At 40.5% G+C, this 62,767-nt stretch overlaps 1 protein-coding gene across 1 annotated transcript; it reads right to left on the bottom strand.

Moving 5' to 3' along the window:
- Positions 1–12,152: 12,152 nt before the first annotated feature.
- On the bottom strand, positions 12,153–48,833 carry LOC127655449 (tumor necrosis factor receptor superfamily member 11B-like). The gene is made up of 5 exons (XM_052143277.1): positions 48,735–48,833; positions 36,972–37,335; positions 33,736–33,951; positions 22,675–22,899; positions 12,153–15,411 (listed from the first exon to the last, which is right to left on the bottom strand). The coding sequence occupies exons 1-5, from the start codon at positions 48,780–48,782 to the stop codon at positions 15,020–15,022; spliced, it is 1,245 nt and encodes a 414-aa protein (XP_051999237.1). The 5' UTR covers positions 48,783–48,833; the 3' UTR covers positions 12,153–15,019.
- Between the last annotated feature and the right edge of the window lie 13,934 nt (positions 48,834–62,767).

Below are 62,767 nucleotides of genomic sequence, written 5' to 3'. Positions count from 1 at the left end.
GTGTTTCCATGTTTTATGGGGACTTTCCATAGACATAATGGTTTTTATACTGTACAAACTTTATATTCTATCCCCTAAACCTAACCCTACCCCTAAACCTAACCCACACAGAAAACTTTCTGCATTTTTACATTTTCAAAAAACATAATTTAGTATGATTTATAAGCTGTTTTCCTCATGGGGACCGACAAAATGTCCCCACAAGGTCAAAAATTTCGGGTTTTACTATCCTTACGGGGACATTCCCACAAAGTGATAAATACACGCTCACACACACACACACACACACACACACACACACACACACACACACACACACACACACACACACACACACACACACACACACACACACACACACACAAATATGGTTCATAATACCATTACACCAAAGGTTTTAAAGTTGTTGAAGAGACATAGCAAGCTCAGAGTCAGCAAGTTTTAAATAAAAAAGTATTAAAAATGGCGAAGAGCCAAAATGGCTGATATAAAACAAAGCAGAAAGAAAGAACACACTGGTCATGATGTATTTAACCAATCAGCATGCTAGCTGATTAGCATGTTAAACTAATGTTGCCTATGGATAGCATTTTGAAAATGTGTTGGTTTTCATAAAAATGTGTTGTTAGCATGCTGACTGATTAGTAAGCTAACTGATTAGCATGCTAACCAATTCCTTTGCTATCTGATTAACATGCTAAGCTAATGTTGCCTTATGGATAGCATTGTGACCAAATAGGCTTATAAGAGAGCAACTAGCCTTATAAGACAGAAAACCCAACAGTAGCATGCTAATAGTTAATCATGCTAAGCTATCATAGCATGTGTAACCTTTAAATTTGCTAGTTCGTTATTTTATTTTATTTCACTAGTTGATTATTTTATTTGGGGAAAAAGGAACAGATGTCAAACAATAATAATTTATTTAAGAAAATGTTTTGTACATTTTTATTTGTGTTATATAAAGTTTTATATATATTGGTGTAGAGGTTATTTTGTGCTCCTGCCTCTTTAAGGCAGAGCGCGCTGGAAAAAAAAAAAAAAAAAAAGGTGAAGTGAGTAGTATGCGAGTTAGGCGGCTGTTCATGCTGTTATGCCGATGGTTCTGATTAAAGAAGAAACGTGAATTATCACCATTGTAACCCGTGTTTCATTTATGTTACCCCGATGAAGAGACTGGAGTAATCGCCGACACGGCATCAAGAAATAAGGGTTACAGACTGGTGGCAGCGGTTTCAAGTTCAAGAGTTTCTGGAAGTTTCACGGCAGTAGCATAACTACGACGGCGCATTTCTAATGCACCGCGAAGCGTAGTGGTGAGTGAACTTTGAAGTGACATTTGGTCTGTTTAAGGGACTATTTCATCACTCGCTCCGTTCGAAGTTTAACAGCACCTAATTGACGCGAAAATGTCTATTGATTCTCGCGCGCTTCCCGCACGCGCCTCGTCTCTCAACGGGAGCGATGATGACGAATTGGATAGTACGACTCACCGTTCGTCTAATCATACAACAAAGGTGCTGCACTTCAAAGTCGATCTTCCACCATGTTTCCATGGGGACGGTAAGGATAAAGACAGTTTTTCCTTATGGAAAGCCCGATTAGAGCTTGCTGTAAAGGCTTGTGCTGATGCACAGACACAGGATTTGGCCGCCATTTTGCCTCACGCGGTTGAGTGGAGATGCTTTAGCTTACTGGCTCTCCCTGTCTCCTGATATACAACAAGACTATGAACAGTGTGTTGCTGCATTAAATGACGTTTTTGGCCGGAAGCAATTTTTGCTGCATTTTCAGACTTTTGTGAATGCCAGATCACGTATGCCCAAAGAGCCTTTGGAAGTATTTGCAGCTGAGATTACAAGACTGGTTTTGGAAGCATTTCCAAATTATGGTGAGTCCGCCATTACTATGGAAAGATTTAGACGGTTCATAGCCGGTCTTGACCCTGTTCTCCAGGCAAAATGTCATGAGCATGGCGCTACTAGCCTAGAGGAAGCATTAGCTATTGCTTGTAAATGGGAACGAGCACAGGAAGTTCTCAGGCTAGCACCCCTTTCCCATCTCAGTCAAAAGACCAGCCTGACGCTAACTTCATCACCAACTTCACCCAGTGGTGAATCGCTTTCTGCTATGGTATCCACAAAGACTGCAGCATCTGACATTTCATCAGAAATCATGACTGCCGTAAAGCAACTAACTGCTAATGTTAAGACTCTCAGGATGGAAGTCGGTCAATTAAAACGACAGCAGGAGCCCAGTTTTCAACATGCTTCCTCCAGACAGAGAGGCTACTCACCTGAACGTGGTAGAGATAAAAATCGTTACTCTCCGCTCTCATCTCCAAGGAGATACCAATCGTCACCTGCATCATCTCCATATCGTCAAGAGGAACCTTACTCCTCCATCCACCGAGATGGTGACAGACATCGAGGCTATAGAGAATGCCACGTCAGCCCGTCTTCACATCACCGTGATCGTCACATCAGCCCGTCGCCGCATTATAGAGAATGCCACGTCAGCCCGTCTCCACATCACCGTGATCGTTACGTCAGCCCATCACCACATCATCGAGATCGTCACGCCAGCCTGCCTCCACATTATGGTGCTCAACATGCCAGCCCTACTTCTCATCGTCATAGCCAACATGTCGGCCCGACTCTACATCATCGTGATTATTTCAGACCGACATCTGATGATCGCTTGCATCACGCCTCTCATCATCAGGATCGTCATGTGACCGAATTGCCCTCCAACAAGTTTTCTGGTGAGAGATATGGCCCACGATCTTCTAGGGACCATCTACCCTCGTCTGGTGATCATCATGTCAGTTTCAGCGATGAGGATGTTGAACAGCAGGGAAACGTCTGGTAGCAGGTACTATGGGCCAAGTATCTGCTGAGTCTATGAGTGGGCCCAAACAAACTGAACTGGTAACTTCTGTCACTCCCACACCTTATGTTTTTGCTATCATTGAGAACATTGCTGTACAAGCATTTGTAGACACAGGCTCAGAAATATCTTTGATCAGTGAAACACTGAGAATGTCGATACCCTCTCTCATGAAAAAGCCTATTCAGAAATCCTTTCTGCTGGCAAAATCAGTGACGGGTGACTATCTTGACACTCTTGGTATGTTGCCTATTACTATTAGGCTGGGTGAGGAAGTGTTCTCCCATAATGTCCAGGTGGTTAGAAATGCTACACAGCCTGTTATCCTTGGTTGGGATTTTCTTAGCAAACACCACGCTGAAATTGACCTCAGGGAGAATCATTTAAAATTGTGGAACTGGACTGTTCCTTTCTTGTGTTCACAGCATATAGTCCCTCTTAGGAGTAGTGCTGTGACTTTAGAGCCCATTTTGATCCCAGCCAGGTCACAGATGAATGTTTTGGCAAAAATTCAGCCCAATATTGGGGAAAAAGAGTTCACATGCAATTATGTTGGAATTTTAGACCCTGAAATTCAGACAGTACCAGGTCTTTTTGTAGCACGTACCGTAACCTCTGTAAGAGCAGGCGTGACTTGTGTTCGAGCTATGAATCCGACTAGTGAGGATTTTCATGTTCCCTGTGGCACGAGGCTAGGTGATTTCCATTCTTTAGTCTCTCAACCAGGTGAAGAATACACAATGTTGGAACCCACAGTAGCTCAAATACAGACTCAAATTGAGCCCTGCCCAAAACCCAAGGTAGACCTCGGTCAAGCTGCATTGGACAGAGAACAACAGACTCAGCTAGAGACCATAATTTTCAAATATGCAGACATCTTCAGTGCAAATGATTATGACTATGGTCGTACAGATTTGGTCCAGCATACCATCCGTACTGGGGATGCGCAGCCCATCAAGCAGAGGGCTTATAGAACATCACCACACATGCGAGCTGAGATAGATAGGCAAGTTCAGCAGCTCCTTTCTCATGATGTCATCGAAGAAAGTTGTAGTCCTTGGGCTTCCCCTGTCGTCTTAGTAAAAAAGAAAGATGGCAGTTACAGGTTCTGCATTGATTTCAGGAAGCTTAATGCAGTCACTGTAAAAGACTCGTACCCCTTGCCCCGACCATCAGACGCTCTAGACAGTTTGTCAGGTGCATGTTGGTTTAGTACAATGGATCTGTCAAGTGGATACTGGCAAGTTGAGCTAGACTCTAATGATAGGGAGAAAACTGCATTCAATACAGGCAGTGCTTTATATCAATTCAAGGTTATGCCGATGGGTCTTACGAATGCCCCTCCGACTTTCCAAGACTGATGGAGCTGGTGCTTCGTGGACTTAATTGGAAAGTTTGTCTTGTGTACCTTGATGATGTATTGGTGTTCAGTCGGACTTTCAGTGACCATCTTAACAGTCTTGAGGAGGTTTTCAGTCGATTTCGTTCAGCAGGTCTAAAATTGAAGGGTAGTAAGTGTCATTTTGCTCGCAGTGAAGTGTCTTACTTGGGTCATGTTGTATCTAGTCAGGGTCTCCAGCCAGATGAAAAGAACCTGGACAAGGTCAGGTCATGGCCTACCCCCAGGACTGTCACAGAGGTGAGAGCGTTTGTTGGTCTGTGCTCATATTATAGGAGGTTTGTCAGGAATTTTTCTATAATAGCTACACCTCTTCATGCTCTAACCCAAAAAGGTGCTGTCTTTAAGTGGTCGAGTGAATGTGAGGATGCTTTTAGATCACTGAAACATGCCCTCACTAATCCTCCCATTGTAGCTCACCCTATATTCACACAGCCTTTTCTGCTATACACTGATGCTTCTCATGATTGTGTAGGTTCGGTGCTTGCTCAGATGCAGGAGGGGAAGGAACGAGTAATTGCGTATGCCAGTCACACTCTGACTCCTTCTGAGAAGAAATGGTCAACTTATGACTGTGAGCTTTGGGCTGTGGTGTGGTCTGTCCGACATTTCAGACATTTCTTGTCAGGGGCCTCATTCAAAATTATTACCGACCACAAACCCTTGTTGTATCTGAAAAAGGCAGCAGTTGATAATGATCCGACAGGTAGAAGAGCACGTTGGATACTTGAAATGGACGTGTATGACTTTACCATTCTACACAGAGAAGGAAAGCAGCATAGTAACGCTGATTCCTTGTCGCGGCGTCCTAGCTCGCCTGTGACAGAAACAAAAGCAGTGCAGTGTGTCATTCTTGGCCATACCACTGCTGAAAGAGTCTCCTCTTCTGCTGAAGAGCCAAATGTTTGTGGAGTTCTTCCTGACATGAGTCCGACATTGTCAGTTGATTTGGCTGAATTACAAGCTCAGCAAAAAGCTGACATTTGTCTTAGTGCTGTCATCGACTGGAAAGAGAATGGTAATCAAAGGCCCCCATTAGGCAGACTCAAACGATCCCCTGCCACACTGAGGAAACTCTGGCATGAATTCCCCAAATTATCAGTCCAGGAGAGTATATTGTGTCGCAGAGTAAAATCATCTCCTCATAGCCCTCCTGCTTACCAAGTAGTCTTGCCTGAGGTACTCATTCAAACAGCTCTTAAATGTTTTCATGGAGAGAAGTTTAGTGGACATTTGAGTGCTGAGCGTACTTTGTTAAGAGCCAGGAAAATGTGCTATTGGCCGTACATGTCTCGAGATATCCATAAATTCTGTGCTGAATGTTTATCTTGTCAGTCCTGTGCTTCTACCACTCCTCATGAAAGGGCCCCGTTACAGTCGATCAATGCGGAAAGACCATTCCAAAGAATTGCTGCTGACATCACTGAGCTATCTGTTACTTCACTTGGGAATAGGTATGTTTTAGTTGTAATGGACTATTTTACCCGCTTTGTCAATCTGTACCCCTGAAAGACCAGCGTGCTACAACTGTAGCACAGTGCATCTTTGAGGATTACATTAAACAGCATGGGGTCCCTGAGATATTCCATACAGACCAAGGTAGACAGTTTGAGTCCGATTTGGTTAAACATTTGTGCAGTCAACTTGGCATTGAGAAAACCCGTACCTCTCCCTACCACGCCCAATGCGATGGCATGGTCGAAAGACTGAATCGAACATTGAAAGACCAACTCGCAAAATACATTTGTGAAAGTGGGGGTGAATGGGATAAATAACTGCCACAAGTGGAACTGGCTTATAACTCCAGTGTTCATTCCAGCACCGGGTTCTCCCCTTTCTTTCTTGCACATGGCAGAGAACCACGACTACCTGCCGATATCCTTTTGAACTGTAGTCCTACTGTCACTTCCTGTACACCAGGTACCCCTGCGGACTATGCCCGAGATGTGACCACACGTTTGTCCTATGCTTTCCGAGATACTACTGCGCAGTCCACTGCAGCTAAGCTTAATCAGAAATGGCAGTATGACAAAAAGACATTTTTCCACCCACATAAGCCAGGGGACTTAGTGTTTTTGGATGACCCAGCTCAGAAGCAGAATAAGCTGGCTCCAAAATGGAAAGGGCCATATAAAATTCTGAGGAGAATGGACAAGGATGACAGCCCTGGGGTAACTTATGAGATTACAGATCCAATAAATCCCCAGTCAAGACAGTGGGTGGTACATCACAACCGCCTAAAGCCTTACAGGGGTTCCATAGGGAATTTGCCTGCCAGTTCCTTTCCAGTATCTGTGCCTCATGTGGTGGATAGTGCTGTGGCCCCTCACTCTGTTCCACTCACTGCATTGTCAGGAGCTTTGCCTTTCCGACCCATTACCCCACCTTATGTGCCTCACCCACCTGAAAAGCAGATTGCACTTCGAGCAAGGACTGAATGTTCAGCTCAAACTGTTTCTTTGTCTCAGCCAGAATCTGTGCCACAGCCTAGTGTTTGCCCTACAGCCTCTCAGGCCCCGGGAGGGTCCTATTGCCATCAGTGGACCCACCTCAACTGACTCACGCAGTGGCCGCATGGTTAAGAAACCTGAGAAATTTAAAGATTTTGTTTTTTGATGTGTTATGCACAAATTAGTTGTATGTGCACTGTACTTTTACTGTACTGTATAACACCTAATTTGATTTCCCATACAGGATAAGGAATGTGTATTATTCTAGGTGTGTTGGTAATATACATTTTTATGCACTATTGCATATGCACTGTTCGTGTTGTCATGTTAATAAGTTGTTGCGATATTGTAGAGTTATTCAGTATTGTATTGAGATAGAAACGAGGACGTTTCTTTGATAAGTAGGGGAAGACTGTAACCTTTAAATTTGCTAGTTCGTTATTTTATTTTATTTCACTAGTTGATTATTTTATTTGGGGAAAAAGGAACAGATGTCAAACAATAATAATTTATTTAAAAAAATGTTTTGTACATTTTTATTTGTCTTATATAAAGTTTTATATATATTGGTGTAGAGGTTATTTTGTGCTCCTGCCTCTTTAAGGCAGAGCGCGCTGGAAAAAAAAAAAAAAAAAGGTGAAGTGAGAAGTATGCGAGTTAGGCGGCTGTTCATGCTGTTATGCCGATGCTTCTGATTAAAGAAGAAACGTGAATTATCACCATTGTAACCCGTGTTTCATTTATGTTACCCCCGATGAAGAGACTGGAGTAATCGCCGACACGGCATCAAGAAATAAGGGTTACACATGTAATATGACAAGAATGCTAAAGAGACCATTTTCTTCTGAACTACCGGTGATGCTGTCTCCAAACTTCACAATCCTTTCAAAAGATATCACTCCCTTATATGTCAGAAGAACAACACTAAGACAAAGAAGAACAAGAAGTATACAATACCTGCAAACAGAAATGATCTGTGATAAGGAAATATTCAGTAAACAAACCTCTAGTACAATATATCATCAACTCTAACACTGGCCCAAGTGGGATTCGAACCCAGGACCCTTGTAATATAAACCAGCAAATCTTTGCATGTGCCCTCAGTTAATAAGGCTAATGAAACATACCGAGTTTCGTTTCAATAGGACAAAGTATTGCCGAGATACAGCCTCAAATCCGTTTTCACAGCCACCTTGTTATCTATGATTATGCGTAACTTTTCAACAAAGGCCATTAGGGGTCCATTTGAAACATCAAGAGGAGAATAATCAGACAAAAAAGATTGGTGTCTCCAGGACAAATGGTTCAAAAGATACACACAAAAAAGTTAATTTTTGAACTGGTAGTGGTGCTATAGAGTATGATCTAATGACCCCAAATTTTGTATAGGGGCTATTCATGCCCACCCTTATCCGTGTGCCAAATTTCATAATTTTCCTATTTACAGTTTATAGGGCTGCCATAAACTCCCTGACAGAATAATAATAACAAATATAACTGCAAGCAGCAATTACAGGGCCAAGCACCAGCATGGCAACTAGGGCTGAAATTATTAGTCAACTGTGGTGATGGGGCGTGGTCATGTGTCTGTCTGAGAGAGCGAGAGAGAGAGCGCGGTAAGGCTCGTCACTTGGGTTCTAATTATATCTAATACCTGTCTCTTGTTATAGTGATGACAGATGGAGACTTAAAAGCCACACCAGCACACCAGTTGGGGAGAGAGAGAGAGAGCCCGGAGAGCACAAACTTGATGCTTGCTGAGTGTATTCGTTATCTGACTGAGTGTTTAAAAAGTATCTTTTGTTATCTGATTGAGTGTTTGAATCTATGTGACTGTATTAAGTCACCCCAAAACATGAGGCAGAAAAATAAAAAGTCCTGCCTGCACTGCTTCGTTGCCTCCAGACTCCACCATTGCCAAAGAGAACAGAAATTATTATATAAAAAAAATAGACAATAAAAAATTGTAGACAAAAATTTTCATTGTCGAATAGTTGTTTGATCTCATTTAACATAATATGAGATCACATTAAACTCTAATGATGATGTGTGAGGGGAGCACTGCAGTTCGAGTACATGACTAAGGAGAGGAAGAAAACACAGACAGCTCACAGTCCAGATGCACACAAAAATAAAAAATTTGTAAATACAGAAGCACTCTCGTTGTGAAATAAATTGGAGCTGGAGCGCAAGCAAATCTCGGATGTCAGAGCATCTTTAAAGGAAACCCCCAGCATTATACAGTTTAAGTCAGAAGTTTATATACCCTTAGGTTGAAGTCATTAAAAATAATTTTTTAACCACTCCAGAGATATAATATTAGCAAACTATAGTTTTGGCGAGAAGCTTAGGATATCTACTTTGTGCATGACACAAATAATTTTCCAACAATTGTTTATAGACAGATTGTTTCACTTTTTATTGACTATGTGGGTCAAAGTTAACTGTGCCTTTAAGCAGCTTGGAAAATTTCCAAAAATTATGTCAAGACTTTAGACTATTAGTCAATTAGTTTCTGATTGGAGGTTTACTGAATTGGAGGTTTACCTTTGGATGTATTTTAAGGCCTACCTTCAAACTCAGTGCCTCTTTGCTTGACATCATGGAAAAATCCAAGAAATCAGCCAAGACATCAGAAAAATGTGTAGACCTCCACAAATCTGGTTCATCCTTGGGAGCAATTTCCAAACACCTTAAGGAACCACATTCATCTGTACAAACAATTGTATGAAAGTATATACACCATGGGACAACACAGCCATCGTACCACTCAGGAAGCATTCTGTCTCCTAGAGATGAACGTAGTTTGGCGCAAAAAGTGCTAATCAATCCCAGAACAAAAGCAAAGGACCTTGTGAAGATGCTGGAGGAAACAGGTAGACAAGTATCTATATCCACAGAAAAATTAGTTCTATATCGACATGACCCAAAAGGCTGCTCAGCAAGGAAGAAGCCAATGCTCCAAAACCATCATAAAAAAGCCAGACTACAGTGCAAGTGCACAAAGGGACAAATATCTTACATTTTGGAGAAATTTCTTCTGGTCTGATGAGACAAAAAATTAAATTTTTGACCATAATGACCATCATTATATTTGGAGGAAAAAGGGTGAGGCTTGCAAGCCAAAGATCAGTATCCCTACCGTGAAGCATGAGGGTGGCAGCATCATGTTGTGGGGGTGCTTTGTTGCAGGAGGGATTTTACAAAATAGATGGCATCACGAGGAAGGAAAATTATGAGGATATATTGAAATAACATCTCAAGACATCAGCCATGAAGTCGCAAATGGGTCTTTCAAATGGACAATGACTCCAAGCATACCTTCAAAGTTGTGGCAAAATGACATAAGTACAACAATGTCAACATACGGTTCAAATGTTACTGGAAAAGATAGCAACTTTTCACATCTTTTGACTCATAGGTGGCGCTTTTGCAAACTCTGCAGGTGCCCTCAGACCATGGTCCTCCTGATGCATACCAAGTTTTGTTTTAATAGGACAAAGGGTTGCCAAGATACAGCATCAAATCTGTTTTCACGGCCACCTTGTTAAATATGTGTTTGCAAAATTCAGTATGACTCATTCTGTGCGGCACAGTCTGGAGAATTATTTGAGTCATTGTTTAGGAAAGTCTGACAAAGTTTGAAGAAACAGTAGGGAAAAACTATTAACATCATAATCCAAGATGGCGGCTATTATAATGAGTTTTAAAGTGAGGGGTCCTATAGAATCATCAAGAGGAGAGTAATCACACAAAACATTGAAATAGCATTGTGTCTCTAGGAAATCTAGTTAAAAAGATATGCTCAAAATAAAAGTTAATTTTTGATATGGTTGCGGTGCTATAGAGTATGTCCTAGAGACCCCAAACTACCCCTATCAGTGTGCCTAATTTCATCATTTGTACAGTTCTATGGGCTGCCAGAGACTCCCATTGGGAAGGAATAATAATAATAATAAAAATAATATAATAATAATTATTATTATTATTTAATCTTCAGTGCTTGGCCCCTAATAATACTAATGGATACAATAGGGGCTACACATCTTTGGTGTTTGGCCCCTAATAATACTAACAAAAACAGTAGGTGCCACAGAATCTTCGGTGCTTGGCCCCTAATAATACTAATGGATACAATAGGGGCTACACACCTTCTGTGATTGGCCCCTAATTCATAACAATAATAGTTTAATAATGATTATAATAATACAAATAAAAATGATTATATCATCATCTAGAAAACAGGTAGCAAAAACTGTAACAGTAATAAAGACCATGCACACAACTAAGACATACAACTTTAGCATTCTAACATTACTGCAACTGAACAGGATTAACATTAATAGTTGTACAGATAATACTTCAAAAAAGATTTCCGTGCAACACACAGAAAGGCTTCCTCGCATTCATGAACTCAGTGCGACTTTATACTATAAGAGACTTAGGATTTCATGCTCACCATCATTAAAAAGCTGAAAAGCAAGCAGAGAAGGCAAGTGGTGAAAGCAACATAGCAGAACGTAGGGCTACCTTCTAGACATGACTGTGTCAAGATGGTATAGATGTGCTTTTTTGTGTGGACGATTCCACATTTTGTCCCTTTTTTTCCAATCCTGTTTCCTGTTTTCACTCTTAATGTTTCCTTTACTGCTGTTATAATAATAATTAAACGTGAATATAAATGTTCATTTCCAAGCAGTGATTTGGTCATGGTGACTGTAGGGGAGTTGAGATAAAGGTTTGATCCAGGTAAATTGAACCACGTTTTTACTATAGTAATATAGTTTTAAACATATTTTTGGCGGAAGTAATGGTTTTAATGCAATTAACAATAGTATCGTTTTAATCTAGTAACCATGTTTAATTTTGTGTGTACTATGATTTTACTACAAAATATCACGATGAAACTATGGTTACTGTAATAGTTATAGGCATAGTTAGTTTTGAGTGGAGTTGTTGTGCCCTTTGACATTTTACAACATGGCTTACTCTGCCATTTAAGAAAAAGGTCATCTAAAATGATCTGTTAATTACTGACCTTGACATGAAGTGCCCTTTTCTGTGATATAATTTTTCCTATTTTAATGACTTTTAGCATGTTGTTTGCACCACCTGACTTTGTTTTGCTAGACAAAATGTTTCAAATAGTAATCATATATTAACACTGTTAAAACGTCTTCACTACTCTCTTTTCTGTAGTAATGATACGATTATATTGAACAAATGAATGATGTTTTCTATGCAAGATTCTCATTCTGTTGAGGCTTTTTTTCTTAATTATGATCTCCGGATGGTTGTACCACCCTGACATTTTTTTACTTTATGCCCTCCAAAATATATCAAAATTAATTTTATTTAGATATCAAAAATGTACTTTTCATATAAAAAGTGTATCCAAGTTATTGTGTGTTGGGATTTCATTTTAATGTATTTTTGAATAAATTAATAGATCCATACAAAAAAAACAAGTGTCATGTAATTGACACATATTCTCAATGAACCAAAGCGAGTGAATACCTAGTCAGAAATGGGAAGAGTGATTAAGTTAGGAAGAGTGAGTAACACAAAACTCAATTTAAAAAATCAGTACAAAGATATGTTCAAATATCATATGAGTATTAGAGATGGAAACAAGATCATCATACAATAAGTACATTTAGGAGAAAACAATAACAACTTGCTTGACTTTAGGATTCAGCATTAGTGTTAAAGATTTAGCAAGCCTGATATGTTTACAACATTTAAAAAAGCCTCTGAAATACAGTACATCAATATATGAAAGTCAGAAAATATTTCATAACATCCTAACACACTTTCTGTTACAATGTGATGCTTCTAGTAACCCTCATGTTCTGTTTGAGGCCATTTTAATAGTTTAAAAATATTCTTCTGATGGATACCTCATGACTTTTAACAGCATTTCATATTGAAAATATGCTTTGTCCGTCCTCCATACTACATGTTACATTACATCTGTTTAGGTTCTTAGAAACCTCAGATATAAAACATGAATAAATACTGGTGTATATTGTAGAATTTGAAGATAAAACATGTATAAATTTGCAGCTATTATTAATTTTACATGCAGTCTCTGGGACCCCAAACACAAAAACATTAAAGTCAATCTCAACAGAACATGAGCGTTAAGATTGCCATCCAGTATAGTATATATCATTTTTAAATGATGCCTTTCTTTATGATACAATCTATAAGAGTTTAAAACTTTAGTTTTCCCCCATCACTTTCATTATGAGAATATGTTGTAGAAAACGTCAATATAGTCTCATTGACACATTTCCTTAAATTAAAAACAAATGATGTACTGCAGTTCTAGAGTCCAGTTTCCTGACAAATTGATAAATAATATTTTTTTCTTTTTAAAATTTTGATAAAAAAACAAAACCTGACAAAATATAATTACAGTAAAAATAAAACATAAAAACATCCAACATCCTTTATTTACAGCTTAAATAAAGTTTAGTTTAAGAGACATAGCAGGTCAAGCAAAAGCCTGGACTAAAAAGTTCATTGAGCATGTTTACTTACACCGACAACGTGTGTAGTCACGTAAGCGCAATAAACAGCTTTCTTTTATCGCTATAGGGGTGTAAGGTTAAAAAAGGCTTGAGAATAAACCGATCGACATGGGTAGATTTTTGCCCATTACCTACAGTAGATTTCCTGTTGCATGTAAACGCCTTTGTAATATCAGAGAATAACTTGAATATTTCAAATATCACATAAACACAGTTTTCTTGCATAGTCTGATTTTTTTAAACAAGCAGTTTTCTAGGAGTTATTAGTACATTGCTGTGCATGTAAACAGGCTCATTGTCCTCTGAATGTTCAGGACTTGGCTTAAATCTCCATTTCAGAATCTAACTCTTAGTATTGTAGTCTGTAAAACAATTATTAGAAAACATTAAACAAGCCAAAAAAAAAGAAGCAACTTCACAACAAAAGCAGTAACCCCAAATACCCCCCCTTTTTAGCTCATTATCAGTCCAAAAACAATACTATTTACAACTTATTTTAATTTAAATAACTCTTCTTTTAGTCATACATAGCCAAAAGTATGTGGACTCCCCCATATGATTAACCAGTTTGTTAGGCCCTTTAATTTCAATGAAGACCAATCTTAATGCTAGCTACAGCATATAAGGACATTCTAGAGATTTGTGTGCTTTCAGCTTTGCAAGTGTATGTGTTTGTGTCCCGCAAGACGACAATAAATATCAACTACACAATAAACCCACACCAAGTAACACCTGCCTCAGATCACAAAGCTATTCTATTGGCTGAAATAACTTTTAAAATCCTATGCAATCACTGTATAATTCATGTTGTCTTAACTACAGTATGTACAGCTGAAGTCAGAAGTTGACATACACCTTAGCAAAATACATATAAACTCAGTTTTTGAAAATTCCTGACATTGTAGAAATCATTCCCTGTCTTAGATCAGTTAGGAGTACTACTGTATTTTAAGAATGTGAAATATCAGAATAATAGAATAGAGAATTTCAGCTTTCATTACTTTCATTACATTCCCAGTGGTTCAGGATTTTACATACAATTTGCTAGTATTTGGTAGCATTGCCTTTAAATTGGTTAACTTGGGTTAAAAGTTTTGGCTAGCCTTCCACAAGATTCTCACAATAAGTTGCTGGAATTTTGTCCCATTCCTCCAGACAGAACTGGTGTAACTGAGTCAGGTTTGTAGGCCTCTTTGCTCGCACATGCTTTTTCAGTTCTTCCCACAAATTCTCTATCAGATTAAGGTCAGGGCTTTTTGGTGGCCACTCCAATACCTTAACTTTGTTGTCCTTGAGCAATTTTGCCACAACTTTGGAGGGGTGGCTTTTCATGGTAATACAATACATTTTTTGTCAGGAACAGACTCTTCCAATATAGACATCATTGATTATTTATGGGATCTATTAGCTTTTGAAGTGATGCACTGCTCACATTAATTTGAAGCATGAATACAGCGGCACCAGTTTTAAGTTGTGTCTGGTATCTGCCTGTGGCTGTGACAGGTCCAATGTGCAGGTCACACTGACCGCTGAAAGATTTGACCCCTACTGCTCTCATATCTGAATGGGATTAAAGCCCTGCATTTATGTTTCAACATCTAGTGTACACAGAAGGGTGTAAGCTGTTAGAGAACACAAACTCTCTATTAATGGCAACGATTCTAAATGGAATGTTCAACACATATGGCTGCACAAATGGCTGTGGTGTTTGGGTGTCCACATACTTTTGGCCATATAATGTTTAATTAATCATTGTACAGTTTGGTTTTGAAGCACATGCTGTCCTGGAGCATGTTGACAATCATCTTCTCATACATTCGGTGTATAGACGGCACACTAATGATTCGACTGATCTTCTTCAGAGTTTTGAGGAAGGGTCGACGGGCACCTTTCAAGCGTAGTTTGCGGATGCTGTGGGCTAATGCTTTGGACAGGTCGTGACTTCCATTCTGAATTTTCCACAAGTGGAGGAGCTGCAGGATGTATCGTTCTGAGGGGCAGGAGCGGACCAAGGCTTGAATGTCCTCCTCGCTCACCTTCTCACCAGGTAAACTCTCCATCAAGACCAACAGGTCTCCCAGGGTGAGGTTCTTCATGCTGGCACAGCGCGATACTTTCAGCTCACAATGGTTCACACCTAGGAGAAAGAGGGAGGAGTATGTTAGTACTACAAAGAAGATAAATAAAAAAACTGATATTCTAAAATTAAAGTTAAAACATTGTAGTACTAAAGGTGCAGCAGAAAAAAGGCCTGTTTAATTCTAAACCTCAGAAAGTGGGTGAAAAAATACTAAAATATGACTGTTTTGGCATTAAAAAACTTTAATTGTCATTTAAAAAAAATATTTTTGAAAATTAAACCACCCCTTTAAAAACTACTCAATAATTTAGTAAGCCTTTCTTCTTTATATTCTTAGCTCTCAATCAATTTCTTTTAAAGCCTCTTTCAAAACTATAAAACTATCATTCAATTTATTATTTTTCATACACCGCTATGGATAATTCACTAAAAGCTAAATTTGATTTCCAAATACAAAGGCATCGAAACAAACCACTGCATATATGCAATTCAGGTTCTTAATCTAAATTGCACCTCTGCATCAAGACATCCTTATTCTAATTTACTGTCACATTTTGGTAGTTTTCTCCAACTTATAGTTTCACTCAGTAACTTTTGTCTTTGTGTCATCTTGGACACTGACACCTAGCGGCTTGGATGCAGCATAATTTAAAATAGTTTTCAGTTTCAGATGCAATTGTAGAAATTCACTATTCACAGTCAGCCATGATCACTTTAATCAATGAGTGAATGTCTTAAATAATAGTGCAGTTATTGAAATTAAGCGAGTAGAATTCGGCTGGTCATGTGATTCTAACATGTCAGCCCCCATGTGCGGACCCTCTCCATGTAGAATAAAACAGCTTTTATAAGGTTACTGATATGACTGGAGTCTTCAGTTTAATGTGAGTGCTCATGATTTCCTACCGTACATACGTATGTTGCAAAATTACAATTCATGTCTTTAGGAGTTTCCTTTAATGAGGAAAAAATTTGTACACCTTTAAAATGTTAGGCGTATTTAACTTATTATAAAATTAATGGCATTGAGAGATTGAAAGAGCAAATAGTTATTGTAAACATCTTAAGTTATTTATTTATTTTGTGGTCTCAAGCATCCTAAACATTTTCAAAAGACCCAATTTAAACTTTTAAAGACCATACATTTTTATGTCATCTTGATGCTGACATTCTGATATGGAAGCCTTAATAGCCTTACCATACATGTACATAGGATCTGAACTCAAAACACTATTAGTGTTGATAAGGGGGTTTAAAGATATGTACTGTACATTAATTAGTTCTGAAACAATTGTGTAGAAAATCTAATTCAAATCAACATATAGAATATATATATATGGCATTATATAATTAGTGAAATTCTAATGTAGAACCTTTAATAGTGTAACCATGCATATAACTGATGGGCTATTTGGGCATACAAAACATTGATGTCACTTTTGTCTTTTAATGGTTTTTATAATTTTATAGGTTCCAAATCCCTTTACTTTTTAGGCCTGTATTCAAGGCAAAAGACAAACATACATAAGACAAAAATAGCCTTTTATGATCACTGATTGGTTGTGCTTCCTTCACTACACTTTGCTTTTTACCTACTGTTCCTGACGATTAGTTCCTCTTTTAGGAACAATTAGGACCGGGAGGACAATCTTTGTTTAACCTTATTTACCCACATTCTCAATAAAAGAGCGATTTCTTCTTTCCCTGGGTCATCTGGCCCGCAAATGCCATTCTCACAGCAACCAGGTGCCACACTTCGGCAGTCCCGGCACCCCGGATGCAGACCCATTGCCTCCAAACCCACGACGAAGACACCAACACCCTACATGCGGAGATCGCGACTCTCTTAATCAAAGACGCGATAGAGCCTGTCCCTCCAGCCGAGATGAAGAAGGGTTTCTACAGCCCTTACTTCATTGTACCCAAGAAAGGCGGCGGCTTACAACTGATCTTGTACTTGCAAGTTTTCAACCAGGCCTTGCACAAACTCCCGTTCAAAATGCTCAAGCAAAAACTTGCATCCGGCATCAAGATTGGTTCGCAGTGGTAGAACTGAAGGATGCGTACTTCCATGTCTCTATCTTGCCTCGACACGACCCTTCCTATGGTTGGCGTTCGACTGACAGGCGTAAAAGAACAAGGTACTCCCCTTCGGCATGTCCCTGTCCCCTCGCGTATTCACGAAGGTCACAGATGCAGCCCTTGCCCCGCAAGGGAAGTGGGCATCCGTATACTGGGAGCCAGCAGTGACTAAGGTCGTTGCACGCCACTCATATCCTGGGCAACCTCAACACGGCAGTGGATGCGCTGTCGCGACAGGCACGCAATCCGGAGAGTGGAGGCTCCACCCACAGGCGGTCCAGCTGATCTGAAAGCGGTTCGGCAAAGCACAAGTAGACCTGTTTGCTTCCCAAGAGACCTCCCACTGCTCGCTCTGGTACTCCGTAGCGGAGGCTCCCTTTGGGACAGACGCGCTGGCGCACAGCTGGCCCCAGGGGCTGCGCAAGTATGCATTTCCCCCAGTGAGCCTACTTGCACGGGTGCTGTGCTAGGTCAGGGAGGACGAGGAACAAGTCACTCTGGTGGCCCCCTATTGGCCAACACAGACTTAGTTCTCGGATCTCATGCTCCTCGCAACAGTCCCTCCCTGGCGAATTCCCCTGAGGGAGGACATTCTTTCTCAGGGACGGGGCACCCTCTGGCATCCACGCACAGACCTCTGGAACCTCCACGCCTGGCCCCTGGATGGGATGCGGAAGAGCTAAGTGGCCTACCACCTGCTGTCGTAGACACGATCAACCAAGCCAGAGCTCCTTCCACCAGGCAGCTTTACGCCCTGAAGTGGTGCTTGTTCGTGAATTGGTGTTCTTCCCAATCTGAAGACCCACAGAGATGCGCAGTCGGGTCAGTGCTCTCATTTCTGCAGGAGAGGCTGGAGGGGAGGCTGTCCCCCTCCACCTTAAATGTTTATGTGGCTGCCATATCGGCTCACCACTACGCAGTGGGCGGTAAGATTTCGCTTGAGAAGCACAATCTGATTATCAGGTTCCTTAGAGGCGCCCGGAGGCTGAACCCTCCCAGGCCATGCCTGTTCACCTCATGGGATCTCTAAGTGGGCCTTTCAGGCCTTCAGAGTCCCCCCTTCGAGCCGCTAGAATCAGTCGAGCTCAAAGCTCGCTTCCTTCAAGAGGGTTGGGGACCTGCAAGCGCACGTACACGGTTCAACGCATGGCATGACTGAATAGGGACCCCTAGTGTCACTTCACTCGATACAACGTCGTAGTGAGCGGCAGACGGGAAACATCTAGGTTACTGTTGTAACCTCCGTTTCCTGATGGAGGGAACGAGATGGTGCAATGGCCGAACCTTATTCTCGGCTCCTCAGTGCAAAACCTGAATGAACAGATGCATGATTCCCTCCCTTTATACCCGTATGCATTAACACAATGTAGTTTGACATATATGTGGGGATATCTTGTTTACTTGCTACTATATGAATCTTTTAAATACCTTAGATGCAATGCCACTAGTGTCAGAAATGAATGGGGACTCGGGGGAAAAAATGCTGCCGAAATTGACAAAAATATCCCCGAAATTAAAAATGTGGATGCAAAAAGTTCCGGTGTTTTATTAATAATATCTGATATAGTTACAAATACATACATTGTGATCTTCTTTTGACATTTCACTGCACATTATTTCACAGCACATTACAGTTCGGTATTGTACTCCAGTGTTAAATTTCGTAACCGTTTGCACTCTCGCTCATGGTGTTGTGCTATACTTACCTGCCCTGTCTCACCTGATAGAGGCCAAAATTGCACAAGGGATGTTATATAAAGAAGGTATGAAAAATCACAAAACATAATGAAACCAAATGCTACAATTTACTTAATAATAATATTATTATATGTTAATTAACCATAATGTTGATTAAGACTTTATTATTACAACTGTAATACAATAATACATATACAGAACAGCCAGTTTTAGTATTTGAATCAATCATATCTCTCATGTGAAATGTTAATTTTTGACTAATTTTATCCAGTTGGCATGTTTGCTTAATAATCTCATTCCATATCTGGATAATTGCTGCAATATCATAGAGGATACATTTCCTCTATGATATTGCATTATATTAGATTTGTACAGTATGTTAACTTAATAGCCAATATACTTGAACATACGTGAATGAGAATAAACCTGAAATAGGAATGTGTTTCAGTCACAATGCACATTGTGTAGTTTAGAGACAATTTAGAGACATTTAGAATGTTACAAATTACAATTTCTTTTTTAAATAAATGTTGTATTATTAACATTTTCTGTTTCTCCAAGAATCCTCTTGCAGCGATGCAGGTCTTTGGCATTTAGAATTTGCTAGTTCAGGACCTGTGATGAGTCTGTTTCTCAAACTAGAGACTGAGATCAAGGCTGTCCATTTCCCTCTCTATCCTGGTTAGATATTCTTTTTTCAAAACAGTAATGCATGTAATAGCCTTCATCTCTCTAAAACAAAAGACTTTGAGTAAATAGAATTTCAGGAGAAATGTGTTTCTTTTGCCTATTTTTAAAACCAAAATTTGACTTGCAAGTGTAAAGCAACTTGTAAGAACTCAATACCTCAGCAAATGGGGAAAGAACCAACTGTACTGTGATTTTCACATGGTAGCGCAACCATTTTCAATTGTTCTAATAAGAACATTTTCTTGAGTACCAAATGAGCACTTAAGAAAGTTTTTGTAAGGAATAGGTGACACCGTATAAGTTTGCCATCACAGGTAAAGAAAAAAATGAATAATTACCACTTAAAACAATTATTTCAAACAATAATGATAGTTTGCAATTAATGATTTTGGCAGAAATTTTAATCAATTAAAAGCATCCTTAGTGAAAGGAAGCATCCATTTCTTTCAAGAACAAAAATGTCTTTGTGTTCTAAAAATGGAAGCGTATATGCTATATAAAATATAACTTTCACAAAGTAACTTGTAATATAATAACTTGAGTAGATTTTTGGAAACTACTTATTTACTCTTATTTGAGTCATAATATTTCTCAATACTTCTATTTGTACTCAAGCAAATTATTTCTTCAGTAGCAGTACTTTAAGTAAGTAAAACAAACAAACAAACCAAAAAAAAATGTGCCTTTTCCATCACTGGTAACTACATATTTTGTCAAAGTTGAAATTGGTTCTCTTGGACTATGATCTGTCCTATGACAGATGGATCTTGACTCACCTTTACTCAGATTCAAAGAAAACACAATGAGACTATTTTATAATCCACTGGATTTATAATTGCTGGACAATCAAAACACATTGAAGCCATTTTTCCTAGTTTTAGTGTTGCTGTAGTTACTGCATTTTCTCATTGTATGGCAGTATTTTTAACTATCTTTGTATGTTGGAACATGGCTGCTGGGATTTGCTCCCATTCAGACACGAGAACATCAGTGAGGTCAGGCACTGATGTTTGGCTATGGGCCCTGGCTTGCAACTGGCATTTCAATTGATCCCAAAGTTGTTCAGTGGGTTTCTCTCTGTAAACCATTCTTTATGGACCCCGCTTTGTGCTCAGCATTGTAATGCTGAAACAGAAAATGGTCCTACCCCTAACTTTTGCAATAAAGTTGAAAGCATTTTAAGTAATCCATATGACTCCAGTGGTTAAATCCATGTCTTCATAAGATATTCATATTAATCTACTTGAAAACATTAATGTCATTTGTTAACCAGTAAATGTGTCCACAATTCTGACACATGTATTTAAAAGGAGGCCTGGTAAATTGTTGTTATTTTTAATGTTATTATTCTACTGCTAAAACCCCATTACATTTTGTTTGGTAGCTACGAGCATGTGGGGCAGAGAATCAGCAGGCTGCCTGCTCTGAACTCCAATGTGCCCCTCACTTTGTCCAAATATTGAAATGCAACAAGCCCCAACTGACACCAATTGGGGAGAAATTAGTTGCACTGCTTGCTGTTAAACGTACTGTAGTGCCAAGCAGTGTTGTGGGTAACATATTATAAGTAACGTGTGTTACGTAATCAGATTACTTTTTGAGTAACAAGTAAAGACCTTAATATCAGAGGTACTTTTTAAATAAAGTAACATGTTGCTTTTGTACACCTCACCTTTCCGTGTATTGCGAGAAATAAGTGTGCAAACTTCGAGGAGGATACGTAATGGATGATGGGCATTGTAGTTCTAGAGAGTGGGAGGTTTGCCTACCAGAGATGCATAGACAATAAAGTTGTACTATGTGTAAGCATGATGGGTATAGTAGTTCTAGAGAGTATGAGCCATGCTTATCAGTGATGGATAGAGCACAACAACTCTTCTTTTATCCCTCGCTGAGATTTATGTTTTAAAAACTGCAAAATATTGCTGGTAAAGTAATGTAAATCTTAACGCTTCGGTGGAATCGTTGTACTCATCATTTGCAGCGGTTGATTTTTTGGTGCACTGGAGCTTACATGAGCAGCCATCATAAACTTTGCTGTTGTCATGACCATCACATCAAGAGTTAAAAAATGTGTTCTCATAGGCAACATTTTGTCAAAAATGTAACATTCGGGTAAGTGATACTTTGATTCTCGTGATTGATCCGTGCAGGCTGCACTTAAAAATGTGTATACACACATTTTCATGTGCCAAGGCCCTTTTCAACCCGATTGCTCAGTTTGGTCATGCGGCAATCTCCAGGAAGAGTCCTGATTGTTCCAATCTTCTTCCATTTAAGAATTATGGAGGCCACTGTGCTCTCTTGGGAAACTTCAATGCAGCTGAAATTGTTTTTGTAGCCTTCCCCAGATCTGTGCCTCGACACAATCCTGTCTCTGAGCTCTGCAGGCAGTTCATTTGACCTCATGGCTTGGTTTTTGCTCTGATATGCATTTTCAGCAGTGAGACCTTATAAAGACAGGTGTGTGACTTTACAAATCATGTCCAATCCATTGAATTTTCCACCGGTGGACTCCAGTCAAAGTGTAGAAACATCTCAAAGATGATCAAGAGAAATTGGATGCATATGAGCTATTTCTAGTGTCATAGCAAAGGGTCTGAATACTTATGTCAATGTGAAATAATTATTTTTTCTTTTGAATAACTTAACAGTAAATAAGAAAATAGCACTCAAAGCATAAATCTGCCCCACCAATATGGCCTTTTTTTCACTCCAGTATACTGTTGGCCATGTAGTGTATTTTTAAAATGAGAATAATACTTTTGTGTTGCTACATATGTTTTGTTTTTTTGTCTTTTTTTCTCTAAGTAATCGGCCCCGCTGTATGGGCCGCAGTGACTCGCTGACCTTGAATGATGCTGAAAAATTTGTCTTGGTCTTTATTTTGTTCTCTCCAAAGGCGGAGCAGGTGTAGCATCTGCTGCTGAGGGCTGCAGCTCTTCTTCACCTTCTCAACACTCTTCCAGTCCACCTTGCGTCCTGGAAGACTCTCAGACAGATGCTCCACAGGGACGGAGGCCAAAGGAGGAGATGCAAGAAAGTGAAAAATGGCTTCCTCACATAGTGTGATGTCTGAGGATATAAAAGAGAGGGGCAGGGAAGTGTTGTTAAAATAGAAGCATGTTAAGCACATAAATACTCATCACATGGTTATGCACAAATGGAAACAAAAACAGATACCAACCAGACAGCTACATTCCAATGTCACATACTACATCAGTATATCTGATAACTGTTTAGCTGCTTTCTAGTTTGTATGCCCATAGGTTCTCAAGTTTTAACATGAAAAAGTAACATGTTTCCATGTGTTGAAAGCAGTTAAGTCTTTGTAAAGATTTAAAAACAGGTTTAACTGTTCCATCCTAAATGTGGATACTCAAGATTGCTCAACTTGTCAGGTGTCTTGTTTAGAAGCTTTAGGGTTAGGTTTATATTACATTTTAGGTTAAAAGGTATGTACTAGATTTTTACATTTATAATGTTATATTTTGTTACCAAATGAAATTTCACATAATGTTACAATAACAACTGCTTTGCTACATAAGCCCTAAATAAACAAGTTACAAGTTGAAAGAAGCAAGCCCTTTCTATACTGATGAAGATAAATTAGTAGTTGTCATTATTGTTCTTTTTGACAAATATGGCAAATTATACAAATTCAATATCTGAAACAATTAAATAACATAAAAAGAATGAATGTTTACATTCACATTTATGTCAACATAATATAGGAGTAAAGACTTATGGGATCAACAAATTGCTGACAGTAACTGTTAATTATAGTAAACTGTTAAAAATATTAGTTAAACTGGAAAAACAAGAAATTTGATTCCCATGAGTCAAACACCTGCATTTTTTTCAATTAGTGCCTGCAAGCATTCCCACGTGGCCTGATTGCCAGACATGTGCACCATCCTTCATGTTTAAAATCCTCTGTGATTAGTTTTTTCTTAAGAATTCAGGAAATTCAGTATATTTTGACTTTACTTTGACCTTTCCAACAAAACTGATAATCCCCTCAGTCAGAACATGCACATTACTTGTGGTTACACTGGGGACAAAATAAATGACAACAGGTTTCACAAAAATGTCTATTTTCACAAGTAACCAATACATTTCCAAAACATTTATTACAACATTTTAAACTGGTCACACTTTTTGGTCTCTGGTTTCTGCAGCCATTGGGGGAGTAAATGTTTCCTTTTACATAGGAAAAATATATTTTGTGACATGTAGTGTGCAAAGTTTGGTATAATCTGATAACAAAGTAATTGCTACTGTAATCTAATTACTTTTTTTAACCTAAATTTCTAGTTAATTTTAAGAACATATCTTGGTTTAAAATAGTATATTTTATGTAGAAATTAAAACATTAATTATATTCAACTGTATATCGCTCTGCCTTTCTGTGACAACTGAAGGGTGTATGCCCCTGATAAGTCATTGTAAGTGATAAACGTGTGGTGCTGAGTGTATGCTGAGTGTGCGACAATGAACAAGGAGAAACTATTTTAAAATCGATGAGCAAAAAAACAACAACCTTTTATCCCTAAGTGTTAGCTTAAACTTGAAAGTGAAGTAGTTAGTAATGTGTTTACTTTTGATGAACTAATCTGTAAAGTAATCTGATTACAATGTTATAGTTATTTTAAGTAACTTACCCAATACTGGCAATGAGAATATTTATTGATTTTCTTTATTGTTTTCTTTATCCCCTTTTCTCCCAATTTGGTATGCCCAATTTCCACTACTTAGTAGGCCCTCGCGGTGGTGCAGTTACTCACCTCAATCTGGGTGGTGGAGGACAAGTCTCAGTTGCCCCCGCTTCTGAGACTGTCAATACTCACATTTTATCATGTGACTCATTGTACATGACACCGCGGAGACTCTGCATGCAGAGGCTCATGCTACCCTCCGCAATCCACGCACAACTTAACATGCGCCCCATTGAGAGCGAGTACCACTTAATCGTGACCACAAGGAGGTTACCTCATGTGACTCTACCCTCCCTAGCAACCGGGCCAATTTGGTTGCTTAGGAAACCTGGCTGACGTCACTCAGCACACCCTGTATTCAAACTCACGACTCCAGGGGTGGTAGTCAGTGTCAGTACTCGCTGAGCTACCCAGGCACCTAATGAGGACATTTATTTTAATCACCAAAACATCAACATATACACCTCAAATTAAAATGTATTAATTTACTAGTTCATTCAATGCCAATAAATGCAAGATAAACATTTTGATACGTGTCATTAACAAATTGCCCAAAGGTGCTGATGAAAATCATCATGGTTACTGTCGTAACCTTCATTCCCTGATGGAGGGAACAAGACGTTGTGTCTATGTAGTGACAATAGGGGTCACTCTTGAGAACCCCGAACACCTCCCATTCTTTGAGAAAAGTCCAATGAGAATTGGCGAGTGGAATTTGCATGCAACTTCCCTGGACATATGGGTATTAAAGGAGCTGGAATGCCCACTCCATTCAGGTTTTGTGCTGAGGAGGTCCGGCCATTTCAGCGGCTAGTACAGTGTTGTGGCAAGAGGGGAATGGAGGTTACGACAGTAACCATGACATTCCCCTTCTGTCACTCACTCGACGTTGTGTTGCTGTAGTGACACTAGGGGTCCCTATAGAAAAACGGCACAACAGCTGAACTGTTATGTGAACTACTGATGCAGGTGCAAGCAAGCTGCTGCGTGCGCAATAGCAGGAGCATCAGTCTGCACGTAACCTCCCCCAATGCCCCAAAAGTCGTCATGTAGTTCCCCACATCCCTGAGGGGGGAAAACAACGTAACTAGCATGGGAGCAGACAGCGCCAGCCGCTCCCTTTTCTCTCTATGTTTTTCTCTCCACAGAGTATTAGATTCGGCTGATGCTATCATACGCATCGGGGAAGGTGTTCTTTTCCTTTCCTATTCTTTCAGGGGGAAAAGACCACGCAGAGACCACAACCTGCTGAAAATGGAAGGTCAACATGTGGCAAACATGTATGTCCCGCCATGAAAGGGAGGGGAACTCTACAAACACAGCGACTGGGGGCAGAGAGAGCTCTGCCCAAGGGAGATGCAGGTCCGCCGACAGGGAGACCGTACCATGGAATATACATCACAGGGGTTACCGGAGTTATCGGCACCTGTGGAGCACCTATCCCAATACAGGGCACATTAGACCCTGTAGTGGGGCTGGCTGCAAACTCCTCCGCTGAACTATAGGGCTAGGGAGGAAGGACATCCAAGGTCCACAACTTCGTGAACTCGACTGGGGGTAAAAGCCTTACGTTTTCACCTCAGGGGAGGGGAAAGGCACTACACGCAAGCAATACACCCGGCCAGCTCTTCCATGTTACCGAACTCTACTTGTTTGTACCTGAAAGAACACGGGATGAAATCGTCTTAACCCGGAGATTGTAAATTCTAGCAAAGGTATTGGGTGTTGCCCAGACTGCTGCTCTGCAGATATCTGCTAGAGAGTTGCCATTGGCCAGTGCATACGAGGATGCCACACTCCTTGTAGAGTGTGCTCGAACCGCAAGTGGGCGGACATGGCCTGGGTCTGGTACGCCAATGCAATGGCTTCCACGATCCAGTGGGCAAGCCTCTGTTTAGAGACGGTGTTCCCTTTCTGCTGTCCACCAAAGCAGACAAAGAGCTGCGCAGTGCATCTATAGCTCTGTGTGTGATCCAAATAGGTGCGCAAAGCACGCACCGGACACAGCAATGACAGGGTTGGGTCTGCCTCCTCCCGGTTCAGTGCTTGCAGGTTCACCACCTGATCCCTGAAGGGGGTCATGGGAACCTTGGGCACATAGCCCGATCGGGGTCTCAGGATCACATGAGAATCTGCAAAACCGAACTACAGGCAAGAGTTGCTGACAGAGAACGCTTGCAGTTCCCCCACCCTCTTGATGGAGGTGAGCACAATCAGGAGGGCTGTCTTTAAGGAGAGGGATTTCAGCTTGACTGATTCTAGCGGCTCAAATGGGGCTCTCAAAATGCCCAGGAGGACCACGGAGAGATCCCATGAGGGGAAGAGGCATGGCCTGGGAGGATTCAGCCTGATGATCAGGTCGTGTTTCCTTAGGGACTTACAGTCAACTGCGTCGTGGTGTGCAGCTATGTATACCTTCAAGGTGGAGGGGGACAGCCACCCCTCCAACCTCTCCTGAATTCAGGAAAGCACTGACCCGACTGCGCATCTCTGGGGTTTTTCACTTTGGGAAGAACACCAGTTCGTGAACAGGCGCCACTTCAGGGCAAAAAAGCTGCCACGTAGAGGGAGCTCTGGCCTAAGTGATCGTGTCTACAACTGCTGGTGGTAGGCCACTTAGGTCTTCCACAATCCCGTCCAAGGGCCAGAAGTTGAGGTTCCAGAGGTCTGGGCGTGGGTTCCAGATTGTGCCCCATCCCTGAGAAAGAAGGCACTTCCTCAGAGTAATCTGCCAGGGAGGTGCTGTCACAAGGAGTTTGAGGTCCGAGAACCAAGTCTGGGTGGGGCAGTATGGGGCCACAAGGGTGACTTGTTCCTCATCCTCCCTGACTTTGCACAGGGTCAGTGCAAGAAGGCTCACTGAGGGGAATGCGTATTTGTGCAGCCCCCAGGGCCAGCTGTGTGCCGATTGCCGAATTGACTCCAAATCAACTGGACCACCTGGGGGTGGAGCATCCACTCTCCACTGAGCGTTGCCTGCTGCGACAGTGTGTCCGCTGTGGCATTGAGTGTGAGTATGATTGGCCCGCAACGACTTCAGCCGCTGCTGACTCCAGAGGCGGTGGCGGGTGTGTTGCGACATGCGACAAGAGCGTACACGGCCAACACATGCTTGCCCTGGATAAACGGCAAAAGCCTCTACAGGGCGAGTAGTACAGCCAGCAAATCTAGGCAGTTGATGTGCAAACACAGTCGTGGTCCTGACCAGGAACCGGCGGCTACGTGTCTGTTGGCGCCCCAGCCCAATTTGGAGGCGTCTGTGGTGACCAATACTCATCTGGACACTTGCTGTATGGGAACTCCTGCCCATAGAAACACAAGGTCTGTCCAAGGGTTGAATCAGTGGTGTCAGAGCAGGCTGATAGATACGCAATGTGTGCCACATCAGCACCATGCCCATCTCGGGACTTGAGTTCTCGTGGGTTGGAGCCTCACGGGGAGCAGACAACATCGTGTCGAGGAACGTTGCTTCAAACTGAGGCGGCTGTGCTGAGGGGGAGCTCAAAGCACTTACCTTGCTCTGTGAAACTGGCATAGGGAGGGTTAGCGACTGAAGAGGAGGGCCTCTTGGGCCTTTCCCCTGGATGAAGGAAAGCTGCAACCGCAACGTTGCCATGGTCATATTCTCACAATGAGAACATGAACCATTCACAAATGCTGCCTCAGTGTGATCGCTGCCCAGACACGTGAGGCAGCGCCCGTGGCTGCCGGAAGCGGAGAGATAACGACCACATCCAAGAATCAAAAAGACAGAAAGTCATCTTTATAAAGATGCGTCTTTAAAAAGACATTCAACGTCAATGTGTGTTATCTAATAGAGAAAATTTACTCTTTAGCTGGATAATACACCCTTTTAGTTCTGTTGAAGCACCCAGGAGCGAAATCTGCACTTGTCGTGCAGAAGGAGAGAAAGCCACTGGAAATGTGCCGTATATCTAACAGAATATGATTCTTAAGAGGTGAATGGAACAGCAGTAGTATTCAGCTCGCTGATAGTACAACTGCTTGTCTCCGAAGAAAAAATCTGAATGGAGTGGGCATTCCAGCTCTTTTTATACCCGTATGTCCGGGGGAGTGGCATGCAAATTTCACTCGCCAATTGCCATTGGCCTTTTCTCAAAGAATGGGAGGTGTTTGGGGCTCTCAAGAGCGACCCCTAGTGTCACTAAATTAACACAACGTCGAGTGAGTGACAGAAGGGGAACTTCTGTTACTATAAAGTTGTCACAAAAGGCAATATACTTACATTACACTGCCCAATCAACAAAATCCAAAATGCCAGTAATATATGTCCAGTGTGTAATCAAATAGTTTGTTAGTGAAAATGACACTGCCATTCTGTCAGTACTGTAATGCACTATTGAATTCTGTAACGCTATTTACTGCACAATACTTTTCAGTGCTGTCCCTTTTTGATGATATGGTTGATGAGTTTTTTCAAATGTATCACTTGTGAAAATACTACCAAAGAAATTTATTATTTGCACCAATTACTACACTTGGTATCAATTAATAAACTTTAAATGCACCAATTAATACACTTGGTAAAACAGGTTTAAACCACTTCATCTTACACAGCATTTTCCCATGAAATATCATGATTTATCTGATGTTGCAAAACTAGGAATTTGAGATTACTTTAAATCCTGTTGATACATATTCCTTTTTTTTAGCACAATCCATGAAAATGACATATCCGAACTTCAATGATTGTTGTTCCTTAACCCTTTAGAGTATGGGCACATTTGTGGAATCATATGAAAGAAGACACTTGGGGCAAGTCTTCAGAATTGTTATAAGTTTAAAAAACAAAAAGTTAGAGAAGATGAATTATATAGTAATGGAAGAATTTTTTTATCATTAAAAAAAATAATATTAAATGTGCCAGAGCAACCCAGAAATACAATGTACTCAAACCACAAGTCTACAGAATTATGCTTAAAAACTGTGGATAATCTAACAAAAAAATTAGGTTCCTGCAAGCTTTTTTATCTCACTAGGGACAAAACCTAAAACGGCCACTTTGAGTTTCCAAAGAGTCACTTGGTAACAAAATGATCTGAGGGCTAGAGGAAGCTATTATAGATACTTTTACATATACTACATCTACTAAACCAATCTGTTTTATTTTTTTTATTATTTTAAAATATCACACAATTTCATAATGTTAAAAATGTGTTTTATTATTTCAAAATTGTGGGTAAATATCTAAGTGCACACAAGTTTTTCTCCAAAAACAATATTTTACACAAACATTACACTGATGGACGGCCATACAGACAACAATCAGTACTTATAATATAATAATACTACAGCAACACTGCGGGACGCAGAAGCAACTTCTGTGTTGAAAGACAGGTGCGTCACAAAATGCATCACAGGATAGCTCGTTACAGAATACAAAGTCTTCTCATTGGCTAAACGTTCTGTCCATCAACATTTTACCACAAGGCCAATGGCTGGCAGTGTACAAAGAAAATGATAGGGTGCATCTTACAAGACCTCACAAAATCCGACTGCACTGTCTGGCTATAATGAATAAAACTACATCCCCATTTTTAAAAATAGACTTTGGATACCACCCCTGGAGTCCCAAGTTCAAATCCAGGGTATGCTGAGTGACTCCAGCCAGGTCTCCTAAGCAACCAAATTGGCCCGGTTGCTAGGGAGGGTAGAGTCAAATTGGGGTAACCTCCTCGTGATCGCGATTAGGGGTTCTCGCTCTCAATGGGATGCGTGGTAACTAGAGGTCGACCGATATTGTTTTTTTCAGGCCGATGCCGATCTTTTGAAATCCGGGTCGGCCGATGGCCGATTAATGCTGCCGATTTATTTTGGCCGATATTTGGCCGATATGTGCTTGTTTTTAACCTCTTATTTGAACCTTTTATTTGAAAGGTTTGTAAGATAAAATGAAACACACATAATTACTTAAGATAGACAACATTTCTCAACAAATACATTTATTGAACACTTGACCAATCTGCACTTGTACACTTAAATTAAAAATGTATAATGTAAAAACATATTGTATAAATAATGTATAACAAATATATTAAATAAACAAAGCAGGTGTTACGAACTGCTCCGAGACACGAAGGTTGAGATCCAAATGCAGCTTTAATTAAGAGGCAATCCAGACACATAATCCAATATTCAGAGCATCCAAGAGAAGCACAGGCATAACTAGGGATGGGTATCGCTAAGGTTTTTATGGTATTACTATCTTACCGATACTGCTTATCGATCCGGTACTTCAACGGTATTCTTAACGGTTCTTTTTGTTATATATATATTATATGTCAGTGCACCGCTGTGAAGGGAAGGAAGTTGTGCTAGACAGAATGCGGCTTATGTATAAATATTCTTTTTATAATCTTTGGAAGGCGAAATCTAAAATAAAATCAGACTAATAATCACATATCTAAACCAGGCTATGTTTGAATGTTTAGTTCTGTCACTCATTATGCTGGGCTCGTGTTGTGCTCGCTGTGGCACCGCGTGAGCGAGTTCTCTCTCTCTCTCTCTCACTGCGGATAGCTAAATTGCATCACAGACAAATGGTTTCATATTATTATACATAGAAATGGCTGGCGATATAAATAACTTTCTCTTTATAGCAATAAAGAATGTATTTTCTTAATTTCTCCAGTACCGACAGCAGAACCGGTAACGTCCGAGCTTACCAAAGGCAGTCCTTCAATACTGCGTTGGTATATTTTTATTACTTATTTATCTGCATTGAATGACAACCCTCTCAAATATAAGACACACAAACAGAACAAATAAAAGTCTCAGATTCACTGTCTGTAATTGCAAAATTCTTGCTTGCTTATTGTGACATGATAGCAACCCTTCTGCTGTGATAATGCAACTTCAACTACGCTATCAATATCCAAAGTAGCCGAACGTCATGTCAACTATCGCGTTTGTCACGTTTTTTCTTGAAGTTGGCAGTAACGTATCAAAAGTTTTTAATTAAATCTAAAGAAGTTATACAAATTTAACCCTTACTGTTTTCTCCAAGGAACTTAGCTCCTTCCTTAGGCACTGGATGAGGTCTGCTCACGCTGCTGGAAAATGACTCTAGGGGCAGCGTGCGTCGAACACGTGTTCCACAACAACACTAGGCTGCCCACAGATGCGCCTGCCTAATAATCGGCTTGATATGCGTGGATATTGGCCGATGCCGATTATGTAAAAAATGCAAAAAATCGCCCGATTAATCGGTCGACCTCTAGTGGTAACTTGTGTGTGGATCGTAGTAAATAGTATGAGCCTCCACGTGCAGAGTCTCAGCGGTGTCATGCACAATGAGCCACATGATATGATGCAAAGATTGACAGTCTCAGAAGCGGAGGCAACTGAGACTTGTCCTCCTTAACCTGGTTTGAGGTGAGTAACCGCGCCACCACGAGGACCTACTAAGTGGTGGGTATTGGGCATTCCAAATTGGGGAGAAAATTTTGACTTTGGAGGCAAGCTCGCTTTGTTTGTGAGACTCAAATGTATAAGATCATATACGGTTTTACAACATGCAGTTGAAGTCAGAAGTTTACATAGACTTAGGTTGAAGTCATTAAAACTCGTTTTTTTAACCACTCCAAAGATTTCATTTTGGCAAACTGTAGTTTTGGCAAGTAATTTAAGACATCTACTTTGTACATTACATGAGCAATTTTTACAACAATAGTTTACAGACAGATTGTTTCACTTTTAATTGACTATCACAATTCCAGTGGGACAGAAGTTTACATTGACTAAGTTCACTGTGCCTTTAAGCAGCTTGTAAAATTCCAGAAAATAATGTCAGGCCTATTGCCAATTAACTTCTGATAGGAGGTGTACTGAATTAGAGGTGTACCTGTGGATGTATTTTAAGGCCTACCTTCAAACTCAGTGCCTCTTTTCTTGACGTCATGGGAAAATCTAAATAAATCAGCCAAAACCTCAAAAAAATTTCAAATTGTGGACCTCCACAAGTCTGGTTCATCCTTGGGAGCAATTTCCAAATGCCTGAATGTACCACGTTCATCTGTACAAACAATAGTATGAAAATATAAACACCATGGGACCATGCAGCCATCATATCGCTGAGGAAGGAGATGCATTCTGTCTCCTATAAATGAATGTAGTTTGGTGCGAAAAGTGCAAATCAATCCCAGAACAACAGCAAAGAACCTTGTGAATATACTGGAGGAAACAGGTAGACAAGTTTCTATATCCAATGTAATACGAGTCCTACATCGACACAACCAGAAAGGCTGCTCAGCAAGGAAGAAGCCACTGCTCCAAGACTGGCACAAAAAAAGACAGACTACAGTTTGCAAGTGCACATGGGTACAAAGATCCTACTTTTTTGGAGAAATTTCCTCTGGTCTGATGAAACAAAACTTGAAATGTTTGCCCATATTGACAATCTTTATGTTTGGAGGATAAAGGGTGAAACTTGCAAGCCAAAGAACACCATCCCAACTGTGAAGCATGGGGGTGGCAGCATCATGTTGTGGGTGTGCTTTGCTCAGGAGGGACTGGTGTACTTCACAAAATAGATGGCATCATGAGGAAGGAAAATTATGTGGATATATTGAAACAACATCTCAAGACATCAGCCATGAAGTTAAAGCTCGGTCTTCCAAATGGACAATGACCACAAGCATACATCCAAAGTTGTGGCAAAATGGCTTAAGGACAACAAGTCAAGGTATTGGAGTGGCCATCACAAAACCCTGACCTCAATCTGATTTGTGGGCTGAACTGAAAAAGCATGTGCGAGCAAGGAGGTCTACAAACCTGACTCAACAGTTTTTCTGTTGAGTCAGAAAAAACTCAACAGAAAGTTGAGCTCAAAGAGTTACAACAGTTTTGTTTGGAGGAATGGGACAAAATACCAGCAACTTATTGTGAGAAGCTTGTGGAAGGCTACCCAAAATGTTTGACTTAAGTTAATCAATTTAAAGGCAATGCTACCAAATAATAATTAAGTGTATGTACCCACTGGGAATGTGATGAAAGAAATAATAGCTGAAATAAATAATTCTCTCTACTAGTATTCTGACATTTTACATTAATAAATCAATCAATCAATCAATCACTCACTCTATCTATCTATCTATCTATCTGTCTGTCTGTCTGTCTGTCTGTCTGTCTGTCTGTCTGTCTGTCTATCTATCTATCTATCTATCTATCTTACCAGTTTGACACTCTGTGTGCTGATGGGAGCAGTCAATGGTGAAGTCTTTACTCTCAGTCTCACACAGTGTGTCCTGGGTGGCTGTGCCTGCTATGAGGGTCTTCAAACCCATTCGAGTGCAGTCCCTGTGGGGCAAGCAGGGCTCTATAAATGAGGACGTGCTGGAGAAATAACCCTGAGGACACTTCTCACACACTGTGTCCCTCTCTGGTGTGCCTACAAAACACACAATCAACATGCACAATTACAATATGTAACATTATAATACAAATGAATAGCAAAACCTAGTCCAACTTTTTCTGCAAAGAAGGTATGTGGGTAGTTGACTTAACCATGTCCATGGACTTTTATTTTTTTGACATCAATTAGGTTAAAATGTATATTTATATAGAGCAAATGTATATCTTAGCCCCCCCTTTTTAATCACATTTTGACTTAACTAGTTTATTGTAAATGGGTACGGTTGGAGAAATGCCTTTTTAAAGAAACAGTACATTACATGTAATGTCTCAATTACAGTAATATGAGCATCAAAGCTGCATATCTGATAACTTTAAATTAATTGTCAAAATGGTATAAAAAATAGCTAAAGATGAAGTATAGTATGTCACACCACAGGACACTTTTAACATCCTAAAAGAGTTTAATTTAAACTACCTAAATTTATGGAATTCCTCTGAAAAATAACATTAACCCACCCCTTTACATTATAATTTATTATCAAAATCTATTACTGGTGTCCAACTGCATAAAAGGTCATATTTATATAGTAGAATTAGGAAATGTTAGTTTTCTTGCATATGACTAAAGCTCTATTCAGTAGAACATACCTACTGGTCCATCAATAACATTAAGTGATCTAATGTAAACAGGACAAAGCATTAACATGAACTTTCAACAAGTCACAGGTAGGTAATTTCCCCCTTTTTAATAGAAAATAACACTTTTTAAACACCCACATCTTTGAGAATGTAAAATTGTCTGTCATGTATCACTTGTAAAACGCTGTAAGAATTGAGACATTGTGACATATTGTAATGTTTATGTGTGTGTTCATGTATTTCATGTCTTTTATTTTGAAAAGTTTAGTTCCTGTATCCCTAGTCATGTGATTCCTGTTTCCTCCATGTTCATGTGTCTTGTGTTCATTGTTTTATTGTCTTGTTACTCATTATCAGTTCTAGTTTGTCATTGGTTTAAGGTTATTATTCTTGTTATATATCTTGTTGTCTGTGTGTGTGTGTGTGTGTGTGTGTGTGTGTGTAGTTCTGTCTATTTCTTGTTTTTCTTGTTATTGTTTTACCCAATGTCTGTGTATTTAAGCCCTTTTGTTTGCCATTGTCTCTTGTCAAGTATTGTTAATGTAACCAAGTTTATGTTCATGTTAATTGTTTACTTCATGTCTATAGTTAGAGTTTTGGATTTCACGTATGTAAATAAACTGCACTTGGGTTCTTCATCTTCACGTCATTGCCAGTGCCAGCACAACGTTACACCTATCATCTAAATCAATCTGAACACCCACACAGTTTGGCAAGCAACACAATGACAGTTATATGACGTGATGTTTTTATGATTCACTTCACACATTCACCTAAATGTCACACATGACTACAAGGAACCAGTCACTTACATTTTTAGGTCAAAAATGAGTCATATCTCTGAATGACTTTGCATAATTTGATATTTAAGTGACCAGGTAGGTGTTTAAATAAGTAAATTTGGCATTTTTAAAGAGTAACTATATTTTTGATATAAGTAAGAGGTGTAAGAGGTGCTTGCCTGTATAAAATAAGCACATTCCATCTGTCTGTCTGCATATTAGTTATTTCACAGAATCAAATCAGCCAGAAGAGGGCTGCACAGGTCCTCAATAAACTGTATGCACACAAGGAGCTCTGTTGCCATCTTATGGTGGAATGTTTTTCTGCTCAACTTATATTTGTGGTTCACATTTTATAAAAGAAAAGCATATATTGACAACAAATATGTGACTATACCCCACAATGTATATGTATAAATATAAGATGTTTATTTTTTCGAAAATACAAAACCTTGCCATCTTCACTGGTGATTATCAGATTTCATAATATTGTGAGGTATAGGTCTGTTAATTCCCTTTTAAGATGTGATATATGTGGGCTAGGAAGACTGTAATTCACAGAGATTCACAAAAGGTAAAGAAAAAAACATCTGGGATTATGCACAAATTTAAGAATGTGTCAGATCAACCCACTTAGCTTCTATAGCTAATGTTTGGGTGGGGTGGCCAGTGTGATAACAACCCACAGTGTTATTCCATTTAATGAACAGCACTGTCACTTAAATACTCCATTACTAACAGCAGAAGTGATAACTTCCACTTGCTCTCTTGGAATTCAGCCACTTCACTCTTTCTCAACCGACACAACAAATAGCATGATTAACAAGCGATTTGACAACACATACATGCATCCAAATGTTCTGACTGCCGGGGAAAGCTTAGGGGAGATATTGGCCAACTGCGAGTGTATGTTCCTTCGAAATGAGTGTGTTTTCTTAACCTTGAAACAGATTTAAAATGTTTAAAACAAGGAATATGAGTAAATTGTGGGTTTAATTGAGGGTCAGCTGACTGACACAGAAACCAGCTTGAGTTTCAAACCTCTGTGGCTCCCCAATAACTATAATTGAAATGGACTGAAGCAATACATTCTCACAATGTATGAAACTGGTGAATGAGATGTTTGAAATTGATCCGTGAGAAATGACTGAGATGTCTGGCAAATCTGTGAGATGGCTGAGTGATGTGTTTAGACACAGTGGTTGGAACAGCGGTGCTCTTAAATTCATGAATAAGCTTTAAGCACATTCACTATATGGCCCAAACTATGTGGACACCCAAACACCACACCCAACTGGGCTTGTTGAGCATTTAATTTCAAAACCATGGGCATTAATAGGGAGTTGGTCCTTCCTTTACTGCTATGAAAGCTTCCACTCCTTTGGGAAGGCTTTTCACTATACTGTATGTTGAAACATGGCTGTGGGTATTTGCTCCCATTCCAAAACGAAAGCATCAGTGTGATCAGTGATGTTGGGAAATGGTGCCTGGCTTCTTTGAGGCTAAGTAAATGATGGCAGAATTTTCAGCTTTGGGACAATTATCAATTTAAGGGGCCTAGAAATTAATTAAAAGGGGGTGTCCACATACTATTGGCAAAGTAGTATTGTTGACATGTGATGAGTGTACTTACCCTGCACTACGACTCCAGAGCCAGACGGGCAGGTGGTGTGTCGGACACAAAATTCCACAACCAGGTGATACCCGTGAATACACTCACAGAGCCTGTCATGAGTGCTGTTACACTCCCTCCGTACCATCTGCCTTTCTTTGCAGACAGATGTGCAATGCTGACAGCTGTCTCCCCAGTGCCACTGTTCTGCAAAGCGTTTCTCTGGACAGGGGCCACAAATAGTGGGTTCCTCTGCACTGCAGTGGCGCTCCACGGCCGTGCCAGGTGGGCACTGGTCACAAAGCAGCACCTTAGATGTCACTGGGTCTCGGTGCTGGTACTTGGGTATTTCGTCGTAGGCCAAGGCGATAGACATGGCAAAGAGCTGAGGAAACATAGGATAAGCAGTTTAGAGAAAGTCAGCACTGCAAAACAATTCTTAGATCAGGTAAATAACCTAAGATTTACTTGTTTATTGTAGTTTTACTACAATTTACAAAGTTAAGAAATCTTAGAGTTATTTAACCTAACCACAGTAGGTACTCAACCAGAATAGGTTTAGTACTGCAGCAATCACAGCGTTGATTAGTCATTAGCAGCTCTAAACCATTAAGCAGATATCTGTCGTTCTTTTCCGATCCCACTCTTTTATCCATATTTCATGTCATGAAGACATACACTTTATTTTAATAAACGTAAACCATGTATTTTAAATGTGGAATAAAACATTTATAAAAAGGGAATTAATTATAACGCAAAGTAAACTTTGTTCTTATGGTAATCGGAGGTGCTTAGTGAAAATCAGGCTTTGATTCAGGTAAAGGCTGGGAGGGAGGTAGTCTTGATCAATTCTGGAATATCACTGTATTGTTAACAGAAATGCCGTGAACAGTAGAGTATCGGTCTCTGGTGTTGATTTTGCATGTGATGTGGATTTTATACCACCTTTCCCCGATCCCACTTTTCTTCCCATCTCATGTCAGCAGCAAAGACATACTCTCTCTTTTAATAAACACTAGCATAAAATATTTTAAATGGTTTTGTGGAGACAAGTGTGAAACTTGTACAGTAGAAATATAAGATACAATAATATTTATGTGAAGAAATGTGTATATATGCAATAAAGACAAGTCACATGTCTGTTGGGTTCATTTTACTTTTCCAGATGAATTCCAAATAAATAAATAAACACGGGCAACTAATGCCTTGCAAATGAGGGCTATTATCTACAATTGCTCACACAGTTCTTCCCATCCCCCATGCAAAGACAGACACTTTCTTTGAATAAACAAATATATTAAAGGGTTTTGTGGAGAAATATGTAAAAAAAAAATATTTGTAACACATTATGCGTTGTGCGTAACAATGTGCGTTATTTTGGACTTTTGGAAATTTTAAGTATCATATTTTTAAGTGGCATTCAGTTTCCAAAAGATTGTCGAAAACTTGTTTAGATTTTCACCCAGATCTTTGGATCAGGACAAACCTGGAATTTTTACACAAATTAAAAAAATGTCAAAAATAAATGTACACACTATCTATTTAGACCAGATTGTCCTGCATCTTGTGTCAGTGGATTTGTATTTCATTGCAGTGGCAGTGACTCGCATGTTGTCAAGTAAGATCAAACATAATAGATTAGAGTAGCAACATTCAATTAAAAAAATAATGATAATAATAATTTATAATAAATAAAAGTAGCAAAAAACAATTGTATATAAGTGAGTTGAAAACATACCGATGAACAGTCTACGATTTTACCTTTAAAACACATATCCAATAAGAAAAAGATATAAATTATAGCAAATTTGCACACAGCCTGTAGGCTATTGGTCCACAAGTGTCATCAAACAAATTTTACGACTAATTTAACAATAACAAAATAAGCACATTTACATTTTATTACATTTATGAGCAGGGGTTCAATTGATCCACTCTATATATAATAACGCTATTAATTAAATGCATTAACAAATACAATTATGAATGTTCACAATTCATTTTTGTTTGATTTTTAGGAAGATGATTAAATAACCAATGTCTATGTCTAACAGTTTCCATTTATTGAAAAGGCTGATATTTTAGCATCTTTTCTATATGCAAATGGTAAATTCATTACTAAGCTAAAACTTTAATGCTGCCATTAACGTTGCATTGTTAGATCTCCTTCTACACATCAAAATGTAAAAAAATAAAATAAAATACAATAAAAATAATAATATTAACTATGTTAATCATAATGACCCTCACAGTCTTCACACTAAACTATGTTGCAAAAAGTGGCCCCCCCTGGCAGTGATTTTGCAAAGAGTTACATTTGTGGCTGGCATATTTTTACTGCTGTCTTAATCCCTGCGATAATGAGGTTCATTCTGGTTGACTATGTACTGTAGATCCTTTTACAATGATGGCAGATTTTAACACAGTTTCTCAGAATCACGTTACTATATCTATATTTTTGTAAAATTATTTTTAAATGACTCGTATGCATCGCAGAAGTTTCCTGGTGAAATAAACACTAGGGGTGCTACATAACAATTGCTTATATTCACTTTCACAAAAATCACAATTTAAAATGGCAGATTATCATTTCATAAACACATACTTTTGGTCCTGTTTCTCACACCATGCTATCTTATGACATCAAAACACTTTTACTATAGTGCATGACTTGTAAGGTGACATACAGTATATTAAATAGGGCTGCAACTAATAATTATTTTGATAATTGATTAATCTAACGATAATTAGAACGATTATTTGACTATTCAACGATTATTGCAAAGATTAATCAATTATTCTGCTTGTGCCCTGACTTAAAAGGTTGTATTAAACATGCTTACTAACAAAACAAAGAGGACAAACTCATTCACTGAATTAAAGGAAAATATATATATTTTTTTTAAGTTTAATTCACTAAAGAAATTCAATGCAAAAAATCCTATTGTTATCAAGTGTTTTTGTCATGTTTTACATTTTAAAATGATCTAAAAATCCTTAAAACAAGATACATTTACTTACATATAACATATAAGATATTTAGACTTGCTTTAAGATAATTAATCTTGAATATACAGTAAGTGCATTTTGTATATAAGTGTATTTTTTCCACTCAGTTATTCTTCTGCGAGTGCAGTAAAGACAAATTACACTTATATTCAAGATCTATTCTCTAAAAGCAAGTCTAAATATCGTATACGCTGCTTCTCAGGTGAATGGTCTGGAGTGGTGGTGGTGAAGTGGGCTATAGCACTGAACTGGTAAGAAGAAGGTTGTAGGTTTGATCCCCACAGCCACCACCATTGTGTCCATGAGCAAGGCACTTAACTCCAGGTTGCTCCGGGGGAATTGTCCCTGTAATTAGGGCACTGTAATCGCTTTGGATAAAAGTGTCTGCCAAATGCATAAATGTAAATGGTCAATTTTCTTCAAGATAAGAAATGCACAGTGACATATATTAAGATTCAATAAGTCACAAGCCATCACGTTATAATCTAGCTGCATTAAGCATGCATGCTCGAGGGACGATTCGCACAACTCATAGAAGAGGCGCTGACCACACAGAGAAATGGCAGTTTCAGAGTTTGTTTTTATTTACATGATCTGCTTCTGTATTATTTGAACTTTAATAAAGATATAACGCATTAAAACTGCATTTAAGATGTAACATTGGGGTGTTTCCTTTAAAGACGCTCGACACGCAAGTTTTGCTTCAGCGGAGGGGCAGCTCCAGCTCCACTTATTCAACAACGAGAGTGCTTCTATATTTACATATTTTGTATTTTTGCATTTTAATTCCCTCATACTTTGCGATCTACATCACCTGAAGCTGTTTGGAAAGTGCATCTGGACTGCGATCTGTGTAATTCTTCCTCTCCTCAGTCAAGCGCGAACTGCAGTGCTGCTCTCGCGCATCATCATTAGAGTTTAATGTGATCTCATGTTACATTAAATGAGATCAAATGACTATTCAAAAACGAAAAGTTTTGCACTACCCACTAATGGCCATCCCTGGTGATGGCCCTGAATTTTGAAACTATCCTGATTGAAAATAAAAGGAGTCGAAGTGTCGATTCAATCAACAGCTGGAGTCAGGAATCGGAGTGGACTCCAAAAAACTTGAGATCAAACACCCCTAGGAGTATCCCAGCATTAATGGTTAGCTTGATATAACTAACCCATCAAAAATAGGAAGAAAAATATAAACTCCCGCTAACATGAAAGTTCCATTCAAATGGAGGTGTGAAATTGAAAACAGAAAAATATAACTACTGTGTAAAAATGCTATATTAAAAAATGGCAATAATACTCATAATAAAAATTAATTAAAAAATTTATTAAAAATTAATACTTGTGCAGCATTTTATTTTACCAAAAATAAAATAAAATTTTCTTGTAAATAAATACATATATTTTCATTTGATTAAAACTACATGTATCAATTTGATTAAACACCATTTGATCATAACATTTAATTAAAAAATGTAACATGGTATCCAGAAAAATCTGAACGGAAAAAGCATAATTTGTGTCTGAAAAACTTTATACACTTCTTTTAATTAAGTAATTTTCTGTGTCATTTTATAAAAAAATCTGAGGCTTTTTATTTGTTGATTACAGTATCGGTTTAGTATCGATACAGAGGTACCAGCCAAAATGTTGGTCTCGGAGCAACCCTACCTGCGATGTAAAGGACAATGGTACGAGTCTTGAAGAGCACGCAAGTACCACACAATTATGTGGTTGATTCAGATGTTTGCTTTTTATGACACTATTTGTTAAGTTTAGGTTTAAGGTTTAGGGTAGGGAGGTGGGTTTGGTTTAAAATTTAATAGAGCATTTAACTTGTTTCTCCCCTTTCTCCCCAATTTGGCATGCCCAATTCCCAATGAGCTCTAGGTCCTCGTGATGGCGTAGTGACTCGCCTCAATCTGGGTGGTAGAGGACGAATCTCAGTTGCCTCCGTGTCTGAGACGTCAATCCGTGCATCTTATCACGTGGCTTGTTGAGCGCACCCCACCGAGAGCGAGAACCACATTATAGCACCCACGAGGAGGTTAACCCAACGTGACTCTACCCACCCTAGCAACTGGGCCAATTGGTTGCTTAGGAGGATTGGTTGATAGGAGTCACTCAGCACACCCTGGATTCGAACTTGCGACTCCATGTGTGGTTGTCAGCGTCTTTACTAGCTGAGCTACCCAGGCCCCCGATATATTATTAAACTTAAACCTCATCTGTTTGGTACAGGGGTGTCAAACTCAGTTCCTGGAGGGCCACAGCCCTGCAGAGTTTAGCTCCAGCCTTGTACTAACATGCCTCCTTGTAATCTTCAAGCACTCCTGAAGACTTTAATTAGCTGTTTCAGGTGTGTTTAATTAGGGTTAGAGCTAAACTCTGCTGGACTGTGGCCCTCCAGGAACTGAGTTAGACACCTTTGGGATACTATTTAATTAGCTTTTAGTGCTACTCAAAGGAAATGTTCACTGCAGAACTGCTGCAATGCATGTAATAAACCACAGTCACATATTTTAAATGAAAACAGGCTGGATTGTAAAGGGATAGTTCACTCAAAATGTTGTCATCATTTACTCACTTATATTGGTCCAAACTCCAAAGAAAGAAAGTTGTACAAATTTGGAGCAACAAGAGGATGAAAAAAAAATGGTATATATGGAAACTGTTTTCTTTTTTTAACAAACATATTTTTAACAAAACTGAAACTTTTATACAATTCTTACACAAATGTACACCTCTTTTTTTTTTCTGTCGTGTGTCCTGTACAGAAGCATCAAAATGGCAAAATCTTTGTTTTTCAAGCTATGCAAAGCAATGTATTGTCGGACAGCCAGTAGAAGCTCGTATGTGGCTCAGATCTCCGCCGCAAAGCATCAGTAGAGAGTAATTTTCCCTGGGGACTTCCCCCTCGCACTGCTGCCATGACAAACAAAACACTCCGGATATCGCACAGGCCATGGTGTGACTGCTCTTGGCTCTTGTCAAATAAGCAGGATTCACAAGCTTTGAAAGAGACGGAATGAGAGAGAGGAAGGATGCCAAGATACCCATAAATCCCTCTCGGCTGAGTCTCCAGACCAAACATTGTGTTCTCCACAGCAGGTGGTGGAACTCGGTGAGGAAATAATTAAGTCCTTTAACTCGTTTTTTAGCACGTTGAATGCCACAGATACACAGTCAAACTGTGGAAATGCCAGTGAACTTTTAGCCTTTTGGCACTCGAAAAACATGAACTAAACTACGCAAGATAAAATAAATATGACCCAGAATATATTGAAGCCTAAGTTTGTAACTTCATAGTTTGAAGTTTGTAACTCAGTGTTAAAATACTTTCTCTTGTCCCAACTTAACACGCAGAGACAACTATAAGTAAACCATTCATAGGTTGATTTCCTCAAAAACTGTAAACATTAAATCTCTGTGCCGCCATAACAATTTCTCTGTTTGTTTAAGAATCCTGACCCGCCTGACACAACAACACTGACTCAATCAATGGCGTGAGTTTGGGGCAGGACTCTTTATTTGTTCATTCACCCAACCAGGTCGCATGACAAGTTGTAACAATTAGAACGAGATTGGCTCATACAACAACGTACAACTTTTACTTCCATCAAAAAATATAGACAAACCAACCATGTTATTTTTCAAGTTTAACCCCTAACCCAAACCTAAACCTTACCATTAAGTCTAACACTGAGTCATTTGAATTGTATAAATAATTATGTAATGATTCTGTAGGGATGCACCGATCCGATACCTGAATCGGTATTGTCTCCGATTTAGGTATCGGATTTAAATTGAATGGGTTCCAAAAAAATAACTGTGTGAATGAAAAGTGGACTGATATCTTACAACTAAATTGAACAAAAAAGAGATCTGAATCTGATCTGAAGTCCAGATGCAAGTTGAAGGGCAAAAATAAAGGCAAAAATAAAACTCTGGTTTCTTTCTACTGAAGATTTGAAGACTGAAATTATTGTTTAATTTTGTTGCTACATTATCCAGTATACTAGTAAACAATAAAGTTTTTCTTAATAAACTCTACATTTACATTGAAATAATGTGTAGTCAGAGGTTTGTGTTTCTTTACATTCTAAAGAGTGCTCCCAATTAGTTCCACACAATAATGTAAAGATATTCTAAACTGATTATGCAAAAAATCAACACTGGAATCGGCTTGGGATATGTATCGGCCGATACTGAGATTTCCGATATTGGATCGGAAGAGAAAAAGTGGTATCGGTGCATCCCTAGTTTACTGACATTTCCTTTCATAAAATAAAGTGTTGGATGAACCTGTATTGTATCGATTTGAAATTCAGTAAATATTAAGACATTTTATTGCTTGATTTTAAGGATATTTCTGTATACTTTTGTATCAAAAAAACATTTTTGGTACCGTTCCACTCAGCAGTTGATGTCCAATGTAAGATTTGGGTCCTGAAAAACATGTTAACACAGCAAATCAACATGCTGCATCCGAATGTTCATATACTTTCAAATCGACCCTATTCTGCTGAATTATTGACATATGGCATTCCCGATCAGACATTTTATGCATCAATTCAAATGTGTTCACCTTGCTCTGAGATTCAGGTTCTGGTCCAGTGGAAACTAGGAAGTAATCACCTTGACATAAACAATAATGAGTGCGATTCAGAGGTTACCTTTTCCTGTAAAATTACATTTTTACTCTATTGACGTTAGGTTTAGGGTTGGGAGTAGGGTTAATAAAATATGCACACCTGTTGGCTGTAACAAATTATTTACAACAAAATTTACAACACTTCTAGCTTCCACCACTGGGGGCAGTGGTTCGAATTTCGTTAAGAACAGATCGATTTCAGCAGCAGAACTTTCTACCTCCTGTTGCTGAATTCACCATGTAACCAGTGTCCTGAAGCAAAACCAGTTTTGAACCTCTAAGAGCACACATTGAGTTCCTTTACAGCAGTATCTTCACCTGCAGCATAAATTACACTATTTTTTTCTAGACCTTTATGTGATTTTTAAAAACTAATCCAGACATTCCATCAAATGGACTATTCTGTTTTTACCATAAAAGGCAAAGTGTAAAATGAAAATTACCATGGTCAATGCCGCAGATTTACAGTCAAACCGTGGAAGAGCCGGTGAACTTTTAGCCTTTTGGCACTGTGAACAAGGTTGCCATTTGACAGATGTGTACAGTATTCAAACCCAAAATTACATACAACTGTATCGTCTCTGACAGTTGTAATTACACCGTTCAAATGATCTGAAAGAAACTCACAAAGATGAATCCAGTGGCCCAGATCCAGCTGCAAATTCAAATGCTTGATTTCAAGGTATACTACATTTAGGAAGACATCCCAGTGTTTTAAGAGAGCAATCGTGGAACCTTAAAACATGAGACCGGAATTGATGATTTGGATCCCAGAGGAACCAGGAGTAATATTGGTTAACACTCACATGGAAGACTATGAAACATCTACATACCTAAAAGATGAGAAAGCGCGTGTTCATTATTTTAAACAAAAAATGACTATTTCTGAAATCATGAGTAATAAGCTTGTTAAAAGTTACTTAGTTAAACTGAAAAGTGCAGAAGGCATCCTATGATACTGCAAGGATTTACTAATTGTGGTTACAGGGTTACATCATATACTGTAGACCTACATCACTGTTGAACTCTGACTGTAAAGCTCCCTAGTTCTCTCTCTCTCTGGCCCCTTTGGGCTATCGGTTCTCTGTCTGGGAGGCCTGGCATCAAATAAGGCTGTGGTTCTCCTTACATCATAAAGCCATCAGCCTTGAACACAATGCATAGATGAGAGAGATACTGGATTTAATGCAAATGAGACCCAACACTGGAGACAGGACAGCACAAGTTACCTAGCCCACCAACAATCTCTCTCTCTCTCTCTCTGTGGTCCAGTTTGACATTTAAGAGAAAGGAACTATACCAGACAAAAAAAAATAAAAAGCAGACAAAACATATTTCATGAATAGAGTGTTAATCTGATAAAAGGAACTCCATTGATGCCAGCACCACATTTGTTTTCCCCAAAATATTATTCTACTTACAGTATTTGTGATGCATATATCTCAGAAAATTTTCAATTCAAGGCAAATTAATTTACATCAGTGGTTTTGAACTGGTGAGTTGCGACCCAAAAATGGGTCACGGTATGTTCGGACAAGGTTGTGGAAATAAAATAAACCTATTCATATAATATTTAAATGCACATGATGTGAATAGGCTGATCAACACTTTAAACGAAAGAGAACACACCTTCTATATCTTTAGTTGTTTATGTCTGGCTGTACACCCAATCAAATTCTGCAGTATATTGCAGCAAATTCATCTGCCACTTGGTAGAAGCTAGCAAGACAAATTAGATAAATGTCAACATGATAAGGTTGCGTGGCTTGCACTCATCTTAAAAAAAACAAAAATGAACAGAACTAAAGTAAAAGGAAGTATGACTCTGACTACATTAAACTTTGTTTGCTTGCAGTAAGAATAAACATGATTTGTATACCAAACATAATTGGGTTTTGTGCTGTGAATTCAAGAAACATTTAGAAACCAAACCATTTACCTATTCAGCTTTTGTCATTTTAAAACCAGTAGTGAACAGCTTGAAAAGCATATACTTAAAATAAAATAATGTATTTGCTTTATTGCATTTCTTTAGAGCAGTATTAGATTTGCCTCATAAATTACAAGAATGTCCCAAATTTGTATGCAATATTTGTAGGAATTGTCCAGACACTCCCGCAAATGGACTATTCCATTCATTAATTTGGCAAGGTGAATATCGCAGATATACAGTCAATCTGTGGAAGAGCTGGTTACATTTTTTCTTACTTTTCTACAATAATCAATTTTGGTATTGTGTTGATCACCACTCTATATCCAATATAAAGTCTTGGTTTTGAAGCTAAACTGGTTTAGCACATCTTGGGTTTCTGTATTTTTTGTATTGAGAGGCTTTAGAGCAGAATAGTTGTGGCATAAATTTATGATTTCCCAAAGATTTTATTTTATGGTATATTTCATGGAATAATAGAGACATCCATTTATTATCATAAAATGCATGGGAGTATTCTACCCTGCAGAGGCAAAATGCAGTAACTACACATTTTGTTAAAATTTTGTAAAAATACACATTTGGCTGGACAATCAAAAACCTTTAAAGCCATAATTTAAAGCCATCAGAAATGCACAAACTGTTCCACCATTATAAGCTTTATCTGTGAAGGTTATATTTTCTTATATAGTCTGAACAATATAAAAACAAAAACATGTCGGTTTGAGATCTGACATCATTATTGCTACTTGAGAAAGACAGTTAAAAAAATGCTTTTTGCTTCGGAATTGGCACAACTAGCGCTGGTATAAAAGAGGAAGTTAATATTTTGTAGTTCCTTTCATGATATTTTGCTCCTGACTAAATAAACATTGTGGGTGCATATCTTGATTAATATAGCCATGACCTCTGCAATATTCCAGATGGGTGAAAACAAATCATGCTGATTTGAAGGACTACCTCTTTCTGCCCTCTGAAGGTAATAGCAACAGCCAAACAGACAGTACACAATTTAGGGAAGTTCAGACATTTTCGCACTATCCAGATAACAGTAAGATAACAGCTCCACTGTTTTCATATTAAACCAGCTCAACCTACATTATTCTAAAGAGCACCTCCAAGGGAATCCACATCTCCACATAAACAAATGTCTTCCGAAAAAAGACAAACATACGGAAAGTCGATTGAGTCGTGTTTGATAACTTTGACCATTATCCAAAACATGGATTCATGCAAATACTGTTACAGAAGCACATATAGCCACACATGCAAAACACATCAAAGGGCAGTAGAGAGCTGTACAGGATAAAAAGACTGAAAACATCAACCATACACAATATTACAAGAAAATGAAATCCAATTTGGTCAATAGAAAATTGAGGTTCATCAATAGGTACCTTCATTTGTATTAGAGCCTCATCTTTCTACTCATTTAAACCAACTTTATAAAAAAATATATTTAAAATTTAAATGTAATCATTCACATTTACATCACAGTGTTCACAGAGCTTCATGCACTTATTTTGAAATAACTTTGATATGCCACACTTATTAATTATACATGTAGGCTAATTATACATGTATGGATGTACATGGGCTGTAATGAAAACAACATGTCTTTATAGATTTAACTGTACGTTTTTGGTAAGCTTTATAATATTACTGTTAATTTAAACCTTGTAACAGCGTGTCCTATTACTAAGACTTCTCCACTGAAACCGGAGCTATGCAAATGCTTTTGGTACTGAACAATCAAATCAACAATAACTTAACTGTGCTACCTAGGGTTATTCTGGGTAAACTATAGCCAATATAGGCTAAACCATTAATAAGCTGCATCTCAAAACCATGTGAGTTACCAAACTAGACAAAATTTTTAGGCATCCCAAAAATTATGTTTGATTTTTGGCGCGTTCTGACTTCGAACACTCCTATAAAGCCCGTCTTTCAAACATCCGAACGTTTTAATGAGTTTGAATGAAAATATCAATCGATTAGCCGCTTCATTCACCTGCGCTTCTCGACTGCACAGAAACTGTCCGTTATGTCACAAACTTTTAAAACATAGGTTTGTATAGAGAATTCCGCTACAGTCCTCGGTTTTCAAACGTTTTCATATGTAAATCATCATCATCATAAAATGACAAGAAAGACACAAATGGACCAGCCGGTCTAGTGAAGAATTGCTCACCATCATCATACTCAACATCTGTAATTTCACTGCTGTCGGTGGAGGCATATTCAGCACACGCACAAGTCTCGCAAAAAGTGGACCAGTTCGTTTCCACACTTCTAGTTTAAGGGATAAAGTCAGAAGGTGCCCACCCACTTTATGGCACTGCTGTCCATCCTCTTGCTGTCTGGACTCATGAGGGATAATCATACCTGCGCCAAGTGCTCTCTTGAGCAGGCATGAAATAAGTGCGTATTTTTAGGTTATTCGGAAATACGATGACTGGCTTCATGAATTAAACTATGACGTGGATATTTCAAGACTATGTCAGTAAAAATACATGCCATTTCCAAATTGCCACAATAACACATTTCCTTGATAATAACATTACCTTTAACTACTGATCAGGAAGGATTGATTGTCACAATCATAATAAAAATATATTGTTTTATTATGCTTATAACTGAATATGAAATCTGTATTATATATTTAACACTAGACTGCTCTGGTGGCTTGACTTGAGGAAAAGAAATAAACCAGTTGTAAATTTACTTTGACAAGCACTTCACAATTATACACTTTTCTATTTTTTTAGGATACTAGTGCCAGGATCCCTTTTCACTGCGGTTTTCACAGAATGACTTTAGCTTGTCTAAACCAGCTCTGAGATTAAAGAGCCCTGCCAAGTGACATGCTACAGGTCACGGGGGACACCAGGGACACCAGCTGCATGTAAAGTACTTTAACAGTCTTGGTTTATGACATAGCCACAAAGCATGTTTGCGATTTTGTGTGGTTGCACGATCGTTCCAGAATGTACGTAGAGATTTTACCCGAAGAAGTAGCACACCCATGATGTCTTCAGTGTCACATCCCTTTCACAGATTATAAAACGCCTTAATCAGATTGGCTCTATATTTAAACTTTACTCTAATAATATATACTTACAAACTGGGGAGGGTGATATACAGATTAAATAAATGCGTCTTTTATCTTGGTTAAGCACAAAGATGCCTTATGGTGTAAAGGGAATGTGTTCCAATCAGAGTTTGTGCTACATATATTACTATATAAAAGAAACGAAAACTAATATCGAAGAGTAAATGTCATTTAAAAATAATGATAACACCAATGATCTGTCTTTCTCCATTTAAAGGAATATTCCAGGTTCAATACAAGTGAAGCTCAATTGACAGCATTTGTAGCATAATGTTGATTACTACGAAAATTTCTTAAACTGGTTCCTACTTTTTTTTTTTTTTTTTAAAGAAAAAGCAAAAAAATATATAGAGGTCCTGTGAAGGGATGAGGTGAGAGAGTAAGATCCAAATGCAGATCTTTAATTATGAACCAAAGGGGATAAAACGATGAAGGAAAATGTTAGAACCAAATTGGTAATAAAAAAAAAAAAAAAACTCTACAGCAGTATGCTGGCTAATTACGCACTACATACAAACAAGAACCAACCAGGAACAAACAAGAGGGTATGTATACACAAGGGCTTACAAGACGAGGAGGAACATCTAGGATAGAGTTAGGAGAGAACCCAGAAAAACAGACATGACAATGATTACAAAACACTTCACACAATCCTCCTCCAAAAGGGTGGCTCCTTAAGCCCGAAAGCAATAAGAGTCTAAATGAAAGAAAACATTAACTATAGTGAGTTATGGTTGGAGGCACAGTAGACAATGAAGGGCCAGGAGACTGGCATAGACCAGGGTACTAGGGCAGAGCCAGTGGCCAGGGAAGTGGCTCCAGGAAGGAAGCAAGGTCTGCTGGTTGGGTGGCGGCTCCAGCAAGCGAGCAGTGTTCGGCGGCCTGGGAGGCCAATGGTTTGGAGGCCAAGGCAGAGCTGATGAACGATTCACAGCCCAGAGCGGAGCTGACAGATGGTCCAGAGGGCAAGGCGGAGTAGGTGGACTGTCTGGAGGTCTGGGCAAATTTGGTGGAATATCCATATGCCAGGGCAGAGCTGGCTGAGAATCAGTATACCAGGATGGAAATGGCTGAGGATGAGGAGGCCAGGATAGAATTGGCAGAAGGTCAGGTGACCAGGGAAAAGCCGCTAGAGGCAACTCCATAGGCGGATCCGCTGAAGATAGATACTCCGAGGGTAGAGCTGCCAGGGATGGAGGCTCAGGAGACAGAGCTGGAGGAGTCTCAGACAATGGAGATGCAGGAGGCTGAGATGCAGGAGGCGGAGCCACAGAAGGCTCAGGATGAGGAGCGGGCGGAGACGCAGCATTGACAGGAGGCAGAGCAGGCAGAGCCGCAGAGACTCTAGGGGAGGAGCCACATAAGACTAGAAGGGTGGAGCCATGAAAGATGAGGACGACATACACAAGTTCGTGTTCCGTAAAGACCCCATCCTCTTCAGGTATGTCTATTGAGGATAGAGGTAGGGACCACTGAGGCTGGGACCATCTTGGTTGGGACCACCAAGGAAGGGACCACCGGAGTAGAGAGCAGAAGGTCAGCCCTTATGATGTTATCGATAAAATCCTTAGAGGCAGGCGATCATAGTCTAAAGGGGCCAGATCCCTCACAGGATCATTAAGTCAAATTCAAAAAATTGTCTTGAGGGATCTCTCATGCCAGTTCAATTGAGCAGCCAGTTTCCCAAAAAAGAATCAAGCAGTACCCCCCTGCAAGAGTGGACCCTTGGAAAAGCTGCTCGATCTGTTCTGCTGGATCCATAATGCAAGGTTGGTTCTTCTGTCAGGGTTCTCTGAAGGAAATTGGTGAGAGGATCCAAATGCAGAACTTTAATTATAAACAAAAGATGGGGATACAACAATGCCACAATATACTAAAAGAAGTTAACAAAACTCTACAGTAGTATGCTGGCTAATCACACACTAAATACAAACAAAAATCAACCAGGAACACAGAACAAGAGAGTATATATACACGGCATTCACTAAAGTACAGGGGTTTCAGTACAGTGACGCACAAGGGGCGTGGCCATGACATAAAACAAATTTCAGGTCAGCGCACATGCGCATTATAGTGCCTTCTTTCCGCGGGCGTTTCATATTTTCATCGCGGGCTTTTCATAACAGCGACAGCAAACTGATGGAACAGCCATGGAGAATCTAAGACAAAATAGGGAAATCGGTAAATGTTTTTGTTGTTTTACTATGATACAGAGGCAGATGATTTTGTAAAAGATGCGGTAGCATTTTAATGTAAAGAACGAGTAACGATAAATAATTTTTGTTACCGTTTGCAATATAAGTGCATATGAACTATGCAAATTTTGAATTAGGAGAACGCCTACACTACCACGTCACATTTTTACGCTGTACTGAAACCCCTGGAAATAAGTGACTGCCATGTATACACATGGAGTTACAAGTACACAAGGAACACCTGGGATACAATCAGGAGGGAAACCAGGAAAACAGACATAACAATGATTACAAAAAACATTCAAAATAAGAGTTATTGGGGGGAAACATAAGAATGACATGACAGAAGCTCTTACAATGGAAGTGAATGGGACCAATTTTTGTTGGGTTTAAATACAGAAATGTGAACCTTATAAGTTTATAAAAGCACTTCAATTAATTATTTCAAAACCAGTGTTATTTGAGCTGTTGTTTAAATTGAAGTTATTAAGGCCATTTTAGGGTTTCAGGGTTTATGGGGTTACATTATCTTTGCTACAAAATTATGAAATTGGATATTGGATACTGTACACAGAAAAGATTAGTAAGCGATTTTAACAAACTAAAATCAAGTTAACAATCAAATTGTTGATGTCTTGTGACTATACTTTTGAAACAGTGAATATTTTAACGTTTACGGACTGGCCCCATTCACTTTCAATGTAAGTGCCTCACTGTAACCCAGAGTTACCATTCAAGACATTCTAATAATTTTAAGAGCATTTCCAGAAAACATGTATCACCTCACTTTATCTGTTGACAAATGCTGCATCAGACCTTGACTCATAAAAGACCCTAAAAAATCTTGTCTGTAATTTTGCGTATTTTACTGACGTACTGGGTGCTTAATTTCTTCAACAGTGGGAGCAACACAGTCCAGTTCTCGTTAGGCTGTGGGAGAAGACACACCACAGCACATTTAGGAAGACTTAGACAGACGCAGCTCTCAACGCCATCAGTGACGCGTGGATCGGCTGGCCGACCTGTGGTGAAGCATTGTGGATTTTTTCACAGACGTACGCACAGACATGATGTGGGTGTTAAGAGGTCAACCATTAGGGTTGCCATGTGGCTAGTCTACAAACCAACTCAAAGCCCTAACCCACACACTCATCATAAAATGACAATACTTTGGAATGATTGGAGGCTACTGTATTTTCTTTCTCTGAACTACTCTCCTCACAAAGTAAAAAGGCCAGTGAAACAAAGGACAAGGACACAAAAGCTAAAATATTTGACTAAAAATGCAGCGGAAATAAATTGATAGTTCAGGGTGATCCCATTTGTATTCTTGTTATTTATACGTAAATTGTTCTTCTACATTTGTTAATATTTGGATTAGAGCTGTCAATCCATTTACATTTTTTTTTTTTATTAATTGCATGATGTGCTACTTAGTTAATCATGTTAATGAAAATGTATTGCATATCAATATTTGGCAATTTTAATAAATAAATAAATAATGATAAAATAATGCTAAATAATTATATTTAAATAGTTAAAATTATAACACATATCATAATTCATCTAATTAAAATACATAGTCATGCAGACAAGCAATGCACTGATTAGACAATACAAAAAGTGGCTTAAGAAGGCAACATTTTATATTTCCATATCACCGAATATTAGCCTATCATTGGTCCGCAGTCAACAGCAATTAATTTTTCAATTGAACGTGTCAGGTAGACATATTATAAGGGCTTTTCTAAGGACGCTACTGGAGCATCTCACTTTGCTTGTGTCGTATCATAAGCAGTGAAAAACACATCTAGAGGACCCTGCATTCAGAGTCTAGCTGTGTTTGAATGCAAGAACGTGTTGTAGTCTTGTCATACAGTGTGGCTTGTTGCCTGTACAGCTGCATGTTGCCTGCTGGAGTTGTGCTTACTGCCCCGTGCTGATTGAGACTTGTAAAAACATGGTGAACAATCCATATTATTGTCCATGTGTATGATAAATTGCGTTATTATAAATAGGATTTTACATTATGTACAACTTCTGTGACATTCAATATCTTTACAAATTCTCTGATGACTGTTCAGATGTTTAATTGCTGGAAAATTTTTGAAAGTATGTCCACAGATGACCTAAAACAATACTTAGGAAAAAATCACATAGTGGGAATCTAATTTATCATTAAATACCACTTATTGCCTTTGCCAATTTTGTTTATAGCTTTCGTTAGGTAAGCGTCTAATGCACAAGAAACATCACTAGTTCTTAAGCAGGAGATTCCATTTCGTTTGTGTGTGTTATAAATGGTGATCTGGCACTGGACTGTGTCATTTTTAATGTTACGATGAGTGCTCATTGTGGCAGTGATGCTGAGGGACAGCGGGTGGCGATGATCTCTCATATCCAGACACGCGTTCTGCTCACTACTCTGTTCCGCAACCCGTGCTCCTTTTCAGTTAAATCGCAAAGAAAAATGCATACAGATACTTCTTCAGATTTTTGTATATTAAATTCAAATGTTATATTAGGGCGGTTTAGTTCCTGGAACTCCTTGTACTAGAAGATAAAACTTTCAATGAAACCAATAAGTAATTCTGGCTGAAGCCTTAGCTGATCCATGTTCTGATACAAAATCATAGTTTAGACAGTGTAAGATTTACAGTTCAAGTTATCAAATTAATTATGTTTAAAATTTATAGGAGCGCTTGAATTTGTCATTAAGAATGACTATTTTTTAGAACATTAAAATTTTTTTTTACATTATCTGCACATAATCTAATTAATTTTCATATTTTTTGACAATTTGTAACATCAACCCCTAAATCTATTCATGACTGTAAAAGGAAAATCACCACTGTGTACCATGGAAAAATTAGGGTTTTGAACGAGATGAGGTAACCTTATCACAGGTCATTTGAATTGTATAAATAAATATGAAATGAGTAACAAAATGTTTTCGCAGATGTTTCCTTTCTTAAATAAGAAAAGCAAAAAATAAAAATAAAGGAGGATGCTAAATTTGATGTCTTTATTATCAACTTGTTGATTGGTTGGTCTCTATGAGAATAGAAGTCATATTTCGTCATATTTTGGGAATATAGACTATGTTGTAACTTAAGCATATTGAAATAATCTCATTTATTCTGACTACATTAAAAATTAAATGAACTTCAAAGGACTCAACCAAAGGGCATTTGTACATCTCTTAAGTTATATATATGTGAAAAGAGTGTACATTTTAAAAGCTATCCAAATGTACAGAAATTTACATGTGTGGACCATCCTTAGGCATTATGTGGTTGTTTCTATGATGGCAGTTTGATTCCTAAATTGCAACTGCAAACAGTTTTCCAAAAATGCTTCTGGATGACTGATCTATTCCCCTTTTATGAGAATGGTATCTATTGAATGTGTAAAAAATGTTCCTTGTGGTGAAGGTGAAAACACCCTAATGTGTTCTACTATTTACATGCAAAACACTCAGAGCTTTCTGTTGTCAGCCCTAAAGGATCCCCATTTTTCAAATTTGTCACACGTAAACCGATTTACCAGGGGCAGCTGTGAGTCCATAAAGCCAGTTAATTTCCATACATAGTAGAGTTATCATAGAGGTCCCCCTGTATTGAATGTTCCTGATACAACTGATAACAATGTGGCCTTCAAAACAATTGATTTCCATAACTGATCCCATAAATGAAAAGAACAGGAACTTTAACTGAAATTTGGCTGACAACAACACACTTCTTTGTCAGACATACCGGGATGAATTCCCACATGTAATCATAATACCATCAATCTAATGGTAATATCAACCTTTCATGTACATGCAGTTATATCTCTGTAACTAAACTCCATCAAAGTTGGACCTAAAGAGGACAGTGTATTTTATGTAAAAACATAATTACAAGTTGTATTGATAGTGTTGGATGTTCTGAGGGCATCTATGCCAAACAGAACAAAATCTGAGCAGATTTAATTCAAACCTAATGAAAACAAATATTAAAGGGATAGTTCACCCAAAAAGGAAAATTCCCTCATCATTTACTCAACTTCATGCCATCCCAGATGTGTATGACTTTCTATATGATTTTATGAGTATGATTTTTATAAGAATATCTCAGCTCTGTAGGTCCATACAATGCAATTGAATGGTGGCCAGAACTTTGAAGCAGCAAATATAACATTCCAGTGGTTTAATCCATATCTTCAGAAGAGATATGATAGGTGTGGGTGAGAAACGTCTTGGGTTACTTAACTGTAACCCCTGTTCCCTGATAAAAGCGGAACGAGATGCTGCGCTGATTTAGTGTTTTGGGAGTGACCAGCTGTGAATATGTGTGCAACACGTCAATGAAATTGACAAAATTTATAGCCTCCGCCGTTGACATCATCAGGATGCGTCGGTAAAGGGGCTATAAATAGATGCGCCACAGGTGCATCGCCAGGTATTTTGTCTGAAGAGCAGTCCTGGGGCATCTTCAGTGTGGCAATGAATCGCTTTTATCAGGGAACAGGGATTACAGTTAAGTAACCCAAGACGTTCCCTATCAAAAAGCTACATTTTGATGCTGTGCTGATTTAGCGGGTTGGGAACGAGAATACCCATGGAAGTGGATGTCCAGACGCCTTACGGTTCTGTAATAGCATCCCTCACCCAATGTGACATGGTTTGCTTGGTGGCGGCCACCCCTTTTTTACGACCCCCATGACAAACAAATAGTTGCCCTGACTTACGCCACTGGCTAGTGCGGTGGACATAAGTCTGAAGGGTGCGGACTGGACACAGTCCGTGAAGACTTTCCTGCTCCGGCATTATAAACGTCGGGGAGCAGAAGGCTTCGAGAGTGACTGGATGTACGGTCGAGAAAGAAACCTTAGGCAGGTAGTCAGGGTGAGGGTGCAATATTGCAATAGCAAATCCTGGGGCAAAATCTATGCAGGATGGCAAGACGAACAGAGCCTGTAGAACCCCAATTATTTTTATAGAAGTAATTGCCATAAGAAAAACCATCTTGTGAGTCAGAATTTTATCAGACGCTGACTCTAGAGGTTCAAATGGGGTCTGAACCAGACCCTCAAGGACTATTGCTAAGTCCCATGAAGGGATCCTGGTCCTAGCAGGAGGTTTCAAATGCGCGGCTCCACGAACAAAGCGAGCGAGCAGGGGATGTCTCCCCAAAGGCATCCCGTCAATCAAGGCGTGGCAAGCTGATAGAGTGGCCACAAAAACCCTGAGAGTGGCGGGGCATGTGCCTACTGATAATATTTCCTGCAGAAAGTCCAGAACTGAAGCAATCTGGCAGTTAACTGGATCTGCATTATGTGCACCGCACTATCTTTCAAAGACACCCCATTTATTGGCATAACGTCTTCTAGTAGAGGGCACCCTAGCACTTAGGGGGGCTGGGTGACTCAGAGAGAAGTAGAGGGGACATTGCTCTGTCTGTTGGGAGGCGAAGAGGTCCACTTCCGCTCTGTAAAATCTCAACCAGATTTGTTTCACTACCTCGGGGTGGAGTGTCCACTCCCGCGTTGGTATTTTCTGTCTGGAATAAATCTGCTCCCACATTCAGGCATCCAGGGATATAAACTGCTCTGATTGACAGGAGCTTGCCCTGGGCCCAAAGGAGAATCTGCCGTGCCAGTCTGTTGAGCTGGCTTGAACGTAGACCACCTTGATGGTTTATGTAAGAGTTCTCTTACGAGAGGTTCTCTCGTATTGCGTAAGCTAGCTTACGCTACGGGAAAGATTAATCTTTTCTGAGATATTGAAGCCAAAAAATTATCCTTAATTTTGTATCATTTGTCAACGCAGTGCAGCAACTGCAGACCTTGAGCGGGCTAGCTAGCGATCTCATTGGTTGCTCTGCGGCAACTGCTGCAGCCTATAGACGAACTTGGGCGAACTCGCGTCCAATGAGAGGCGTCCGCTGCTACTGCATCAAAGCCCGCCAAAATGGGCGTGGCTAGAGTGCATATAAGCGTAGTTCGTGAGGCTGGAACCCTGATTTTCATCTCTTCAGCGAAGCTCTTCGCATCTCTGAACTGGAAGCCGCGTCGCCGTTCGAGGGGCATCTAGCAAGCTTGGACAGCGTCGAAGAAGCCGGCCGTCTTCGCCACCTTCAGCCATCCTGCGAAGCTACGCCATCCGGCGACGTATCCTTTTAGAGCAAGCTAAGTTCCTCAGCTGAACTTCACAAAAAGAGTATCGAGCGTCTTTTAAAGATGCCTCGCGACTTCCTGCGGCTCATGCCGCGCTCCTCTCAGCACCGGAGACCGCCACCTCATCTGGCGCTCTCTGCCTGGGACGGGAACATGCAGAGCTCGCCCTCGCTGACAGCGGATGCGACCTCTGCGAGGAGCTTCGATGTCGACCCTGCAGGCTCGACTCGAAGCATGCAAAACCGAAGCCACCGCGCCGCTTTCGCTTCGCCACGCAATAAGAAGCGCCGCTCCCAAAGGCTGCCGGAACCGGTGTTAGAAGCGACTGCCTCGCCGGAGCCTCTCCCTCGAGTCTCGCTTCACCCTCCCCGCCCCGGACGCCGCAGTTGCCGCCGAGCGGCCGCACTGCTGCCATCTGGGATGATGAGGCAGAGGATAAGGGTTGCTGTTCCATCATGGCTTCGGACAGCGAGGAGTGGTCAGGCTCCCAAGCCTCCTCCTCGGCCCAGGAATCCAGAGGATTCGGTAGCAGCACACCTTTGCCCACCCTCCGCGAGATGGCGGTCTAAACCGGTGCTCCCGTCTAGGCCTGCAGAACTACTTCCGCCTGTGTTGGCCGTGCCTATGCCGCCGCCGGCCAAGCCGCATCTGCTCTGCATTCCATGGCTGTCTTACAGATCCTCCAAGCGGACCTCCTTCGAGAATGGGATGAGAAAGGCGGACACCCAGAGGCAGTTTCAGATCTAAGGAGCGCGACGGACAATGCGCCGCTCTCTCCGTCCGGTCTCTTCGGTTCCGCGGTGAGTGGCATTGTTGACCGTTTCACGGAAGTCCAGAAAGCCACCCAAGCCATGAATCTCTTCCTGCCTCGTCGCGCTAGCTCCTCTGCAGGCCGCCCACGTGACCAGCCTCCTGCACGAGCCTCTTCACAGCGCCCAGCTCAGCAAAGCCAGACTTTTTAGCATCGACAGGGCGGCCGCCCTAGGTCACGCTCAGACAGCCGCCGCAGAACGCCACCCCCCCGCGGGCCTCGGCCTAAGATTGCGTTGAAACCTGAGCAACCAAAGTCCTCCTAGCTTTGTTGAGAAAATGACGGCTCAGTCCCGCCGCAGCCGGACAGCTGTCAAAGCTTCGCCCTCTGTCAGTCCCCTTCTCTCAGGCTACTGCAGTGGTGGATTCAGCAGCCAACAAGCCGGTGATACTGCCTGCTTGCCTGCACTCAAACGCCGTTTTCACGGCGACCCAAAGAAATCTTGTAAGAGCAAACATGCCTTATGTGTAGAAAATGTGCCCACAATCCAGTGTTCACCCCTACACTCAAGCATTACACTTCCCGTGTTCCTATCAGAGCCCACTCACATAAAGCGGACACAGCCCGCTCGAGTGTTAGAGTCAATAAACGCCCCACCTAATCCGTGCAAGCGCCCCTTCTCTGGCCGCTCTGTCACACGACCAGCCTTGTGTAGAAAATGTGCCCACAATCCAGTGTTCACCTCTACACACAAGCATTACACTTCCCGTGTCCCGATCAGAGCCCACTCACATAAAGCGGACACAGCCCACTTGAGTGTTAGAGTCAATAAACGCGCTCACGTAATACTTGCAGCGCTACCATTCTCTGCCCGCTCTGTCACACGGCCAGCAAACACTTCTCTGTATGTAAGTCCCGTGCCTCGTGACTATGCTCGCAAGCATCACTTAACAGATGTGACTCTTTCCCCATTCACCTCAATCGGGAAGTCACTCACAGAACAGCCTGTCCCTGCTGTCTGCGAGCAGTCATGCATAAGCACAGTAAGCGCCACACATTCTGTTCAGCTGCTGTGTGCGGCAATCAGGGCGATTTGGCCATTCACCCTCTAGCGCTACGCTTCAAAGCGTGGGAAGCTATCCCAGGATATCCAAATGGGTGTTAAGCACAATAAAACAGGGCTATTTGCTACAGTTCGATCGCCGCCTCCCCGCTTCAGAGCGTGCTCGAAACTATTGTGAACATGGAAGCAGCCTGCATGCTTCGCTCAGAAATAGCAAACCTTCTGTACAAAAGGGCCATAGAGAAAGTGCCGCTTCGCTGAGCTGAGTCGGGGTTTTACAGCCATTATTTTCTTGTTCCCAAGAAAGACGGCGGCCTCAGACCAATATTAGATCTCAGGGTTTTGAACAAGGTGCTTGCAAAAGACCGCTCAAAATGCTTACAATCAGGAAACTCCTCTCGCGATACGCGCCAGGGGACTGGTTTATCTCTCTCGATCTGAAAGATGCCTATTTTCAGATTCAGATAAATCCCCATCACAGGCCATTCTTGAGAATCGCTTCGACGGCCAGGTTTATCAATACACCGTCCTTCCGCTCGGCCTGTCTTTAGCACCTCGTACTTTCACGAAGCGCATGGATGCGGCGCCGCACTCCCTGCGGAGTCAGGGCTTGCGAATTCTGAACTATTTGGACGACTGGCTGATTATGGCACAGTCACATACGGAGCTTCTGTCTCACAGAACAGTTCTCCTCAGCCATCTGAACAGTTTGGGTCTTGCAGTCAATTGGACCAAGAGCTCACTACAGCCCAGTCAGGCAATTTCCTTCCTTGGAATAGAACTAGACTCCGTGGCAATGACGGCTCGCTTATCTACACAGCGCGTGCGCCGTGTTCAGCTGACTAGCAGCGCCCTTTCAGATGAACAGCCTCACGCCTCTGAAAAAATTTCAGAGAGTGCTAGGTTACATGGCCTCAGCCGCAGCAGTACTTCAGCTGGGTTTACTGCACATGCGCCGCTTCAGCATTGGCTAAACACCCGCGTCTCGCCGGGCTTGGGCCACAGGCCGCCAGCCAATCAAGGTGACTCAGACCTGTATTTCAGCTCTGCAGCCCTGGACAGTGGCCGAATGGTATCAGTGGGGCGTGACGATGGGAGCTGTATCTCGCCGAAAAGTCATCTCGACAGACGCCGCCCAACACGGGTTGGGGCGCGGTCTCGCGAGGGCTCTCCATTTTTTGGCCTATGGTCAGTTCAGGAAAAGCTCCTTCACATAAATTGTCTGGAAATGATAGCGGTCGAGTACGCGCTATGCGCTTTCTCCCGGTCATTCAGGGTCACCACGCCCTGGTCCGCTTGGACAACAGATCTGTGGTATCCTACCTAAACCGCCAGGGCGGTGTCAGATCCAGGAACCTCTTCCATCTGACAAAACGCATACTGAGTTGGTCCCAGTGCCACCTGCGCCGCTGAGGGCGACGCGACGTGCCAGGCCACCTGAATGACGGCCCAGACAGACTGTCCAGAGACAATATTCCCCAGGGAAATGGTCCCTGCACGCTCAAACAGTCCAGAAGTTATGGCGCATATTCGGCAGAGCAGAGATAGACCTCTTTGCGCCAGAAGAGAACTCTCACTGCCCAATATTTTTCTCGAAGCGAGGACGCGCTGGCCCAGGACTGGCCCAACCGCCTGCTTTACGCCTTCCCTCCCGCCTCGCTATTGCCACAGGTAATGCAGAGGATCAGGAAACGTGTCACTCGGTGCTCCTCATAGCCCCGCTGGGAGAATCAGACATGGTTCCCGGAGCTTACGCAGCTGTCACTGACAGCCGCGTGGCCCATCCCAGTGAGAGCAGATCTCCTCTCTCAAGCTCGCGGCATGATCTGGCATCCCCACCCAGAGCGCTGGCGCTGCACGCGGGTGATCAACGACTACCCGCCGCTCTGCCAGAAGGGGTAATAAACACCATCATACACGCTAGAGCCCCTTCCACGAGAAGACTCTATGCGTGAAAATGGTCTGTGTTTTCAAAATGGTGCACCGACAGAGACCTGGACCCACGGACATGTGGGGTGTCGTCGCTGCTCGTGTTTTTACAAAGAGCTGCTGGATAAGGGCAGATCCCCATCCACGCTCAAAGTGTATGTGGCGGCCATCGCGGCGTTCGCTTAACCCCTGCACGGCCAGTCACTGGGAAAAAATGAGCTGGTCATCCGCTACCTCAGGGGAGCTAGAAGGATGAACCCCCCGTGCCCCCCATCGGTTCCTATCTGGGATCTTTCTATAGTTCTTGAAACTATGAAAGCCCCCCCTTTCGAACCGCTTCAATCCGTGGATTTGAAATACCTTTCACTCAAAACCGTTTTTCTGACTGCCCTGTCATCAGTCAAACGTGTGGGAGACCTTCACGCGCTGTCTGTCAGCACTGCGTGTCTTGAGTTTGGACCAAGTGACTCCAAGGTCATTTTAAAGCCTAGACACGGCTATGTTCCCAAGGTGATCGGTACTCCTTTCAGAGCACAGGTCATTTCCTATCGGCGCTGCCAGCATCCGATAGCTGAACGCGACGACAATCTCCTTTGCCCAGTCAGAGCACTGAGATTGTATACTGCGCCGCTCTGCCTCTTTCAGACGCTCTGAGCAGCTTTTCGCTTCGCTCGGAGGGTGAACCAAAGGTCTCGCCGCCTGAAACAGACACTGTCTAGATGGATAGTGGACGCTATTGCTGCCGCGATACGCGTCAAAAGACCTGCCATGCCCGTTGGGCATTAGGGCTCACTCCACTAGAGGCATGGCCTCATCGTGAGCATGGTCCAGCGGGATTTCCATTCACGACATATGTGTGGCAGCGGGCTGGGCTTCCCCTCCACCTTTGTCAGATTTTACAATCTGGAAGTGCCCGCCCTGCAGGCAAAACTACTAGCGGTTTAATACGCTACAGCTTCCCTGGTGAGCTGCACTGATGGGACTCATTCCACACAGACCGGCACCGCCTCTGTCG

Source organism: Xyrauchen texanus, chromosome 15 (assembly GCF_025860055.1).
Source record: "Xyrauchen texanus isolate HMW12.3.18 chromosome 15, RBS_HiC_50CHRs, whole genome shotgun sequence".
Classification (NCBI taxonomy): Eukaryota; Metazoa; Chordata; class Actinopteri; order Cypriniformes; family Catostomidae; genus Xyrauchen; species Xyrauchen texanus.
The sequence above is the reverse complement of the archived record's forward strand: the minus strand, read 5'-3'. Positions and strand labels throughout refer to the sequence as shown.

Bases quoted from the DNA above. Each gene is read 5' to 3' on its own strand.
- LOC127655449 (XM_052143277.1), bottom strand. From the start codon at position 48,782: ATGCCTCCACCGACAGCAGTGAAATTACAGATGTTGAGTATGATGATG. The intron at 37,336-48,734 runs GTGAGCAATTCT...ATGTTTCCTCAG, and splicing joins AGATGTTGAGTATGATGATG to CTCTTTGCCATGTCTATCGC. The intron at 22,900-33,735 runs GTAAGATAGATA...TTATATCCTCAG, and splicing joins GCACACAGAGTGTCAAACTG to ACATCACACTATGTGAGGAA.